This window comes from Medicago truncatula, chromosome 1 (genome assembly GCF_003473485.1).
Source record: "Medicago truncatula cultivar Jemalong A17 chromosome 1, MtrunA17r5.0-ANR, whole genome shotgun sequence".
Lineage (NCBI taxonomy): Eukaryota > Viridiplantae > Streptophyta > Magnoliopsida > Fabales > Fabaceae > Medicago > Medicago truncatula.
In genome coordinates this window covers 41650001-41710761 of record NC_053042.1, presented here as the reverse complement: position 1 = coordinate 41710761, position 60761 = coordinate 41650001, and the positions used below count along the sequence as shown (strand labels likewise).

The following is a 60761-nucleotide window of genomic DNA, read 5'->3' as shown; positions in this document are numbered from 1 at the left end:
TAGATTTGAATATGTTGAAAACTGACCTGAATGATGATGATTTAGATGACTTCCTTTGATTGTTTCCTCCCATTTCACTCACTAGTTAGGAGAGAGTGATGAGTGGTGACTCTTAGTGACTAGATAACAATTGAATGAAGGAAGTGTGTTATGTTGTGCTACAACTTGGAAGCTAGGGGGTCTCAATTTATATAGTACTAATTATTACTAAACACCCCTTTTGTTAAACTAAGACAAAGGGAATCTGATTCAAACAACTGGGGTGAGTCCAATATTCATGGTTCAAACTTTGTTAGAACAATAACTCTCATTCAAAAGTAAAAAGATTCAAAAAAACATAGACATATAGGATATTTGACTATGGGGTTCGGTCAATTGTGTCTGCCTCTCTTACAACAGGGCAGATATCTTATGTAGTACAACATGTTTTTAAATACTACGGTCCAATTTATAAGATTATCCTTGACTAACCCACTCGAATAACCTTTCCACTTATCAGTAAGCTACGAGACATAACCAAAATTCTTCAAAATTCAAACAAGATCACATGGAACAGTGAATTATGATTCAACTTTTAGAAAAGGTACATTTTATGTGGCCCGATGGTTTCTTGCTTGACTTGATAGTCATGTGATTGGTGTTGGTTGTGTTTTTTCGTTCAATGGTGCACATTTGTTGAGGACTTTCATTTCAATCGCCTCTGAGTTTAATGGTCAAGTTATTTTTAGTACTGTTTCTTTGTGTTTTTCTTTAATTATTATAAGGAACATTTTACTGTTTAAGAATGAATTTGTGTGCATTTTAAACTAGACAGCGCATATCAGATTTGATTTATAACTAATTGAGTTTAGGCAAATCAAATTCTCCTTCTTTCTTATACTTATTCATTCCTTTGCTAATTAAGTATTGGCAGCTGTTACTTTTTTTACTATATTAATAATTTAATGAGCTAGAACTATGATCTTTCCTTCTTTCTTTTTTTTTGTTACAAGGCTAACAAGAACTATGATCTTTCTAACTTTGAATAACTTTTCTAGAACTAAAATATCTGATAAATATCTAGATCATTCTTTTGAAATTTGAAGTATAAGACTAAACTAGACATTAGGTTTTATTATGATCTCAAAAGAACATCTCATATCTAGATATGAGAGCATATAATTAATATAAACAATTGTTATAGGAAAAAATAATAGCTTAAGAACCTGATTATGTTATTCAAAAAGATTAGTATACCTGTTCACATTGGAAGTGACAGGATACAATGAACAGTGAAACACATATTTATTCAATTTGGTTACTTGTTTATATTAATATAAACATATAAGAACATAATATATTAATATAATTTGAAGAATAAGATTAATGGATTTTTAACTAATTTAAGATTTAAGAATGAAGAAAGGCGGTCAAAAGATAACTTTATTGATATGGTTCATGTACATATCATACGAGCTAGATAGGTGGATGTTTTCCAAAATTTTAAAAAACAATAGAGTAAAGTTAAGGGTGCTTTAATTTTTATTTTATGTAAAAAATACAACAAAGATTGATTCTTCTATTCCTTCAAGTTATTCTTCTGTTCCCATAAAAAGCGTCGTTGGAGTGTCTTCAATGTATGTTCTTACTATATATAATTATATATAGTTCTTGAGTATAATTTTAAGAACAGCTCTTCGTTCTTACTATCGTAAGAAAAAGGACTCATAATTATTAAATTATTAATGTCTTAAAAATGACTCATAATTATTAATGTCTTTGGTTGGTAATCCTAGATCATTAGCCGGTTGTTGATCACGGTGCTTCTCAATACTCCTAGATATGGGTGCTCACGGTATGGTTTGGAATGTTGTGGGTCAAAAATTTATATGATCTATAAAGATAAAATTACTCGTAATTTGATTTGGTTTTCGATGAGTAATACAAAAAAAATTGATCCAATTTAATATGGTTTAATTTGGATCAGTTTTTGGATATTATGATTGTAAATTCTATTTTTTTTTATTAATATTATAAAGACATGGGAAAATAATATGTCTGATGCAAAATGTTAATATCATATATTAAAAATTAATATTATTGAATGATAATGATCGATTATGTTGCAAACATATAAAATATTGAAAAGAAAAAAAAAATATATATATATATATAAACTAATAAGTAATGTTAAAAACCGATGAATATTAGATTAATACAATATAGCATACTAATAAATAAAAGTATTATTAAAATATATATATATATATATATATATATATATATATATATATATGAGTCAGGATCCGTTAACATCAGGTGTCAACGGATTCGTTGACACCAAATTTTAGCCATTTATTTCTTTTAATCTAATGGTCCAAATTAATTTACTAAATACACCACATGAGTTTGATCACACCATCACTGCATTTTCCCCAATCTATGGTTCTCGCTCTCTTCTGTACGGTTTCGGCACTCTTGATGCACCTTTAATCTATAACGATAAGAAGGTTTTGCATTTTTTGTAATCAATTATGATGACGATGATTATTATTCAAAATCAAGGCACTGCATTTTTTTTGCTTATAAAATTATTATTGAAGATGTGTGAATATTCAATTTAACATTCAATATGCGGCAACTATTTTCTTTCCATCTTGCGGTAATTGAAAAATATCCATGTTAGAAAGCATTATCAAAATGGGTAATGGAGAAATAGAAAGAAAAAAAAATCAAGAATTATCCCCAGATTTGTGTAATGGAGATCATAAATTGTTGTATAAAAGATGGAAAAAAGGGGGCAGACACGGGAAGGAGATGGAAAACTATGGAATAAAAGATCATGTAGGTGATGGTTCACATGCATTATTAAGTGAATTAACAAGAGCCATTGGATTAAATTAAATCAACGGATGTGATTTGGTGTTAACGAATTCGTTGACACCAGGTGTCAACGGATCCTGACTATATATATATATATATATATATATACGGTTCGGTTCAATTCAGTTTTGAAAAATCAATCTGAAACTCAATCCTACTCGAAAGGTTGTCACAAAAGAACATTCATACCCATCCAATAATATTCGGTTCTGTATGATGTTTAATATTTTTGGATCGATTAGCGATTTTAATTTAAATTGGTTTAGATTTGAACACCCCTTCTTTCAGACAATTCAGGGTTCTTAATGTTTTTGTGTTTGTCTCTCTGCTAAGCAAGTGACACGTTTTTCTGCAAAAAAATATTCTTTAATATTTATTCCATTGGAGTAAAGTATTTTTTTAATCCTATGTGGCAGATGGCAGTGTATGATTCATATAGTGCTTTTACCTTTATTGCATTAGAGATGCTCTTAGTGGCTAGAAATCAGTGGTTTGCAGGACAAGTTATAATGATAAATTCACTAACATGCGCCTAAACCCAAATAAGAAACAAGCAAGGGCATTGCTAAGTGCTAGCAAGAAAATGAAGGAAATAAAGTTTTCTTTTTAAGTTTTGGAATCTGGAAAAACCCCAATTTTAAATAAGTTTAAAGGCCATAGTTCGGTATACCCAACTTGCACTCTTAGACACGGACCTCTATTATATTATTTCTTTGCAATTAAAACTGCTATTTTAAGTCATTGTGATTATGCTTCCTTGCTGTAATCACATTCAAGCTTTTAGAAATCAAGTTGAACAGAAGAATAATGTGATTTTTGTGTTGAATACTTAAATCACACGCTTTGCATAATTCTAGAACAATAAAATCAAATACTCTTCCTAAATGGACATTATATATAGATAGCTTAGAGAAATAAAGTTTCACCAAAACTGGGTGAATCTGTATATTTGTATGCAACAAAGAAAGTTACTGACTTACTGTCCATTAAATATATAATAAAGAAAATTTAGGAAATAAAGTTTTCTTTGTTATAATAAAGTTTCGCAACAATAGTAGTTGTGGTGAAAGTTATTTTGAATCATAGATTAATGTGTAAAATAGCCATCAAAGAAAGGTGGATAATTTTTTTCGATAAACAAGAAGGAAGGACAAGGACATGCATTGCATTAAAGGGGTTCAAACATCTCAATTAAGTTGGCACTTTCGAGGACCCTCTATTACATTTTAAATGCACAAGTTTAGAAATTACATATAGAATTACTTTTTTGAAAATGGCGCATTTAAAATTTTATCTTTTCAATATAAAACTGACTTTAAATTCCTTTATAAGTTTCTTAACTTGACTAAAGTAGAGAAGATTAAGGTGTGGATAATGTTTTTTTTACAAGATAATGGTTGTTTTAAATATTGTAATTTAACGTTTTCCTTTTGTAATTCCCTATCCAATATATCCAAGATCAAATTTGTACGGATCTTGAAGTTTAACCTTCAAATATTCGTACCTTATATCATAATCATGTCTGATGGATTTTTAAGATTTTTAAGCACTAAAAAATACTACAAGAAAAAACAGAGATCTGGTACCAAGTACTAGCTTTTGAAAAAAGATATATAAATGTAAAGTAAAAAGCGTGTACATAAAGGCCTAATTAATTTCATCGTGGCTCTTCACCAAAAAAAAAAAAAAAAAAATCATCGTGGCTCTTTTAACTAACAAGTTGCAACCAGAGAACTCAAACTAATCAAATCAATTACTAATATAAAATTTATGTACTTTGTGCCACTTAATAGGAAAAAAAATTGTATAGAAAAATCAAGGAATATAGTTACAACTGTTGTTGTGTGCAAGTGTGAGTTATATGTCCCACATCGCATAAAACAGTAGAGGTTGAACACCTTATAAGTAAGAGAACCCATAAACCTAATGTTTTAAGGTTTCGGATAAGAGTGTGGTGTCTCTCTCACTTGTGCGGTTGCTCTAGCCTCGATGTGGACGGTCCCCTAGCTCCCCTCATGATCCAACTCTGGTATCAGAGCCCCGGTTCGACAAAGGGTACGTCCGACTTCACTTTTCTAAAGCAAAAGTATAAAAGAAAAAGGTCATCTACAAGTTTAATCTACTTCATACTACCTCTGTCCCTAATTATAAGATCCTTTTGAGAAAAAAAAAATTGTCCTTTTTCATAAGACCCTTTTGGTATTTCCAAATAGATTAATTATTTTTTTACCAACATACCCTTATTTATTTTATATCTTTTTCTTTAATCAACAATAAATATTATATTGAAAACATAAATTAATTCTCTCTCTTAAGGATAAAATTGCAAAAACAATAGTAATTATACACAAATTTAATACTACAACCAACTTTCTTAATCTCCGTAATTTTTGCAAAAGGCTCCTATATTTAGGGACGGAGGTAGTATTAGAGATGTATAAAGCACCAATCAAACTCGAGGTAATTTGTTCCATGGAAAGTTGGAAACGTAATGCATTTTTACAATTTGTTATCATTCCCTGAATGCACATAACACATTTTAGATAAATAGTCGATGACATATATATAGAGTTGCTCTCATAACCCGATATGTTTGAGTTTGTTAATGCACAACAGTTACTCTTAAAACTATCTGGAACATAAAATAATACAATGTAGTCCAAAATTTTCAGTTTGACATAACTCATGTTCCTTACTTGCTTAATAATCAACCACTAAAACTTGTTCGTCACAATCAACCAACTTAAGAGGTAATGAAAATGTTACATCGGGAGTACTCTTCAGTTTTAGAAATTTAATATTTTCAAAATTCAGGTTAAGTACCCCTATGTTGGCCTTGTTAGTGACAACAAATATTATATTATGCAAAACCACAAAGTCAAACACCCTCTCTCGATCTTCCTTTGTTGAATAAGTAACCCAACCACAATTTCGAGAGTTCATCATGAGCTAAACCACTTTATAGTTAAGACGTGATGAGGTTCTGATTATATTTGCATAAGTTTGGTTAGTTGTGTACTCAAACTTCTTTTAAACAAGTTGTATAAATCAAAGACCCGAATGCTGAGATGAAAGACGAGTGCCAGAAAATGGTTACTGGCATGACGGAAGTGAAGGGGGAAAATATGTTAGACTCTTTGGCCAAGCAAAACAATGAGTGGAAGACTGACCACTTTGGTAAGTCAACATGAATTGAAAGAATGACACTCGTGACAAATTTGACAAGTGTACCAAATAACTCTTGGTTGAGAAAAACAATCAGTGGAAGACTGGTCGCTTTGAAAGTCAGCGGGAATTGAAAATTGACAAGTGCATCAAACTGTTCCAAATAGTAAGTAGTAAGTTATCGTTTCCACAAAGATTATTGTTGTTTTCTACTACGCAATTAACTAAACTAATGAATTAAAACAATAAATTGTGAGGAGTTTGCAGTTTTGATTTGAATGTGAAACACAAGTTGTTTGATTGCAAAATAAATAAAAGAGATTTGGTTCAGATTATAAGCGGCGACTAGGATTTTTCAAATCCCCTCTACCATTTTTTTGGACTAATATATTTTTTTTTTGAAAGGAGGACTAATGCAAATATGTCTACCAATTATGAACTAAGGATTATATAAAAGTGGTTAACTTCGTTGGACAAAATTCCTCCAATACATTTCCTAGTTTTCATCAATATTTTAGAACGGTTATAATTCACCTTAAAAAAAAAAAAGAACATGTATAAATCTCATTCAACTTCGAAATTTAATTATTAGACCAAACATCTACGATAAAAGTTTTAAATTTTACTTTCAAAAGTTCTCCAAACTTTGATATAATTGTTCTTTTGAGATCTCCAAACTTTGATATAATTGTTCTTTTGAGATATTTATCAAATTATTGCATAATAAAAAAATGCAAAGCTAATTAAATATTTAATATCTAATTGACATTAAAATAAAACCCCAAACATGGCAAAAGTCATAGCCATTGTAGTCATCAAGATCGGCCACTCTCTATTAATAAATTAATGATATTTGTATAACTATTTTGTAACAACTTTTGTGACATTTTTTTTTATTGGTCAAAAACAATAGAGAAAGCGAGAGTAAGACACGATGTGAATATAAGAGAGATAGTTATCGAAAAATTAACGCAAAATAATTTATAAATATCATTACTTTTATTAATATTAGAATGTGAGAGAAAAAACAAAAGGTCAATGTTTCAAATGGAAGACGAGATTAAAAAAAACCATCAATATCCAATACATTCAATTATAATACAGATGTGAATTATTCTTGATAGAATCAATGTATCTTGTATGTTAATAAGTTTTTCATACTCTACTCAAATTATTAGCAAAAAAAAAGGAAATAATACAAATGTCAATTATTCTCAATAGAATCAATGCATTTTTTTTAGGGTTAAATATGTTTTTGATCCTTATAAATATGTCAACTTTTTATTTTAGTCCCTCTAAAAAATTTCTTCAACTTTTAGTCCCTTTAAAATTTTTCATCTTCATTTTTGGTCCCTCTTTTAAATTAAATTCATATGTAGAATTTATATTTTTTAATGAAATTTTGCAGAAAAATTTATAATATTATAAGGATCTCTCCAAAAAAAAAAAGAATTTTTTAACATGAATATAATATGGATTTTTATATTTTTTCAAGGTTAAAAATTCATATTTAATTTGTGTTTTGTTAAAAAAATTCTAATTTTTTCTTGGAATTTTTTTTTACAATATTCTACACATTTATGCCCAATTTCATTTAAAAATAAAAAAATGGGTTAATGGTGCTTTACCCCCTGTAATATAGGTCATTTTTTGTTTTCCCCCTGTAATTTTTTTTTTTTGGAATACCCCCTTATAGGTCATAACGACTTTATTTTTTTTTTTTAGAATTTTTTTCGTTTTTTTATGACCTATTAGGGGGGTATTTCAAAAAAAAATATTTTACAGGGGGGAAAACAAAAAATGAACTATATTACATGGGGTAAAGCACCATTAACCCTAAAAAAATTAACTTAAAAATGGGGACTAAAAGTAGTGATTGAAAATTTTATAGGGACTAAAAGTTTGAAGGAAAATTTTAGAAGGACTAAAAGAAAAAATTGATATATTTATAGGAACTAAAAATATATTTAACCTTTTTTTTATATCAATAAAATTTTCATACTTCAGTCAAATTATTGGCAAACAAAAATGAAATGGATGCAAACACAAAGACCACAAGTAACGCGGTGTACAGTATTTAAGTTACTCAACTAGAAAATAATCTACTTCATATCGTACATGTCTAAATCACCAATCAAACTTGTGGAATCTTGTTCCATGGAAACCTAGAAGCGTAATGCATTTTTTTTTCTCAATTTGTTATCATCTCCTGAATACACATAACAGATTGTAGATGAATAGGCATATATAGAGTTGCTCTCATAACCCCACCCACTTGTTCGGGTTGGTTAATGCATATCTATTACTCTTAAAATTATCTAAAACATGAAATAATGCACGTTCAAAGTTTCCGATTGGACATAACTCATGCATGAGTGTATAGATGGATGGATAAATATACGGATAAGATGAATGGATAAATATATAACCATTGCACCTCTTCTTTTAATAATTGAGCATTATGTTCCCTTTTTTGAGGGATGCATTATGTTCCCTTAGCTAGAAAACCAGATAATAAGAAATGGTAAGTAGTGTAAGCATGCATGCAAATGAAATCACACCATCATACTTTAAAAGAAAATCCTAAAAAAAACATAAGTATTATCGTCATCTCTTAACTTAATTTCAGATAACAATTTAATCATTTATTTTCCTTTTTTATGTAATTTTTGTAACACTCCTATTTCTATTAAAGCAATTAAACATGCGAATAATACATTTATTCAAGAAATAGAGGCTACGCCACATTCAAAATTCAAAAATCAATAAACATGTATATAAACCTCAACAGTTGCAGCGGAATATAAACCAGAGTAATCCAAATATGTACATGTCATGAATAAATAAATTACATCACATAGATGCATCTCAAAAATCCCAAACAAACGGGTAATCTCCAACATAACAAAATCCAAAAATAACCTAATCTAGACCGACACAACAAGCCTATATCAGAGCCGACTCAACACCGATATCGGAGAAAGCTCCCGATATCACCAAGCACTACTCCTGCACAACGTCTACCCATCCATACAGACAGGTATGCGGTTAAAACCATTGGGGGTAAGTATTACATTATCATAATCCAAATAGCAGTTATCATGAATATTTCAATTAACATCATGATTTTGATCAATAATAACCACACATTAATACTTACATCACACCCCAATATCTCACATCAATGATCATCAATCATATGAACAATTATCAATTTTATTCATTCACAATCACCAATCACATTTATCATGAATAATCATTAATCACATTTCATGAACAATCACCAATCACATATATCAATAAGACTCATGCCATGATATGCACCTATTGACACATATATGCATGTGGTACCAAATCTCCAAAAGGTCGTCACCTTCGATGAATCAAACACATCGTATGTAAGGGTTCACACCCGCCTTACATAATCTCTGAAGTAAAAGAGCTCAGCCCTTTTACAACTACAATTTCAACATGACTATGATGCATGGACATGTAACAAGACTCGATAATGCGACAACAATCACAATTTTCTCCACAATATATAGGACAACACCCAATTATATTGTTCATCTCCGCATTATTTGCATTATCAAGAAAACATGCCCATTCACAATTAATTCATAGTATTCATCATCACACATCAACATGATTATCAATAATCAACAATGTCATTCAACATCAACTATCACATATAGTCTCACCTATTCAACATTTCTTACACATCTCATGATAGACATCATATCCCACATAATCATTCATTCATACAACTTCACTTAGTTATATAAACATAGCCACCACATTTCTTAAGATAAAACGACATAGATAAGTTGAAAACCTTCAAACAATCTTAATCGACAATGTATTCATGAAATTAAGTCGCCTCCGGATCATCAACATTAACCCAAGCACAACTTAAGTTCATATGAGAATCCCGTTTTCACAACCTTTCACTTTCCCACCCGAAATATCACTTACTACTTGATTAAGATGTTTGACCACTCTTGCAAGTATTACCTAAGTCTATATGAGCGATAGGTTTAACTTGCAAGCTTTATTAGTTTACAAAATTTGTTTTCAACAAAGTTTGGAATTCCCAAAATTCACAAATTAAGACTCAATTCAAAAATTTCAAGTATAGGCAAGCAATCATTGTTCCAGTAGGTTTTAGGGGATTAACAGTAGTTAAACATGCTTAAAGAATCATTTAAGAAAACTCGGATTGGCCCCTAAAGACCCAAAACAAAAGATCAAAGTGACTGAAACTGGAGTTGTTCGCTTAAGCGACCACCTGGTTCGCTTAAGCGAACAAGTTACAGTAGCAAACCACTTTGTTCGCTTTCTGGTCGCTCACCAGTTCGCTTAAGCGACCACATGTTCGCTTAAGGGAACGAGTTCCAGTAGCAACCAGAAATCTTCGCTTACTAGTTCGCTACCGGTCGCTCAAGCGACCCAACCCAGGAAATCCATATGAATGTTCGCTTACCAGGTCGCTTAAGCGAACCTCTAAGCGAACCTTCACAGGTTTGCAGAAAATGTTATGGTTTTGGACCCCTTTCCACCCAAAATCCCCAAATTTGATCCCTCATTACCCAAATGTGTTTCCAGAACATGTTTATAGGTCAATATGACTAAAAAGACTCACAAAGACACAATCAAACTTGAAAACACTTGACAATTGGACTAACTCATCATTTTCATCAAAACACCAACAACATTCAAATTCTCATCCTCAATTCATGAATATGCATACCCAAGCAATGACTCATCAACCACAACATCAATTAACAACCATAACATCAATTGAACAAGAATCATAACTCAATCTAACAACAACTTAGCAAAATTCATTAATTGAGCACAATTTTCACTATTTTATCATTTGTTCCTACTTGAACATGTAATTTCACCAACAATCATACAATTATCATCAATTCATGCATACAAACATATCATCATAGTTGGAGCATGAATTTAGCAACAATTATCCATTATGCAAAAATTCATACAACATTTGAAAATTCACAAAATGATGATGATTATGATAAAGACTAACCCCCTTACCTTAGATAAAAATTAATCCCAACTTAGGCTTCAATTTAGCTCCTAAGCTCACTCCAATCCTTAGTTCTTCAAGTTCTCCTTCTCTCAAACCCTTATTCTTCTCCCACTTTCTCTCTCTACCTCTCTCTAGAAATATCCTATGAAATGAATGAAGTGATATTTCCTAAGACAACTCATTAGGTGTAACCCTTAATGGGCTTAACCTAGTTTCTAGTGGGCTTAACCCATTTCTATTCAAACCAAAAATATTTCTACACTCCAAACGATATTTAACTAATAACGGTAAAATGTCACTAACGGTCACTAAACGGTAAAATCTCAGTTTATTCTAGTAACTTAACGAAATAACTAATCGCACTAATTACTAAAAGTAATTATCACCCAAAATTATAATTTTACCCGTTCTCACAAAATGACCAAAATACTCCTAAGTCTAAAATGACTAAAATACTCTTCTAACCCGGAAACCCATGAAAATGCATCCAATGAAGAATAATCACACACAACACATAAAATACATAATAAAAGTAATTAAAATAAATCTAGCTAAAAAAAATCGGGCTGTTACAATTTTTGTCTTTTTGATCAATTTGTATATAAATCTTCAAGATTTAAATATATAATTTTATTTCGATATGAGTTTTTTGTATTTAAATATACGATCCTTCACTTATGTTTTCATATGAATATTAGATTTGATGTTTGAAAATTCATATATAAACAGATAAAAAAACAAAATGGTATGAAAAATAAGATATATAACAAAATTGTTATATAAAATTAAATAAGAGACGAGGATATAATTTTGGTACTAAAAATTAAAAAAATTGGTAATAAAAATAAAAAAAATCAATTTTCTGTGTAATTTTGGTAAGAGAAATGATATTTGTACAACTACTTTTTGACAACTTTGTGACAACTTTCTCTCTCATACTCACATTATACTCTTATTATCTCTCTTCATTTTTCTCACTCCATTGTTTTTAACCAATGAAAAGAGAGAAAAAAATTGTCACACAAATTATATCAAATAGTTGTTCAAATATCACTACTCTTTTGATAATAAAAAATAAAAAATCAATTTGTTACAACAATCAAATAAAACGGTGAACCCATAAACACAAAATGAGTAATTAAGCATACCAAAGGAGGAACGAACAAGTCTTGGGTACTTACTTCTAGTCCAAATTCGTCACACGGCGCGGGAAAAAACAAATTTGAGCAAAATCAAAATCCCAAACAAACAGTAACCATTTCTTTCTTCATTCTCTCACCATGGAGAGAATTCACGTCACCGTCCGTGCAAGACCTCTCTCACCGGAAGATGCCAAAACCACCGTATGGAGAATCTCCGGCAACTCCATCTTCATTCCCAATCACTCCTCCAAATTCGAATTCGGTACTCTCCATTTTCTTCATCTTCATCTCCATCTCCATTTCAATTTCATCTTTCATATACAAATTATAATTTAAAACTATGCTTTTGTAGATCAAGTATTCAACGAGAATTGTAAAACCTCTGAAGTATATGAAGCTCAAACCAAAGATATAGTTGCTACTGCAGTTCGTGGATTCAACGGTTTGCATTTTTAGTTTTAATTGTTTTCTTGTTTTTTCGTTGTTACTTTTGCAAATTAACTTAGGGTTTTTGAATTGAAGGTACTGTTTTCGCATATGGACAAACTAATAGTGGTAAGACTCATACAATGCGTGGATCGAAAGCTGAGCCTGGAGTTATTCCTCGTGCTGTACATGATTTATTTCAAATTCTCGAACAAGTAACAATTCTGTGTCCTCTATTGTTCTATTTTTGTGTTTTCCTGGAATGAGTGAACTAGTAATTAATACCTGTTTCAATAAACAACTTATTTGAAGCTTATAGCTTGAATGCCTATGTATAAGCTATTTCTATAGCAAAAGATGAAATAAAGTTAAACTGTGTTCGAATAAGCTATAAGTTGTTTTCATAAGCTATCTTGAAGAACTTATAAAAATAAGCTGAAAACTGCTTATGAACATGTCATTAGATGTTTTCATAAGTTCTACTGAACAGTGTCACCAAACTTATATCAGTAGATAAGCTCAAATAAGCCAATCTTAGCAGGCCCTGATACTGTTGGGTGAAAGCTTATACTTGTTCGAACTGCTGTACATCATTTATTTCAAATTCTTGAACAAGTAATTACCAATCTGTGTTCTCTATGTTCAATTTTTTCGTGTTTTCTTGGAATGAGGGAACCTGTTTTTATGCACTAATTAGGGCCTGTTTGGATTACATTATTGGCATAAGCACTGCGACTATTTGGAAGAACCTATGGTATGAAAATAGCTTATGAAGTGTTCATAAGCTGTCCATGATAGCTTATGCGAACAACATATAGCTTATACGAAAACAATTTAACTTTATTTTATCATTTGTTATAGGAATAGCTTATACATGAGTACTTATCATGATAAGTGCTTATGCTATTAGCTGCAAATTAAGTTGTTTACCAAACAGGGCTAAATACTATTATTGGGTGAAAGCTTAAGAATGGTTTTATATCAAACATTTCTCTTCGTATTAGAGTGCTTAGGAATGAAATTGAAGTGTTGACAATGTGCATACTTATCTTACTTTGTGTTGCAATTCAACTCCTTTTTTGAATAAGTGAAGTACAAAGGAAATACAGCATGGTTACATTAGACTTTGAAATTATGTTATGAACTAACTATTTCGAGAGCTTGAGCTATTGGATAAAACATGTGAATGACTTTATATCCAACACTCTTAAGTTAATATGGTTTTTAAACGATTCTTCTGTTAGCAAATTAGGTGCAGAGATACAAATATTTACCAAATTTGTCATTTTGGTTCATTGCTCTAGTTATTTATTAGGATGGGTGTGGAATTTTAGAATGTTAAGGGATTAATTTAGTCATGCAAATCCTTGAAGGGCTATTATGGTGACTTTGTTATCTTTGACAGGCCAATTTATAGGCTGTTTCTTCCTAAAGCAGTTCTGTTATCCTATATCTGAAATTCCACATTTATCTACGCTGGTCGGAGATGAATAAATTATTGGTTAGCAACATGTATACATTTGTTCTCGAATTAGTAGTTTGTCTTAGCTTTTCAATAACCGATTACTTGTTTGATAACCAATTGATACGCATTAACTAATAATTCACCTATGATTAACTAGTTCAATGGTATACACATTTATTTGGGAGGCTGAAGCTTGAACTGTGCCAAAATTATTGATAAATTTGATATTAATAACTGATTTATATTTTTACAAGGTTACTGTTTAATTATTACAATAAGTATGGTCTTTTGGACGCCTCCTTTTAATCAAAGCTAATCGAGTTGATGGGAATGTACCTGGACTTGTAACTACTAGTTGCAACTTAGGAGAACTACTGGCTGTGATAACCGTTTTCTTAATGAAATTTTATCCTTTCGGCATCTTAAGATGATTTTAAAATCTCACCATCTATGCTGTTACATTATGATATCATAATGGTATTGTTAACTTTTTTTCCAAATTTGTAGTTTCTCTATTCAATATTGACTCTCATGCATGGTGTTTTTTATTTTAGGATGTTGATCGAGAGTTTCTTCTACGAATGTCATACATGGAGATTTACAATGAAGAGATAAATGATTTATTGGCTCCTGAACATAGAAAACTGCAGATTCATGAAAACATAGAGGTTATTTTAATTTTATTTTCTTTTTTCGGGTGAAATTTTCTCAGTTTTGGTGATATATTTGTACTCATTGATATTTTATATAATTTTTCTTTGAAATCACAGCGGGGAATATATGTTGCGGGGCTGCGAGAAGAAATTGTTACCTCTCCTGAGCAAGTCCTTGATCTCATGGAGTTTGGAGAATGTAATTTTAATTTTTGCATTTTTCTTGAGTGTTACTTTTATCTCCTTTATCAGTTTTTGTGTTGCTTAAATTTCCGTAGTATCATTTGAATACTCGCATGCATGTCTGTTACTTTGCATTCAATTCACTATTTGGTATATCAAATTGCTACTACTTCTACACAACTAACTTTTTCCTTCCATTCTTCGAATTTGTATCAGCTCATAGACACATTGGAGAGACAAATATGAATTTGTACAGTAGTAGATCCCATACTATTTTTCGCATGGTAATTAATATTCTTTCAGATTTTACCTTTTTCTTTAACAAAATTGCTAATGCTTGCCCCTCCACTCATTAATATCTTGTGTGTTCAATAGATAATTGAAAGCAGAGATCGAAATGAAGATGAAAGCACTGATAGCTCTTGTGATGCTGTTCGTGTATCAGTGTTGGTATGTCACTATTTCAACTAGAAATTTATATCTTATTGAAAAGATCTTTACTTATTGCGTGTGGGAATTTAGCCATTCACCTACATCACATGTGTATTTTCTCTCCTTTTGTTGAAAAATGAATAATTTGTGCAAACTTTCATATTTTTAATCTTTCTCCTTTTTTTTTTTTATAGAATTTAGTGGATCTTGCTGGTTCAGAGCGTGCTGCAAAAACTGGAGCCGAAGGTGTACGACTCAAAGAGGGTTCTCACATAAACAAAAGCTTAATGACTTTGGGAACCGTGATTAAAAAATTGAGTGAAGGCGTTGAAAGCCAAGGGTAAGTTTAAATGGTTATATTTTAGTTTTTGGCGTTTCAATGAGAAAAATTGAAAATATGATATTTGATGCAGGGGTCATGTTCCATATCGAGATAGCAAGCTTACGCGAATTTTGCAACCAGCATTAGGGGGAAATGCTAACACGGCTATAATCTGTAATATCACACTTGCTCAGGTAAGATATCCCTGCATTGTTTCTTATGCTTCATTCAGACTACTTTATCAGATATCTACAAGTTAATCTTTTTCTATCCATTGTAAACTATTTCTTTTCCAAATTTCTTAATATACTATAATGCACTAATGGATGTTTTTCTACTATGAGCTTTTATATAATTGCAAAAACTGCCACGTGTAAAATTATGTCCGTCCTCCATAGGTTACATGGATTGGATATAGTCCCAAAATTTCCTTCGCTCCTTCCAAACAACTAGCCATTTGTAAGGTGTCTAAGGAGTTTGTTACATTTCAAAAATATTTAGTCTTTATCCTTTAATTGAATATAGTGCTAGTTCAAACCATTTTCAGCTGCGATGTTATTCTGCTCTACATTTTAGTTGAAAAAAGCAGGTGGCTTCACCGGCAGGCTGATAGACATTGCCAGTTGTTTTGTATATCAAATATCAATGGATATATTTCTAACTTTGAGGCTTCCTAGCTATCAACGGGCATGCATATCAAACTTTTCTAATGCACAACCGATCTATTATATTTGTCATTTTTATGAAGGAATCTCAATATTTCTTTGATATTTTGTTCATCTAGTTATTTCATGTGGCAGATACATACAGATGAAACTAAAAGTAGTCTCCAATTCGCAAGCCGTGCTTTGCGTGTCACAAATTGCGCTAAAGTCAACGAGGTTTGTCCTAAACCATTTCCCTCATTTAAAGAGCTCTTTTATTTTGATCACGTTCTTTTAATTTTGGTATTACATAACATTTTGTTGTACTTTTCTGTTTGTTGTGTGTCCTATTGTCTGTGCTCTCTCTCTCTCTCTCTCTCCCATTCTCTTTGAAGAGTGTATTTTCATTGCATTATTTCTGCAGGCAGGTTCAATTATAGATGAAAAGATGTTCTTACTATCTAAATTGTTGTCTGATTACGCTTTTTGTCATATGATGTATGATCTGGTTCAGCTTTGCACTAAAGTGTATGTTTAAGTTTTTCCTCTTTGTTTATGCTGCAGATTATGACAGATGCTGCTTTATTAAAACGCCAAAAGAAGGAAATTGAAGATCTTCGTGCAAAATTGACGGTTGATCTAGTTTTCTGTTTCTTTTTTTGTTTGATTGAAAATAAACACAATTTTGTTTTCTTAAATATTGATAAAATTATATTTGACCTTTTTTTTAGGGTTTTCGTTCAGAGCATTTGGAAACGGAGATCCTGAACCTTCGAAATACATTGCTACAGGTGCATGGATTTTCCTTGGTTAATCATTACAAAATTCTAGTTTATTCATTATTTTACGAGCTTGCAATGCTTTTCTGACCAGACGGAACTAGAAAGGGAACGCATAGCTTTGGAATTAGAGGAGGAAAAGAAAACTCAAGCGGAATGGGAAAAGAGAGTACATGAGCAAGCCAAGAGAATTGAAAACTTGAGTTCAATGGTTTTGTTTTCAAATAGAGACGAGAACAACAAATATATTAAAAAGGTATTACTATTGCATATGCAAATCAAGTATACTTTTTGAGTGGGATGCATCCTCTTTTTTTTCTTTATTTTTTTCCTGGTCATCAAATCTAACCTTACTGTGTCTGGGATTGAAATATATTTACAAATAAAATATATTCATTGCTGTTGGAGTAGCTTGGTTTGTATTAGGCTCTTTATACAGCATGTACCTCAACTTGGGTGTTTGCTAGATCTCTAAATTGACACGTGTCGTTTTAGGTAGAATGAGCTTTAGTTAGAGTTACACTTACACTCACACAAGATATAACTTTCTCCCAAATCTTCTACTGTAATTTCTTTTTCTATCTCTCAGTTTCTCCTTGATCTTTGGAATCTTTTTTTTTCTTTCAAGAATCATCTTTGGAATCTAATATGGTATCAAGAGCTTAATTTGATCCACATCAGTGGCTTATCCTCAAAATAATGACTAGACTATGTATGCAGCCATTTCATGTAAATCTCAAATATTTGTAATCACAATTTAAGAGAATGCTATCAGAACAAATGACTTCTTCTAAAGCAGATGTCACCGATTGGCACCTTGCCCCAACACCTGGTTTTTCTAATTTTCTCTTGCATGCTTATTTTTCCAGTTGCCTTGATATAATTGTTGCCTACATGAGCATACTTGTTTGATATTTCTTTTGGCCAGTACTAACTCCTTACAACTAACTTGCTTTTGCCTGATCTTTTTGTATTTCTTGCATCCTACTTTCCTCATTACCATTGGTTGATGAAGTTTTTTCATGCATGTTCTGCAGGAGAAGAGGCGGGATACATGGTGTCCTGGAAATCTTTCGCAGACGCATCTAAAAGATGTAACATATTTCTTTCCAATAGTTCATTATTAGCTCTGATGGGTCTTATATCTATTATGATTTGGTGTTTGTTTGTGATACTTATCGAATTAGTGTAATTATTGTAATCATATCATTTCTCCCTTGTTGAGAAAAAATACACAAGCTTTTAATAACCTTTATTGAGGAAAACTACACAAATTGGTAGATGCTATGGCTGGACATTCTGAAGAGCAGCATTATCTGATATGATTTTTGTCTCTAGTTGTAGAAAACAATTTGGCAACTCAAGATACTTAAGAAAAAGTGAGCGAGAGGACATTGGAAGATTCTAATTCAGGATACCTTTATTGATAATATTAATATGATTCAATGTGGTTATGAGACATTCAACTTGTGTTGTATTTACTTAGCTGTTTGCAACTCTAAAGAATTCACGAAATACTTTTCATTTATTGACTTTCCTATATAAATAATTTTCTTATGTAAGGTACTAGAAATTGATATTCATAGGTTAGAAACTAATTTTATATACAGCATCACTGTTATCCTTGCTTGCATAATATTTAAAGACGTTAGGCTATGATAGCTATCTTGCTTCTTGTATGTCATAGTTGTAATCTTAACTCATTTGTTTTCTGCACTTCAGGTGTACTCTAGCATCGACACAGATGCTTCTCCTGCAGAACCTATTCGACCTAAGCTAGAAATGGGACCACTTCTTCCTTTCAATGAACTTATAAATGAAGATGACAACGTGGATGATTCTTGTAAGAAAGATGATAATAACGGTGATGCAAACGACAACTTCAATCTACCAAACCCCTGTGCTTTATTGCATGTAACAAACAGGAGAAAGGATCCATCATGGAAGAAATGCTTATCTATGGTTTGTTATATCATATGACTATAATTAATATTTGCTTTTCTTAAATTCTCAGTAGTTTGTATTCTAATATTTTGCAAACATAGCAGGAAGATAACAAAGATCTACAACTGCAAGCAGAATGTGAGAATTTTAGAGAGTCAGAGGCTATTCTTGTTATCAAGAAACTTCAAGAGCAGGTTTTTCTTTTCACACCTATTCTTTCTGTTACATATTAGTTTCAAAAGTTTATTTGATTTTTACATTTTTTATAACTGTTTCCTGCTTTGTGCTGCATGAAAATATGTTTAAGGAAGATGAGAATGAACGAAAGAATTTGAATTGTTGCAAACATCATATATTTGTAATTATTTGTTATCTGTAATTCTTGTATTCAGACCATTAGATTTAAAATAACATATTTAAACGATTTTGTACTTTTATTGTATGACAACTTTAAAATATATCAGAAATATTTTCTACATGATATCATGAACTCTGTGTTTTGAGGCTCGCTTCTGCATAAACCATAGCCTTGTCGCTGCGATAAAGCTTAGCCACCTTCATTGTGACCCTTTGTAGCCTTCATTGCAGTGTTTTCACCTCTTCTCACAACCAAACAGACCCTGAACAAGAAGCAAACAGCCTAGCAAATATTTTCTACACTGAGCATTGACTCTTAAACTAACACAATAATACTTCAAATACTGATCAAATATGGAAATAATGATGATACTATTACTCCATCTGTTCCTTTTAACTTGTCGTTTTAAAGTTATACACCCATACCAAAAAAAACTAAAAAATTTTGTTACTTTTAAATTTTTATAGAATTATTTGTCTTTTGCCTATAACACCTGTGACTACTTATTATCTCATTCCATATATTTCTCTCTTTTGCCAATAAATACTTAACGGTATTATTGACAAATCAACACTTAATGTTGCATTGAAGTTTGAAAATTAGGAACAATTTTTTTTTATAAAAGCGACAAGCAAAAAGGAATTTACTGAGTAGAGTTGTTATGTTTTATTATTTTCCTAAACATTTTTTTGGCCCTAGTAATAATATATACAAACTTTAGCCTAGTGTCTTATTAAAATATTGCCGGTTAAAATCTCTGAAACATGGAAAAAGATATTTTTTTTCATCCTCATTGTTTTGCTTTTAATCACACTATAATACTTGTCTAATATTGGAATTATTACCCATAAACAGGAATCAAATATTTTCTACACTTATCACCGACTCTTATTTATACTACTACAATACTTCAAAATATTAATCAAATATGGAAATAGTCATGATAACTACTAGAATCCTAATGTTTTGTTATTTACTTAAATAACTTTTTGGTCTTTGTAATATATACAAATTTAGCTGTCCATTAAAAAAATTGCCGGTTAAATCTCTAAAACATAGGAAGATACTTTCTTCGTCCTTGTTGTTTTGTTTTTAATCCCTATAATATTTGTCTGTGTTGGAACTAATCCCTATAATATGCGTACTGTTTTGATCTTACTCCTTGGAAGAACTATGTTGGGATTAATACTAATATGGACAAATATTATAGCGACTAAAACCAAAACAACAAAGACCAAAAACAAATTTCCTATGTTTCATTGATTAAAATAAAAAGGATTGTATATGTTTCAATCCTGGTAATTGTATAAACAACTTAAACTAATGAGATTAAACCTTAGTGGGTAGACCATCATAGGAAACAATTATACCTAAATATTCTTGCAACATTTTAGAAGAACTGTCATGACTTAAATTCTTCTTTCTGAATTCTGGAATCTTTTCATTATAGAATTTCTGTACAATTAATCTTGGGCAAATTACTTTTGTTTTCTTCTCTTTTCTTTGGCATTTAGGCCAGCTTGAGCCCAAAACATTTCAGTAGGCATCCCTGAAAATTGATGTTACATTTAAGCCTAAAATATTTTTCATATATTCTAACAAAATCCATTTTGTTTATTTTGTGATTTCTAGATGTGTCTTGCTTGCTTATATTTATTTCCTTTTTGTCCTTGTATTTTGAAGATTAACATTTTGGAAATGGAAAAGTCATCAAGCCAACAGAACCTGGATACTGTTTTTGATTTGGCAACTGAGCAGAACATAAGTGCCAGGGAGAAATTTGATGAGGTAGTCATTGTTTTAGTTGATAATGTTTTTCTACCGTGCCTTTTAATCTGATTGAAAGATATTGATATTAGATTATTGGTTACACATTGACTATCAGTAAGTGTGCTTTAGTTGAATTGTTTGAGGAAGTGATATTTTATTAATTCAATTGCATTGGACATAATATGAAGAGAGATTCTTTTTGAGGCCATCTAGATTTCCAGAATCACAAGTTGTCTGTTTTACCCCCTGAACTTCGGTCAAGCATAGAGATAAACTTTTTTCCCCTCTTAAAGATATCAAGTTAAATTCAACAGATAAATCAACCTCAGTTGATTGTGCTGCCTCTGACTTTCCCGCTAGGTAGGGTAGCTGGTCCTTGCTATCCACAAGAATGTTCATATGCCTTTGTTTTCCTCTTATAGAAATCCAAATAACTACATTACACATGCAAAAGTATGAAAAGTAAAATTAAGGAAAAAAAAAAGATAAATTAGTAAAAGTCACTTGCCTTTTTGTAAGGTCTATTGAATTTTTTTAATCCATATTAAGTTTATTATGTGAAAAAATATGGTAGTAAGGAGTGGTTATTCCATGAGCTCCATTTAACAACTCGAGTTATGTAGTCAACTCTTTAAAAGTATAAAAAATGCTCTTTTATAAATTTCTTCTTTTTGATGTTCTAAGGGCACTTGTTAGCATGGACCTCTATTTAATTATTGGAAAGTATTCATTGTTTATCTAAATATGGCATCCACAATTTATCTAAACTGTATTTTGCAGACACAAATATGGAGCTACTTGGTGATGTAGAAAATTGTTTCATATTTTCCTTATTCACAAGTTTTAATTCCTGAGTTTTGTTTCATGTGCTTAGCTCAATGAAGAGCTTAGAAAAGCACGGGAGGCAGCTCGGGTGGCGAGTGAACAACTTATTTCCAGTAAAACTGTGGGCAACGTTGATGTATGCATTTGACGCTTTGTATGAACTTTTAGATTCTTGCTTGATTATAATGTCTTCATGATTATACAAGTTAACAGTTTTATATGGTTATTATACATACTATAACCTATCCTATAAAACTGAGTCTTAAAGCTTCATGTAGGATGGGAATGTTGACTTTATAACAAGAGTTTCCATGGGGATTGAAGACATAATGTCCGAAGTACAAAACTCAAAAGAAGCTGTTCAAAGTGCTATTTTGATGGTTGATGATGCAACTAAAAGTTTCTCTACTCTCCGTAATATATTCCTTGTAAGTAATGTTCAGGCTGTATATTGGATAAATGTAATAAAAATGAAATTGCTGAGTGTTTATTTTAAATAACGTCTTGAGCAGCTATTTTTTGTTTTCGAACTAATTATTGTGTCCAAATAAATATGTGTAGGCTCTTTTCAATTTTGATTTCATTTTATGATTTGATGCAGGATTTCAGAACCTCAATATCTCAGGATTCTGTAGAACAAAAATTAATCTTTAGTAATCATCAGAAGTTGAATTCTTGCTTAAGACAAACAATATCCGATCTTGAGAATGAGAAGGTAAAATTGCCTTTCTATTATGATATATTTCTGGTTGTTTCTGGGTTCTCTGGTAGGTCTAATATTTTTGTTGCAGATTCTTCTGGACAGCCAGTTAGCTAATATTCAAAAGCTTCATCAGGAGTCAGAACTAGATGCTCAGAGCTCCCATAATTCTTTGTTGGTGGGCCTTTATTTGATAATATTGTATCTGTACTATCTCTTATTTTGTCTGATTGTGTAATGCAGCAGATGGTACGTACTAACTTTTTATTATTAATACAGGAACGGTTGGGACAACAAGAATTGGAAAATGGAGAGCTGATTTCTTATATCCAAACTCTTGAACAAGATATATCATGTTTAACATCATCTTCAGTGGCCAAGGAAAAGGAAACTTTAAGAAGAGATCTTGAGAAGACAAAAACCAGGTTGAAAGAAACTGAATTCAAGCTTAAGAATGCTATGCAAGAGAAAACAAAACTTGAGGTTGTTTTTGTTATACTCAAGGGTTTTTTGCTTTCATTGTAACCTATTACTTTTCAAAGTCGTATAATTTTATTCCGCAATATGATTTGTAGGGTGAGAAAGCCTGTGCTGAACGAGAGATCAAACGGTTGCATGGTCAGACCTCTCTTCTTGAACGCGATATCAATAAACGTGATTCACTTGCTAGTAGAAGACGTGATTCAACTGTTGAAAAGAGTTCAAAGATGTTTGATCCTCAAAAACCAAAGGGCCCTGCATTTTCTTTGGTAGATATATGTTTGCAGAAACTGTGGTTACTACTTATTATTTAAGAAGGGCCTTTAACTCCTTTTGTAGACAACTGATTGTAGCAAGAAAAAAGAACGTATGATCTGATGTTTTGTTAACAACAGCCTATGCAGTTAATTGTGGTTTTAGCGGCCACAGTTGCATCATTGCTTTTTAAGGTTGCGGCTGTAAAGCCCAAAAATGCGGTACAATGTAGCTGTCGCAACGCAACATTGAAGACGGAATGAAAACCCAAATTATTTTTTGTTTTATTGCTCCGTTCTTTTTTTGGACATTTTGGTCTCTTTGTATCCCTAGAAAAGACCACAACTCTACAAAAACAACCAAGCCTTATCCCACTAAGTGGGGTCGGCAAAAGACCACAACTCTGATTGGAGAAAATAGACTCTAGCAGCCCCACTGTTCTCGCTTGTCCATGAGAAAAACATAGCCCACTCTTCTCTTTGCAACAAAACTCATCCCTTCCCTCTGCATATTTTCTATTTTGCAATGTATATGGTTTTAAAATTTGTAATAATGACAACAATAGATTATGTGCAGTTATTGACAGCACCAACAAGGAATGATTTTTCTATTTAAACCTATAATATGTGATTATATATCATGAATTCTATGAAAAATGGTAAAATTGGCTAATACAGTCTTGTACTATTTTTCATACATGATAATTTGTCTTTATTTTTTTTTTTTCTTTCAAATTTTCGAGTACGATAACTGATTTTTCTAATATGCATGTATTGCCTACCAGGAAGAGTACAAAAAGCTGGAAGTTTTTGCATTTGAATCAGAAACAAGAATCACTTCGTTGGAAGAAGAGATAACAGCTGCGCTGAAAGAAAAAGAAGAGATGATATCTATTAATGAAGCTTTGAATTCAGAACTGGAAGATTTGACTGAAAAACTTAGTACATCAACCTCTGAAATATATGATTTGAAGGAGGAGATTTCAGCTCTTGTAAGTTGTTCTGTACAGTTTTTCTGAGGTTTCTCCTTTTAGGTTTCAACTTAGATGTTAAATGATTGATTGATGCTAAAGAGCAAGGAGAAAATGATAGCCAATGAAAAAAAAATTAGATAGGGAAAGATTCTGAATTTAAATGCATCGAGTGAAATTGACTATTGATATCTTTTGCGATCTTACATGCGGCATTTTTCTAACTGTATATGACTAACCAATCCACTTTTGTCGGTTCAAGAGTGCTAAATACTTTAACACAATGAGTTGCACATACTAATTAGAAACCAAGACACAGCGAAGTACTCATTTTCCCTTCAAACTCAGGGTGGATTAATTAGAATTGATCAAACATCTGAGTTCGTCACGTACTTCACATAATTTGTATGAAATACTACCATGGTCAGAGTATTTTCTTACTCATCGTGTGGGGATATATGACACACATTCCAGCTCTTTTTGTGTTGCACTTTTATTGAAATCTGGTTCCATGTACTTTTGAATAAATCAGTGGATTATATTTCTGTGAGACACATTGTGCCAAGGTTATTACTTATTACTAAAGAATGGAATGGTAATTGGCACTAACAACTCTATGAGCAGTGTGTGAAGCCACAACTGTTCAGCTGTTGTATTTGCCAGTTACTGCACTCCTCTAGTTTGCTTTTGTATTAAGCATTCCAACTGGTGTTTCTTGGACCACTGATAGATAAGGTTGTAATCTTTGGCATATTCAGGAGCCAGAGATCGACCTTCTGGGCTTACTTTATTGATTTTGAACCTGGTTGTAGGGGTAGGCCTAGTTATAGTAGCATAATGCAATGAACCAACAACCATTTTTCAACTACGTAATGGATCCACAATACACACTAAATTTTTGTTTGCAGCCACCAACCTTGGGAGTAGAGATAGATACCTTTGCTTTGGCCAATGAATCCTTAATATATTTGCTTGAGATAACAACAGAGAATCATTGGGATGATGTTTTGCTTTTACTCTTAGGAAAATCCAGGTTGCCAAGCTGTTTGAGTACAAACACAGGTTGAGCTTTATATTTAGCTGCTTAATTGAGTGAGATGAGCCGCGTGTGACAATGATGTCATTCAAGTTGAGAGTTGTTGTTGTTGTTATGCAGATTGGTAACTTTATTAGAACATGTATATTGACTGTAGTACAGCTGTAATATAGCTTTATCCTAGGGTAGTTTTATGAGCATTAGTCTACATATTGATGATTCTGATTGAACGGAAAATTATCAAGTACTACCTCCATGCTTATTTATAAATGCACCTAGTAATTTGCACTCGGGCTTATATTTAACAAAAAAAAAATTTCCAACTTGGTGTCACAACTCCTTGTATAAGAGACTCTACTGACTACTTCCAACTGACAGTTGTCACTTGTCAGTTCTAACAGAGTTAACTTCTCTATTACATAGTGCTAACTACTTTAACACTCAGATTACATTTGTAGATTAGAAACTGACACAATCAGCTAACTATTTTAACAAGGGTCGTGCTAACAAGTGCCCTAAGGGAACTTGTTAAGGATACAAAAAAAGGAAAGAATTTGTAAGTTTAATGTGCAAAAAGTTGATTTTTAAAGTTCCAGTGTGTTGAATACACAGATCCAAGATAAAATTTCTTTTTTGGGCTTCTTAACTTGTTAGCATTTCCCTTTTTAAAAATTAGTGTTTAATGACTGATATGTTTTCTCATTCCAACCATCAAAGCTGACATCTTATTCTTGTGCATCCAGAAACAAAGATTGGAAGAATCTGATATCAACCAAGAAAAATTTAAAAGCTCTATCAAAGTATTGGCGGAAGAAAAGGAGGAGTTGGCAATGGTAGTGCAATTGCAACTGTTCTTTCTTTTGATTGTGTTTCTTCCTTTTTCAAGCGATTTCTATTTATTAGTTTAAATTTGTTTCATTGTGTATCCGCGGTCTTGCAGCAACTCACAGATGCCCTATTGGAAATAGAGGAGGAAAGGGCAATTTGGTCTGCCAAGGAGAAAGATGCACTTCTGGCCATAGAAGAACAAGCTAGGTCAAACAATGAGCAACATACATCATTATCAACAGAATTAGCAGAAGTAAGAATCATGGCTTTACTATTTAGAGTTAGTATGGATGATTTCTTTAGCAAATAATTGTAACGGAAAAGTTGAAATGATTTTGCAATGATTATGAGTCTTCTGAATAACAGCTTTTCATATACATTGCAATTAGCTTTTGTACCTCAACTTTTTCAGAAATTGCATTTCATTCTTCACAGGCATGTATAAACAAATAATTAATTTTTTGCAACTTAAGAATCTAATAATTATCTCACTTGAGCACCTCTTATAAGGAAGAGGCTAATCTAACTCTAAACTGGTCCCTATGAAACCTTGATTAATTTCTTTTGTTTTTTTATTGATTCCTTGAAGCTCCATTATTTTTTAAGTTTACTATGTCTCCTTCCTTTATTGGAATGTGTTAATCCTTTCTTCCTTTTTTAATTGTTTTAGAATTATAACATGAATAGTTGCATGTAAGCTCAAATTTTTATTTTATTAGGGACATGTTTCTTTTGCTTCTGATGCACAATACAATATGGCTTGACTGCTGAGCATTAATTTTCTCGCAAATGCCCTAGTTTAAGTGTTTCAATTTCACCCCTTTTAAAAGTTCTACATTATAACCAAACAATAACTCTAAAATTACTAATTACTTTGGTAGAATTTGGTGGAAGGCACAATGAATTAGTATTGTTCCTGCATTTAAAATAGATGGCTAAATAGATGAATTTGCATAACACTGCAAAGACAAAAGTCCAAAATGAATTGAGTAAAAGATAAAGGATTGGAAGCATGTTTTAGCCTTTATTCTTCTTGGTTCCATCTTGTTATGTTCAATTTTTAAAATGCATCAAATATAAATGGAACTCGTGTTATTTTCTGTCCCATAGTGCATCAGGCAAGTGCTACTGTAAAAATATGCAAAGCTCTGTCAATTCTGTGTGTCTATAATGAGATCACACACCTTGTATTTATAATGGTTTTACAATAAAAGCATTCAATGCTTAATAAGTAAGCACTAGCCTAGGAAGTTGTATATTGTAGGAGTAATAACAATCGATCTAGGAAGTTGTACAATTAAATGAATATCTAAAGATTCTTAATTTTTACAGCTACTTTTGGTATAATTTTTAAGATATAACCCTGTAGCAAATAATTTCATGTATCATCCCATTTTCAAGCCCAAAATGTATTTAAATGGGATAGTCAACTGTGATACAAGCAGTTGAGCAATTCTATAGACAGTAGTGTAGTTAAGAAAAAAACGATTGATAAACTCCAGCTTTGTTTTTCCACGATGTCTTCAAGTTTGATTGCATCATTTACTTAATTTTATAAAATTTGTCTACAAATGTTAGGTAAGGAGGGAATTGAAATCCTGTAGAGAAGAATGCAAGATCTTCCGCGAAAGGTTGACTATTTCATATGAAAATATGCTTGGCAAGGAAAAATCCAGGTTTGTTAAACTTATATATATTACACCTGCAACTATCACTATGTTGAACTTAGTCAAAATTGTTTAAATTGGCCCAACTTTATGTATTGCAAGGCTTTGCATGAAGTGATCTTTATTCATTTGTATACTGTTTCCAGGTGATTTATTATTTTCTGATAATCTATGCTTATTTCGGTATTGTCATATTTTCTGGCTACAGGGAAAACGTTTTAGATTTTGATCACATGGAAACGAACAATGATACGAACAGACAATCCCAAGAAGTAAGGAATATTGATTGTTAATGATTTTATAGGCTTATGATTTAGTGCACGACATAGTTGTCACTGTATTGGCCTGCATTGCAGATATCAAAACCCAAATTTGAGTTGCAGTCTATCGAGCATAAGCTGAATGGCTGTCCTGAGAATGAAGATGGAATTCAGAGAGAGGTGCAAGCTCTTAATAAAGGAGATAATCTATCAATTCTAAGAGAATTAGATACTATGTCAGAATTTTTTATTGAGTTTCAGGTCTCACCTTCACTGCCTTTACCTGTACAACTGCCTAAGAAAATTGTCCATTATATATAACTTGGAACTAAGGGATAAAAGATGTATGTGAGAATCAGCACGATATTAGTTTTACTAATCATCTCAGGTGACTCTGCAGAACCTCAAGAGCAAGCTTTCCATTGTCGCAGAGGAAAGGGACAAATTGACGACCCGGATGGAAGATCAACAGAAACATCTTGTGGAAGTGGAATTCTTGCTAAAACATTGCCAAGATGAGGTACACTAAGGATTGTCTTATGATAACTTACCTTATAATTTTTTTTAATCACATCAATGTTTTACAGCTATCAGGGGCAAAGAACCATATTGAGGAATTGAGTCATAAAATTTCCTGCATTGAAGTCAAAATTCACGCGGTAAGTCAATCATAGTCGGTTATCGGGCCATGCATGTGTTTGTATGAACTCAAATATTCCTCACCTTAAGCTACATACTAGTTTCATTCTTGAACATTCAATTGGTCATCAGTAAAATCTTTTTACCTTCTAATTTTATGAACAGGATAAAGTTACAAACATGAATGAAACAGCTAAGCTTAGAATGAGACTACGAGGAACACAAGCGAAGCTAGATGCTTTTCGTTGTCGATATAAGGGAGCAATTGATGAATCAGTTTCGTCCAAAATAAAGTATAGAGAAGCTTCAGAGAAGCTGAAAGACATGTTGGCTTCGCAAGGATTAGAGGTGCTCAACCTAAAGAAACAGCTAGCTGCCAAAGAACAATAGGAAATTTGTATATATATTTTGTCGACACATTCATGTTCTCTGTAATATTTGAATGAAGCCACAAATGCACTTCGAAGAACATGATAATTTCTTATACAGGAATCATTATGGTTTCAACCCTTAAAACAATGTCCAAATCAACCACGTATCAGTTCAGTGGATAGCATTTGGATTGAACTGCATCTAACCAAATAATGAACAGAGTATCGCAGGAAAAATCCTTTCAAATCTCAAATAACACCATTGCCGATCAATAATTAATTTAAAAACATCATCCTGATAAAATGCATCATACCCTAAAATATCCTTAGAAATAATTAGTTGATCTTTATCCCTACAAATCACGGCCAAACCTACCCTGATATTACATCTATTAAATAATATAATTTTTTTAAAAAAGAAGTAAATTCTACACGACCTTCCAAGAATAATTCAAATAATTTCTCATTTTAACATAGATAGTAAACTTTTTTTTTCCTATTTTTTAAATCCAAATAATAGATAAAAATTTAAGTTATCTTCTACCAAATGTCATAAATTTATTCAATTGTTTATCACCCATGCTCTATAAATTTATTCTCATTTTTTTTTAGTAATATAACAGTTTATTGCTTAGGTCTTGGATTTGAACATGAATTTGGGCATAGAACATTAAAACTCATAAGAGTTTGCAACAGACTCCCCGTTCTTCCCTTCTCTCTTCTCTCCTTCTCAAACCCTAGCCGTCACTCTTTTCTTCTTCTTTTTTCAAAGGGGTGATTTAGGTCAATTTTGGTTGGAGTTTAGTATGGAAAAGGAAAGTTTTATCCCATGATGGGAAAGTTGTTTTTCAGCCATAGATATATTATTTTTATAATTCAATGGTTCAGATTTTAGATAGGATACCTTGCTAGTGACTTTTTGGCAATTGACATGGAAAAAAAAAATGAGACCCCACATCCAATCGTTTATTATCATTTGTTAATTATAATTTTAAAATTAAATTAATTGCATTAATTTTATTTTTTTTAGGGAAAATTAATTGCATTAATTAAATACTACTGAATCTCCATAAATTCAAATTTCAAAGATCAGTTTCTAATTGCTTTAACTAATTATCATTAATTACAATTATTTATATTAATTGTTGTTTTTACAGTTTTACCCTTCCATCAAACACTAAGATACTGTTTGTCCCTGCTTTTTTTCAGCTTTTCTACATTTTTAAGGAGAAGTTAGGCCAAACACAATATCAATAAAGTACCTTCGAAAAAAAGTACTTTTTTTAGAATGCATAAAATTGAATGGAATGAGCTTTAACCAAAAGTTGTTGAATGCTACTTCAAAAAACTACTTCTCTGTGATTTATTTCACAAACACTTCTCTTCAACTCGCGCAGGCAACCTTATCTTTTATTTTTTAATATTATATTTCAATTTATTTTTTTCTTCCATTTAATTATTTTTTAATCGGTCCATATAATTTTTTTTAAAGGAGAATCAATTTAATTTTATTATCTATTTTTGAAGGAATTTTATTATCTTTTTATCACTTATATATTTAATTTTAATATCGCTTAATTATCACAACCTCACAAATATTTTTATTCATGCTATCATTGAATGATCCCAAATATTTTTATTCACTTTCTTCAACCTCACAAATATACACACACATTAGCGTTTAGAATAATATTTGATGTTTGTATGTCTGTTTTTTTTGTTACGCTAATGTGTATAATTTTTTCAGTGTTGCGCAATACGTACAATTATTATTTTTATAAAATTTTAATTTTAATTAAAAGTACTAGTATAGATGCCTAAAAAAAATTATACTTATATATATTTTACACATTTATATTGTAACAAACTATACATATCTTTTTCTTATTAAAAAAACTAAACATATATTTTTCAATAACAAATATAATATCATATAATATAAATTTTTATCTTTTTAAATGACACCAAAAATATGATATTTTTATAACAAAATTTGTTATACAGGATGATTGGAAAAGAAAAAACAAACAATTCTCTAACTTAGCTCAGTTGATATAGAAAATGTATAAATATATGCAAGGTCGCGGATTCAAACTCCGGACATCACAAAAAAAAAAAAAATTCAAAATTTTGTACAAACGGTACCTAACTCTCCCTCACCTTCTTCTCAGCCTCTCCTCCCTTCATCAAACACTAACTATCATTTCTTTCATCAAACCTCTTAGATTTGTTTATTTTCTTCGCCCTAAATTCGTATCTCGTCACATATCAATCAACTAAACTCTTTTTTTTAGCATCAACAACAAATTATATGCATTTCTCTTTTGCTGAAAATCAAACAAAGATGTTGAAATATCATGAACACTCCAGAATCATCATCATCATCGATCCATCATCAACATCCTTAAAACAAAACCCCAAAATCCAAATTAAAAAATAAAACAATCTACAAAAAAAAAACACCAACCCAAGAAAGGATCCAAGGTTGAATGACTCGAATCTAGAAAACCCCAACTCTAAATCATTATTCAACAACATTTTAGCCAAATTCTAAAACTACCATTGTCGAAATTATCAAGTAATGGAACGAGAAAAGGATAAGAATTGATGTTCTGTGTTCTGTAATCAAATGACAGTATACTATATTAAACTTTTTTGTGGGTTTTCTTATGTTCTGTGTTTTGTAGTGTTAATGAAGAAGAAAAATTAAATGTTTCAGTAGGTGAGATGTGCTTCGCGTTGTTGTTAGAAAATAAGGAGGTGCAGTAAAATGTTACAAACAACAATAAAATAATATACATAGTTTTTTATTTTCTTTGTTCCGCCAGTTTTCAACTGACAGCTCTCTTGGGACCACCCCAATGGGGTTATTGAAAGTCATTTTCAACTTATTGAACCATTGGAGAAGGGTTATTGAACATGATGTGGATGAAAGAGATGATGAACCAATTCAATAAGTTGAAAGTTTGCCACGGTATGCCATGCAGTGCGTTTCTGTTGGTTCTTTTTGGCGCGTGTGCTGCACGCGCCGACAGGGCGCATGGACGGATGTTGGACGCGGAGAGAGAATATTTTGTGGATAATAAAGGGACACGTGTTGCTTCAGGATTGACTGCTTAGATTTTTATCTTCTTAATAATTTGGACTCAATTATTTCATTGCAAATAATTTTATTTTATTTTATTTTTACCAAAATTCGTGATTTTTTTTTCTCTACAAATAGAGACTTGGATCATTTGATTTGGACACAAAAAAAAACCAAATTTTTCACTCTCTTAATCTTATTATTAGCATTTCTTTTGAAGTTTTAGTCTTTGTTTAGTGAAATGGATCACGTGTTGTCTTGCATTTTAAGCTATTTGTGTGTCGCGTGCTTAGTTTGTTGTATTGCATTTTAAGTTAATAAAATAAAAATAAATTATTTAAATAAATTTTGTTTTTACAAAAAAAATGTTAAGTCTATCTTTATTTTAATTTAATTATAATTGATAATTGTAATTTTATATGATTATAAAAACAAAATTATAAAATTAAATAAGAATAAGAAATAAAAGGTGGTGGGGTAGAGTGTTGAAAGAAAAAATCATTGGAGAGGTAAAAATTGAATGAGTGTTGAATTAAGAGGAGAGAAAATGATGTGGAGTGTTGAGAATTGAAAAAGTGAGTGTTCAGGGTTATTGAAAATTTTCAACCATTGTAAATGGTCTAAAGGGACTTTTCCATGGTGGGAAAGAACTTTCCTTTCCCAGGTTAAATGACACCTCAATTTTGACCCAAAAATTACCCTTCTGAATTGTTTTTCCTTCTATCCTAATTGAATAAGTGATTTCACATATTTTCTATTTTCTTTCATTTGTTTTTGTGATTTCGTCGTCTCTGAACGACTTTGTTTGTTTTGTTTTCCTGTCTTTATGCGGTATGTTTTTTATTTCCCGTCTTAGTGCAGTATTTATTTGATTCAGGTTGAAAGATTACTTTGAGCAAGTGCAGATCCGATCAATGACAATGTCTTTGGTGTCGTCAACGTTGCAGATCCGGAGACATGAACATAGTTATATTAGTCATATTTGTAGGTATAGATACTTTGCCGTTTTATACTATTAACATGGATGCTGTGAGTTTTTTCACAGATTCATCATTTTTGTTTTTAGCGAATTTGGATTTGTATTGTATCGATGTACTCTATCAATTTGAGTGAATGAATATCGTTTATTTTTGTAAAAAAAAAAAAGAGTTTACAACAGATTTGGGTCCCACAAAGATCGAACGATTAGTCTTTATAGTTTACGCGCAAATGATTGACACAAAAAAAAAAAAAAAACCAAACTACTTTGAGCAATGCTATATATCAAGAAAGATTTTTTCAAGAAAATTTCAAGAATGATATGGCAGAATAATCACCCTTAGATTTTATCAAGAAATAGTCCTGAAATTAATGTTAACCAATAAAATCTCAGCCTGGCCGAAAATCATGGGGTGTTGGGTGTTATGTATCTTTTTTTTATGAAAGATTAATAAATGAGACTGAAATCTAAAGGTGATTATTGTGTCATGTCATTCTTGAATTTTTCTTATAAAATCATTCTTGATATCTAGCATTTTCCAACTACTTTTACAACATTTTTTAGAAGAAAAAAAAAATACACCCTTTCCTAGAGATAATTAACTCTTTGAAATTTATATAGACAAAACCAATATCATTTGACTCGAATTTTGTAGAATAAATTTAGATTATTATTTCAACTTTGAGATCTGAGATAGTATAGCTCAATTATTTTTTAGAGAATCTTTAAGAATATTAAAAATGCAAAATAAAAATTGATGATTTCATTTACATTATTATTTCAACTGAGATATATCATAACTGAATTAATTTAATCTAATCCATGATATACAATTTCTAAAGTTTCTTAAAACTATTTATATATTAAGAATATAAAAAAAGATCTAATTACTGTTGTGTTTTAATGATTAATTGTAATCATTTTAACGGAGAAGATAACATAACTACATGATACTTTAGCCTTTAACATTGATACATGATACTTGGATTGGTTCCCCTTTTAAATTTCAACCAATTTCAGTGTTCAAGAGAGTGTGTACTTGATACTAATGGATACATATATTTAATACATTAGACAACAAATACGTGATACTTTAATACAACATACATGGATACATGATGCTTAATACATTAGACAAATACATGATACTTTAACAGAGATAGCTTCACGTATAAGAATGCATCCAAGAATTCATAAAGTTTTACCTGCACCATAAAGTAGTTACATACGAGCTTATTTACAATACACACTAACAATGCTCATAAAAGAAATTCCTACATACTAGTAATAAACTACCACAAGTCTCACTAGGCAGCTTCAGCAAAACCAAGTTGGAGATTTCCATAGTCAAAGACAGTGTGATATACCCTCATGAAAACATCGCCAAGAATCCTTCAGAAAAGAAAAAGGACAAAGTTTAGAGCAAGATTTATTCTAAGCATGGTTGTTGTGTGCTATGCAATGTTAGTGTATGCATATAATTAATGTTGCAAGAGAAACATACCAGAGAGGACCCCTTGGAGGAGGAATGTCAAAAGCAATAAACCCACTAAGACAAACTGTTGCAATGCCTTCTCCAGTTTTCAAAATATACTGAAAAAGTATACATCATTTTCAGAACCAACAACAAATATACTATAAATCAACAAAATCAAGAGTGAGTTAGCCTTTGGATGTAGATACGAGTAACATCATTTAATGTAGTACAATATAATTTTCAAATCAATTATGCTGCCCATCTTTTGGAAAGGTATTTTGGCTATTGGTTTTAACTCAAATCATTTGGAAAGCTATTACTGTCAGTTTCTCAGTAATTCAATATTTCAACCCAAAAAGCTGAAATATTCACAAATTTACAATAGTTTGAAACATCATGACCCAATTGTTCTTTTCATGAAAACAATAAAAAATCATGAAAGTGTTAACCCTCTCAAAGCTGCATTGTAATATAATTTATCAAAACTTCAAAAGCTTACCTGCTCTGGACTGAGGACGAAAGATTTCTCTCCGATAGTGAACGAAATGTTTGGCAATTGATAAATGCTATTACAGTCTACAACCGACTCTCCATTTGGACTTGGCAAGCTCTCGCAGAGCTGCAAATAATCAAACAAACGAAATCAATCCATCAAAGCAATGGGATAATTCGAAACATTAACTCAGGTTTTTGAACAGGATCATTCAAAAGGCTTACTTGATTTACGTAGTTGAATATTTTATCCTTGGTTGACTTTCGTTTGAGTTGATTCTGGATCCAAATCACAAGCATCTGACAGGAAGAACACAAAGCAGTATCTTTAGCGGATAACTCTCCTTGTTCCTTTTCGGTCACCATCTCAATCCCCATGCTGCAGAGGATTCAAAGAAAAGTTAAGAGTCCGATTGAGCCAAAATCTTATGCTAGAGTAGGACCTAAACTCTCCGAGTGACAAAGAAAGAAACTAATAATTGTAATCAATGAAGAGTATAAATCACTGTCATCCAGCATCTTCAAATTATTACCAATCGAAATACAATGAATTAAAGGCATTCAACACATTGATATATAAAGATGCTCATTTTTATTTTGACAAAAAGAGAAAACTTTCTAACCTCTTAGATTGTACCCTCTTGCCACCACATAAACCAACTTGTGAACACACATCACCAGGTCGTACCTGAAAATCAATATTAAACTCATTTAGGTTCAAGGGTTGAAATTGCGTGACAGAAAGAGCAATGACTACAAGTCAGGGTAACAAGAAAAACACCGAAGGGTGGTCAAGAGAACATACCCCTGCTACCAAGAGATCCCATATCAATTCTCCATATTCGGTAACAATTTCCTTACATTCTACACTCAGAACTCCTTCAGCTCCAATAGCATGGTTGATTTCAGTCACAACAGTCTGAATTCACCCAGTCAACAAAAAGTATAAATGAAAAGCTATGAGTAAATAGTATATGGAAAGATACAAGTGCATACAGTTGGACCAGCAAGCAATGATGTTCCTGAATCTACAATAGCAGCACAGCCACCTTCACAAACGCCTAAAAATAACATCAACATGTTCCACAATTAGATGCACTCTGTAATCAAATTTACAATTACCAAAAAAATGTAAATATACACACTGTACATATGAGAGGAGGAAACAATAGAATTTAAGTTTTCTTCTTATACCATACCATATCTTAAAACCTTTCAACCACTAAATTACTCCCTTATTTTTCAGTATTCACTAAAATAAAACTATCTTATTATTGAAGAACGGTGAAGTTACCTGTTGAGAGACCTCCAATGAAAAAGTCGCCCATTTCAATCTGAAAAGGTATATATTCATGTTAAGTGTTTCCGCATTAAACTACACATTTGAAAAGAATTCCTGATCAAACTAAATTTTGTTTTTCTAACCTGCCAATAGCCCTTTTGAGTGACTGGAACATATGTATGTTTTCCTTTGAAGTGATTTGGATCAACACCCCCAAGAATTAGCTCACCACCCTTTTTCGCTTTTGGATCCCCATTGAGCCAAAAAGAGAACACCTGCTCATTTACAAGATCTTGCTCCACCATTTTGTACCTGTGATGTATAATGGATCACTAAAGGTCTGTTTGAATTGGCTTAATTGAGCTTATGCATGAGCAGTTGTGAGACTGTTTGCAAACAGTCTCACAACTGCTTATGTGTAAGTTGTTTTCAGCTTATTTCCATAAGTTCTCTAGGATATACGAAAATAGTTTGACTTCGTTTTATCTCTTGTTATAGAAATAACTTATACATAAGCACTTATTTGGTAAGTGCTTATGCTATTGATGTAAAATTAAGTTATTTATCCAAACATGGCCTAAATTAATGGACATAACAGAATCACCATATTTAATTCTGACATGCAATCAGATGCAAATGAAATAACAGGATAGGTCGAAAAACATACCATACTGGCACAGCATTTTCAACAGAGATCTCCTGAAAGCCAAGCCCAAGTAATCCATCAAACTTTGCCAGCACAAAGGAAATACTTCCTTCACGGGTAGCCTCAATGAAATCCTACAGTTTCAAGGACAATATAATACTAAGTCTCCAAGATTTGCTGTATAAAAATTGTTCACTATATCTTGATGCACGAGCTCGTAGATAAAGAAACACTCACCACATCCTTAACAACAACATCGCCAAGTTTAACATTATCTTGACTGAAAAAACCAGATATTGCTCCAGATCCATAAGCTATTTTACATGATGTTCCTGAATTGACAAGTAAAAAAGGACATTTGAACGTATTAAATAGCATACAGCAGCATGTAATTTACACTTTGCGTGATTTCATAGGCCACTATAAATGAATATGAGTAATGAGAAGATGGCATTACCATTTTTGGTATATGTTTTGGATTTCTTTGCCTTGTACCAATGATGGGTGTAGCAGGCAATCTGTAAGAGAGCATTAGTCAATAAGACACGTGTATATATAAATATTTGTAACGAATGAAGCACGATAGTTAATACAAACTCACAGAAAAATAGCACTTTGACGATGGAACCCAAAGGTTCGAACTTCCGGTATCAAATATGACATTAAATGTCTGTGGGGGTGTGCCAATTCCAATCTCTCCATAATATTGTGCATTCAAATAATCCTTCAAAGGTACTATGGCATCGTCGGTTGATTTACCGGTATACTGATCATATGCACCCAACACAGGTCCGCTTGACTTTAGCTTTTCTCTTACCATCCTAGCAGCTCTAATGCTATCAAGATCTAGAGTTCTCTTCTTCAAATCAATTCTCATAAATCCATAGGAGAACGAAGGAAGAAGTGAGCATGTTAAAGCCCACAAACAGCAAGTCACCCACAGATACTTGTTCGCCATAGGGAAAATCTGCCAGGCAGGGTAAGAAGAACGTAAGTAGAGGCAAATATAGTTCCAAACTCCCAAATTTACATAAAAAGTAGCAATGAGGTTTTGTCCAACTTCGTTGAAGCTTTTAAACATAAAAGACTAACTTGATACTAAAAAAGACTAACTTAAAACGGATAAAATATAAAAGATTATATTGAACAAAAAATTAAGTTAAAGAACCATGTTGCAATTTTGCTAATTAATATCAAGTTGGGTGTATTGTTGCTTGATTAGAGTAATCTAACATCAATTCATCAACATCGTATATTGACTAATGACCATATGACCACCAAGAGACCGGGACACCACATCTTCACTGAAAACATTTAGTATATAGATGACTTAAAACATCTTTAATTTAGCTCAACTATATCTTATATGAGACTAACTGGTCACACCAAACCTGGATTCAAAACTTGTCTAATCTACTGAGTTAGGATATGGTCTCTTCTAAAAGTAGTTATTATTAAGTAATTGGTTTAACACATAAATAAATATATATAAAAGTCTTCCATGTAATAAGATCATCATATGGATTCACGCTATCCATATGGGGAATATTCAAATAGATGCTTGAAAACTAAAAGGAAGATGAATCATGCTTACAAACACGACTAAAAAATGAAAATATAACTGAAGAGAAATCAAACTTATAATAGAAATGAAACCTGAAACATAGGAAAAAGAAAAAGAAACCTTATGGTGTTATGGTAGGAGGTAGGGGATGGATGGTGTTACCGTTAGGAAGAGAGTGGAAGTAGTAGCTGAGCCTGAGGTAAGTTGAGTGCCAAAACAAAACACATAAACAACAAAAGTAGGAAGGTCGTTCACAAACAGTGGACTCTTTCCTTCTCTTACAAAACGTATACTTGTCTTGTCTCAAATACACTCATTTCATTTCTTTATATAAATAAATAAAATAATAATCCATATGAAATGAAACCAAAATATCTGCAATCATAATAGTGATACCCCATGTCCTCTCCCTCTCTCTCTCTCGTTACTATCTGTGACAAATAAATGTTACTATTGATTAATATGTTAGGCGCAACATTAAAGACCATTAGGCCAACGTCTTCAAATTCCGATATTTTTTATATATTTATTTTTGCAATGAATTTTAAAATATTACATTGAACCACGGTCCACGTAATTTTGCAAGTGCTACGGTTTAAATCATGTGTCAAATTTAGAATATGAATTTAGGAAGAATCTTCTAATCCAAAATAGAGGGCTTGTAAAGAAATTTAAAAGGGAAAATATTAAGTGAAAAAAGATAATATTTAAGGTTCTAAAATACTTTTTGTAAAACAACTAATTCATAAACTCTATTTTCACAGTAGAATATTTAAGATTTTTATTCCTTACTTTTTTTTTTTAGCAACGTTAAGGACACTTGCTCATACACTCTCTCTCAAACACTCTTTATGTGTATGGTGCACGTGTCCAAATTTTAAATCCTCACTTGTTTACCTGTTTTTAAATTAATATAAGGGAATTTTTTATTTTTTATTTATTTATAATAATTACCATCTGAGAGGTAGTTCGCAAACGGTTGGAATCCGACGCCGTCGTGTACAATCTCAATGGCTTTTGTGATGGAAAAAGGATTCCACAACCGCCATGTACAAATCTCACTTCCGTAATTTTATCCTTTTTTATTTTTTCAATATAAAAAGTATGCCTATCAATTTAGTACCATTAGCTTCACTTATCGGACTTGTCAATTGTCATCATCAGTTAGTAAAAAAATTATAAAAAGCAAGGCAACTATTGTTAAATCTTTCATCAATTTTGTTTTGAAATATCAGAATCACTTCAATTTTTTCTGTGCTGTACTGGTGGGAGGACGAGATCTACTATTGTAGTCAATCAAGCTCCGCCACAAACAAAGAATTTGGGCGGCGGTGGAGGCCATTAAAGTAGATCGAGAACCACAACAATGGAGAAAGATGTTCACTTGTCTTCCATTAATCTTACTTCAACTTCATCCCGTCGTCTTCCCTGCCATCATCATTTTCCATGACTGCTCAATCATCTTCCTCCACAGCTCCTCCCTCCTCTCATCACTCTTATCTTCTCCGGTGTGTTGGTCTTTGGAGCCGCCGTTGTTGTTTATATGAAGTGTCAAAAAAGGGGGAGAAAACGTGTAAAAAAGTAAAGGATAAAATAAATGTTGAAAAAAAAATGTTGAAAGTATCTCAATCTGCTGAACCGGTTACTAGGTAGAAATTGAAAAAGAGGGAAACGTGGCACCATAGATTGAGAGGGTGTTTGAGAGAGAGTGTATGAGCAAGTGTCCCTAGCATTACTCAGTGGTGATACATGTACCACCCCATGTGGCAATACACCCTTTACATCCATATAAAATTCTGACACGTGGCAATCTGGACCCCACATAAATAGAAGATAAAGTGTGGTTGTGAAATGAATTTACCAAAATATCCTTAATACATGGGGTGTACAATGAGATGTATGAATAAAGGGTGTTTATGTAACATTTTCCCTTTTTTTTTTGACAAAAGGATTTTTATTCCTTACTGATATACACGATGATTAAGAATGTTAGCAAAGTCTGTAACAGTTTTTTTTTTCATTCCAGTGTTGATCTTTCAAGAGTGGGAAAAATAGACCCTATACTTTATATTCAATCAAAGTTTCGGTATCCTCGTCGTGCCCCACCCCACCCCTACATGAACTTTGACCACATTTTGGTATTTTTTTTAAGGGGACTATTGCTTTATTTATTAACAATTTTTCACATAAGTTTTCTAATTATAATCCTATTAGGGTACAATGGTGCACTTAAGAGTCTAGTCCCATATTCAAATCATCTAAACTTGTTGGAATTATTTCACTCAAGGTCTTTTTATAGGGTGCCCCTAATATAGACCCTGAAAATAAAGGTTCATTGGTGGACATATGCATATGACCTACAACAACCGGTTACCCTCCATATTGATAATTTAAATTTAAATTTTAATAAAGTGAGATATGTCTCCTTTACAAAATGTCTCTCCCTTCCTCAAAGTATCTGTATTTTACATCTCCATTATTGGACCTTCATGCTTCGCCTCTCTCTCGTTAGAACATCACCTCACTGTTCCTCAAGTATTGGCCTTCATATCATGACAACCATATGCAACAAAATCACTTGAGAAGAACTTACAAACCACCAAACTCAATGATCTTGAGTTGCTTAATTTTTTATATTTTCCAAGCTAATCGTAATTTTTTTCTTTTCTTTCATATAACGAACGCTAAAGTTAAATTAACAAAATGTTGTTTAGGTTTTTGTTTTTCTCACGTAGCCAAGGGTCAAGGGATTACATCCAAAAGAAATATAGGACTGACATATATGGTAGCCAAAACAAAAACGAAATTACTACGATATATATGAAAGGTTAATTTACCTAAAGCAATTTTGAGCAACTCCAAAATAAGAAAATGGTTCAAAATTCTAAAAGTTATAGACAATTTATGTACAACATGCAATAATGATTGCTCAACCTTCACTGTAGATCCAAATCATAAGATTGAACTTGGAAGTGAAAAATGGGTTCAGATCCGCTATCTAGATTTTTGTAGAAAACCTTCGACTGTTATGTTCTGCTGATGGAAGCAAAACACAAGATTGAATTTGAAAAATAAAAACAAATGTAAATCCAAGATTTGTAGAATCAATGTTGTCAAGACACTTTTTTAGCTCATTCTCCTTCTATACCACCGACTCCAGAAGTGAGTTTCATTGCAGATCTAGCATGTTGAGATTATTAGAAGGATAAAGTCTGATTTTGTTGTCAACATATTGTGATATTATGGGTATTTATTAATTTTAGAATAACCCCCAAAAATTATTAATTGAAGTGATCGGATGTGGTAGGTCATTTGTCCAGGTCCATCAATGCACCCTTTTCTTTGGGGTCCATATTAGGGGCTTCCCTTTTTATAAGTTAAAAATTTATTTAAAAATAAATTAAAAAAAATTGGGGATATCAAATACAATTTTTGTTGTTTTTACAATACTTACCTTTTTCAAAACAAAAAAATCGAGTAAATAGTCAATTTCCCTCTGAAATTGTAAGTTTCATCAATTATCCTCCTGAAATTAACAAAACTTCAATTACCCCCCTGAAATTTCACAACGTTAGTCAATTTACCTCCTCCGTCAAATTTTTCTGTTAGTGAACATGATGTTTTGCAAATACCCCCCTGAAGTTTTGCACTTATGTGCAAATGCCCCCCAAACTTAAAAATTTATATTATTTTTTTCTTAAAAACAAACAATTAATAGTTAAATATTAAAGCTAACTATTAATTTTGGAGTTTGAAAAAACTACATACATATATACATCAAAATATGGAAAGATGTGTATTTTTAAAGTGACAATAACAGTTATTTCTAATAGACAAATTATTATTTTTAGAGGTTTATAAACAAATTAATAATCAGATTTAAATTTATATTTTCTCCTTCACCATCTTAGTCTTTTAACTCCTCCAACTCCTTCAACAATTTGCTCAAACCATTTAAAGTACACAACCCCCAATATTAATCCACAAATCATCCCATTATTGTCACTTTAAAAAATACATATTTTTCCCCATTTTGGAGCCTATTTTGATGTATATATGCATGTAATTTTTCCAAATTCTAAAATTAATAGTTAGTTTTAATATTTAACTATTAATTGTTTGTTTTTAAGAAAAAAATAATATAAATTTTTAAGTTTGGGGGGCATTTTGCACATAAGTGCAAAATTTTAAGGGGAGTATTTGCAAAACGTCATGTTCACTAACAGAAAAATTTGACGGAGGGGGTAAATTGACTAACGTTGTGAAATTTCAAGGGGGTAATTGAAGTTTTGTTAATTTCAAAGGAGTAATTGATGAAACTTACGATTTCAAGGGGGAAATTGACTGTTTATTCCAAAAAAAAAAAAAAAATCATCACTATAGCATCTCTATTTTCAGTGAGCACATCTTGCAACTTTCAAGGTTCTCTTCAACCGTACAATAAGTTACTTCCGTTGGCTTCAGCAGTCGTTACCGGTAAAAATATGTAACCCCTTAGTGAAATCGTTTCAATTTTTCCGATATGTGTGTTCTATGACTCTCTCTCATTTCATTTCGAGAGGCTGAAGGGGTGTAGCAAAATAGCCCCTTATGTTTGTCCATAAGGTGTTTGTGAAAATGCCTCAATGAGGTTTATTCTTTGATTGGAAATTTTATCTTAAACCTTTGTTTCATATCGCCCATTTTATTTCAAGGGTCTGTTTGTATTGTGTTATTTGAACTTGTCTAGTGGCACAACACAATCATTTGTGATACTGGTTGAGAGAACTTATGAAAACAGCTTATGACATGTTCATAAACTGTTTTCAACTTATTTCCATTAGCTCTCCATGATGGCTTATGAAAACAGCTTACAATTTATATGAACTTTATTTTATCCTTTGTTATGGAAATATCTTATAATAAATGTTAAGTGGTTATAGGTTGTAATGCTTTGATTGGAAACTTTGTATCTTGGCTAATTGGGTTTTTAGGTGATATTGTATCTCCTGAAGTAATGGCGGTGGTTTAATTTTTGGCTTGTTCTTTTCAATTTTAACATGCCAAGCCAGCAAAGTTTTTTTATGAGTTGAAATCTGAATGTTAGTTTTGGTTCTTTAGGAGCCTGACTTGAAGCTTGTTATCATTCAAGTGATTTAGAATTGTGTTTCTACATCCTCTAAGCATCCTTTGATGATAAAAACAAAACATCAAAGCCTTTGAGTTTTTTTATTTGTCAGTCATTTCATAATCTTCGTACGAATTACTTCCTCTTTATTTTTGTGCCAAATAGGTTCTCATGCCTTGTTGAACTTCTATTTTTTTTACCTTGTTTCTTACTTTTATTTTTAGTACCTGCTTGACTGTTGTAACTCAGTTCATATGCATGGTCTATTGCAGAGAAAGATATTGCTACCATCATCTGAATTTACAAGGGAACATTTGCCTTGTACGCAACTTTGTTCTTTTCTTGGTTAGTCGGGCTCTCCGAGGTAAACAACTGTGACTGTTTTCTATAGCTGTAAATTTTGTATTTTCATGATTTGATAAATCACTTGTTGTTAGGAACCCGAATTAAAGAGAAACAAAAGAAATAATATTATAGATTGAAAAGAAAATATTACAGAAGATTACCCCTCTGTAATCCCAGAGCAAAAGCTCCTCAGAGAAGAGACATTTCTGTCTCTGCCCAAAACCAATAAGGTTTCTAATTGAATAATTCTGAAATCCTCCCTACCGTTGTGGCCAAATGGTCTTATTTATACAAACTAAGGGCATAAACTGCCTAACTGCTCCTAATCAACACAAATACTGCATATTATACAAAATGCTAACTGCTCCTAAATAACTATATATTAAAATAACTGACTGCATCAGCAGTTACCCTATCAATACCACCGGATACCTAACACTTATGTTATACTTTTTTTGTCTTTAGCTATTAATAAGATTTTAATTTGAGTTTTTTGTTTAGAATGTTCTTGTAATTCAGAGGGTGATCATAAGATGAGAGGGTTTCCTTTCTGTATCTATTGCTGCAATTTTTCTGTCACAAAAAATCTAGTACTGCGATATTCAAACTAAATATTACATTTTCTTGAATTACGTTTTTTTCAAAAAAAATGTTTGAAGTACTGTTAGTTTATATGTTTATATATAGACAATGCATTATAATATATGCAAGGTACGGGGTTCAAACCCTGGCCACCACCAAAAAAAAAAATGTTTATATATAGAGAGCTTTTGGAGTGGGCTGGCCCATAGAATAAGTCAGGCCAAGTTGTTTTTACGAAAAAGTTTTCTTAAAAAGACACTTGGACTGGCCCTCACCCACAGAGATTTGTGGGCTTTTTGGCATTGACCCGCAGTTGGATGTTCTAATATAATGTCGCTGCAGGTAATTGATAACGATGTCACTGAGGCGTTTTTTAGGCTTTTCTGAAGGCGATGTCATGAGGTCTGATTGCAAACCTTGTTCTAGACTAATGAGACACACAGCCGGAATCTTTAGTGTTGGTGGAGCATTGGGATTTTGGGTCCTTTGCCGAATGCACTATGGTTCGTTCTACTTTTTACCCTTGCTTCTTTTCTGTTCTACATGCATGTCTGTTAGCCACATACAAGCTACAACTTTTGAAAGTTCAGTTCTAGTTTAAAAATGTCCTATAGTTCTTAATCTCCGCTTTTGATGCCTCTGCCAATGTGAATTCTTACTAATGCTTTGCATGTTTCCTGTTATTAATGTCTTGTTGGTTACAACTTTTGATCCCTTGAAAATTGCCACTTAACATTGCTTTCATGCGGATGATGGTCGATGCAAATACAGCATCGCAATCTCTCGAAACCAGAACAGTTTACCTATTTTTTTAATAATAAAATATGTATGACATCTTATTTTTCACAATCTCTCGGTCTTTCATTACAGTTCATGGAACTTTTGCTTTGTTGGTGATGTAGGTCCTCGAATTCAAATTCCTAGGAGTCTTCGTTGGGCAGCCTGTGGAGCTGTAACTGTAAGTTCAAGCACAGCTTTGCTGGTTCGTTTGTTTAGTCCTGAATGTGAGCCCCAGAACATAGCTGCTTATGACAATAAAAAGTAGCACCGTTAGTAACTCCCCTTTTCCATCCGACATACAGAAATAGGGAAATGATAAATTTGGAGGTGTTGCGATAATGAAATCGTGTTACTCTTATTACTTTATAATCTACATAATGAGTTTGATTACGAATATCTTGCATCTGTAAGTTTTGTGGTAAAAATGATCTTTTATGGCATCACTAGGGGAAATTAGGCTAGTTACTTTCGTAAATTGTGGAGCTATTGCACTTGCAAAAGTATGTTTTATACTTTTTTGTTTTTCAAACTCATCTTTTAATACTTCCAAACTAATTATTAGTAATTTAAATAACAAGTTCATCAAGGCTACTTTCTTTTAGTACAGTAAATAGAACAACCCTGATGACCGTAATTTAACATGTAATAGAACCCCAAAAAACTCTTACCTGAATAGAGAGTTGGGTAGCTCAATTGGTTTAAGCTAGAGAGTAACAACTAATTAATTACTACTAACTAACATTTTGTCTATCCAAAAAACTGTTAGCACAATGTTTTTATGGATCCAACTTGAATTATATCATCACATATAGGTTTGTATCCAGCTTTGAAAGCAAACAAGAAATATATTTCAGGATAATAGTTTTTCCTTGTTTATTCAGCCAACATCGAAGAATGAAGTAGTAATTCAACATTAAAATGTAGTATATCACAATGACAATTGACAGCGAGTGGATAATGAAGCCACAATCATTTTTTTTTCTTCATCTGAGTCTAGAATACATTGGTATCATCAATTTTCATGCCTCCATTTAAAAGCATTTATTCAACGTCACTAGAAATGGTCCAAAGGATAGGTCATGTAATTGATACGTGCAGGAATCAATTGGTCCTATTATCTTGTTTTATATGATACTGCTTGGTGGTTGAATAAAAGTGACAAAACAAGATAAATTATCTTGTTTTATTTTAATTTAGTTTGGCGAGTCAATAACATATTATATTATCTCCCTTTCAAAAAAAATATTAGGAAGCGATAATGTAACTAAATTATTCCGTGATAGTTTTTTATGATAAAAATAGCATATTAGAGAGGTTTTGAGTTGATACAAACTCCAATTCCTGATAGTTTAATCAAACTAGTTTTTAAAATTAGCCATCCACCTGGAACTTGTGACTGCATTTTGCACATGGATTCCCTCTATTTTAGAAATAAGAAAATGCACAATTGTAAAAAGCTTTTTTTTTTTTTTTTTTTTTTTAACCAAAAGGCGTTGTAAACAAAGACTTTTGACTCTTTATTATTACTTTCTTCATGATTTCCATTTGTGTTTTATCTTCGATTATTTAGTCTCAACTCTCAGTCATTTTCTGTTATCAAAAGCCATAAAAGTATGCACTGGTTCGAATGAATGCTGAATGCAGCAGTAAAAGAAAACCAATAATTATAGTTAGTGGTACACGACATCTAATACGAGGAAAGAATAAAACATTGCAAATGGATAGCAACATAGCTGTGATGCACTATTCGACACGAATAAGAAAACAAGCATTCTTAACTAAAAAATAATATAAAGAATAAAAAATGGTCACTACAAGATTTTTGGTTGGTTCTTCCGTCTTCATCAATTTTTATTCTTAACTCTGACTTTGATTCTCATTATTACTTTCATTCTCCAATGGCCTTCCATGATCAAAATAATAATCACACAAATGGTGAAGTTTCAAAGAAACCCAAGCTTTCTTTCTCTGCAATCACCGACACCGAAATACAATCAGAATTCTCCCACCACGACCCCACTGTAGCACGCCTCAACAACGGAGCTTTCGGTTGCTGTCCGTCCTCTGTCCTCGCAGCTCAACGTCAATGGCAGCTCAAATCCCTCCGTCAACCTGACCACTTTTACTTCAACCACCTCCAAAAAGGAATCCTCCATTCCCGAACCATCATCAAAGATCTCGTCAACGCTCAACATGTTAATGAAATCTCCATCGTTGATAACGCCTCCACTGCCACCGCAATTGTTCTCCAGCAAGCATCGTGGGCTTTCCAAGAAGGAAAATTCAATAAAGGAGATTCAGTTGTCATGCTTCACTATGCCTACGGCTCTGTCAAGAAAGCCATTGAAGCATACGTCACACGCGCCGGTGGAAGAGTCATTGAGGTTCCACTTACCTTCCCTGTCACCTCTGAAGATGATATCATCAGAGAGTTCCGTCATGTGCTGGAAAAAACAAAGAGCGAAGGTAGTAGTAATAAAGTTAGATTAGCGGTTATTGATCATGTGACTTCCATGCCAAGCATGGTGATTCCGGTGAAAGAGTTAGTTAAGATTTGTCGCGAGGAAGGTGTTGATCAAGTTTTCGTTGATGCAGCTCATGCGGTAGGGTGCACCCCGCGCGTTGATATGCAAGAGATTGGAGCTGATTTTTACACAAGTAATTTGCATAAGTGGTTTTTTTGTCCACCTTCGGTTGCATTTATCTACACGCGTAAATCGGTTAATTCGGTTGATTTGCATCACCCTGTTGTGTCTCATGAGTATGGGAATGGATTAGCTATAGAAAGTTCATGGATTGGGAATAGAGATTATAGCGCTCAATTAGTGGTTCCAACGGTTATGGAATTTGTGAATAGGTTTGAAGGTGGAATTGAAGGGATCAAAGAGAGGAACCATGATTGTGTTGTTGAGATGGGTGAGATGTTGGTGGAAGCTTGGGGGACACATCTTGGGACACCACATCATATGAGTGCAAGTATGGTTATGGTTGGTTTGCCTCCTTCTTTGGGGATTATGAATGAATGTGATGCTATGAATCTTAGGACACATTTAAGGGAATTTTTTGGGGTTGAAGTCCCTATTTATTTTAGAGATGGGGGAGAAGTTGGATGTGTAAGTGGATATGCAAGAATTTCTTATCAAGTGTATAATAAAGTTGATGACTATTACAAGTTTAGGGATGCAATTAATCAACTTGTAAGTGATGGCCTCACTTGTGCTTTTCTTTCCAGTTAAACTCCTGTTATGCTTTAGCAGTTACCATCTTCTATGGTGCCCAGTGAGTTGAAATTTTCATTGTGGATGAGTATTTATTTCGAAATTTTCAAGCTTTTGAGCAGCAGCTACTGTTATCTCAATAAAAAATTAATCTAGGATTTATTATTTATCTTTTTTACCTAAAACATATATTCATTCATTCAAACTAGACAAATACATGCATCATTACTGTTTCAAAATTGTTACAAATTGAAGCAACATCTGGATTAATAGCATACAACGGCAACATGATAATGCCTACAAATATGACAAAATAAAAGTAATTGAAATGTTTATACTTTCGGATTTGCAACATTGACACTTAAGTCTTCATTAAATCTGTAACGAGTTGAAATGAATATGTCAATCTAAATCAATGAACACCGTACTATAACGGAAATACCAACAAACGTCACTTAAGACGACGGCCAAACACAACCTCACACAAGTCCACGAATAAACACGGCACCATACTAAAAACAATGAAAACTTAAAAACACAACAAACAAATATACCTGGATGACCACTTATTCAAATAAAAGGAGAGGGTAACCAAAAAAAAAAAGGAGAGGAAAAAACAGTGGTGGTTAATTTCAAGAAAAAAAATAATAGCCAAAACATTATACTAGTACATATTATATTATAGAGAGAGTGAGTGTGTGTCCAATAAAAGGAGTGATTATTGTGAGTGATAAAATAGTTTAATATCAATCATAGGATCATAATGCTATTTTAAGATTAGAAGGTAAATTAAAAAAAGTTCGGTGCACGGGTTAAGAAAATCAAAAAAGAAAATTCTAAATTGAAAAAGACACTTTATTTATTTTTAAAAGATTGTTAAACAATTTTTAATACAATATATATTATATTTGTTTCTTTAATTAGTTATTTGGAACACCGGTTAGCATCTAAAGGTCGTGTGACTCCCTCCTTCTCCTCTTTTATACCAAAAGGTGTGACCTTTATTTCTTGGAGAAGCAAATAAATGGATTTGGAATAGACGTGGAAGCTTGTTAACGTGCAATAAACATTATGAGCCATTTGTTATAGTTTGTTTTTAAATAGATTTTTATAGTGTAACATCTTTTTGTTATAATTTTATTAACAAAGAATTTTTAAAGAAGCTTCAAATGAAAAATTTGTTTAAATAGCTTATCTTAGAATGTATTTTAAATATTTCTTCATTTTTCGTTATTATTTTTTACTTTTTATCTAGTATTTCATCAAACACTTTTGCTAAAATATGAGTCCAATTCCACTCATACCAGCATAATACAATGTTGGTTTTCTTCTCTCTATTATGAAAGGGTAGATAAAAAAATAAAAGATAAAAATAAAAGGTTGGCAAATATATTTAAACTGCTGTATTGGTGAATGTTGATCCACCAAACAAGAATGAACTCCAATTACAAGCAAGATTGTTTTGTGAGATCTATTATACGAGCTAAAGGGACAAATATGATTCATCAATGAATTTTAGAGATATGACAAACTTTAGAGACATTAATAATTATTCTAATTTTGAGTATGATTTAATTGAAATAAACATAGAAATATGTTTTTACTATATAATGTGATCAACGCATTTTATATATGTTACAAAGGTGGAAAAAATGGTTGCAACTCTCAAATTCGTTTATATTGTTATCTTTTTGGTTTCCTTGTGTCTTGTTGTCGTCGACAGCTTAAAGTCTAATAGTTAATATAATTATTCTCATTTTCTGTTTATTTTGTATACAATATTTCATTCACTTTTAGTAATATTTACAGGAGAGTGTATACTTACTGATGATTGCTATAAAAATGCACCTTTTGGAAAACTGGCATGTATTAAAGGTTATTGTAAAGTTCTTAATTCGTTAAGGTAGAAAATAATTCTCTATTATGCATGAACCTTTCACTTTCTTTAATCATGATAGTGTTCTTACTCTTATAATTTCTCTTACACTTTTATATATTTCTTAGAACTTGCAATTTCTTCAATAGCTCTAAAAACATGCTAAATATTTGTTTTCAATGGTAAAAAAAAAAAACACACACACACACATACACACACATATAATTAAAAAGGATTACAGAGATACACTAACTGGTAATAAAAAAATCAAGGATCGAAAAAGGATAAACATGTTAAATATATTATAAAGTTGTTGTTATAATTGTTTAATTAAAAATGATGTAGAGATGTTTAAGGACACATATGGTCTAGGTCTTGACATATAATCTAATAAAATTATCATTGAGTAATAGAGTTGAAGGGATGAGAATAGATGATTGAGTTTTACTCTTTGGGTGTTATCTTAAAGATCTCTTGGTAGAACTACCATCTAATCACCTAATAGTATTATCATAGTGATAGTGTAACACACCCCAACGCTCAAAGGTAAAACCTAATTAATTAACATAACTCGTATACATATATAATCACTCTCCATGAAAAGCATATAATTTTATTTCATAACATAAAAGTGTATTCATATCTAAAGCAGAATGTATAACACATCATACATCAAAAGACTAAAAGTATGTGACTTCAAAATACACATCGGTAATTCATAAGACTTATATGTACCTGGTAATGTTGTATCTAAAGTATTCCTAGAAGTTTATTACATGAAGATATCTTTTTGGGATGTAATTTTACCTCGTTTAATTATTTTTTTTATAGATGAACAGGTGGCGAAGGGGAAAGACAATGCGACTTAGCTCATGGGAAGACAGACTTGTTTCTTTTGTTATTTGTATTTGGATTTGGATTGGATTGGCCTGCCTTTATGTATTACATGTTGCTTGTGTCTTGTATTATTTCCTTTATTATTCAGTATCAGTTTATACTGAATCACAAACTACCCAAAAATTCAATAAACACTAACATTTGACCAAATTTTGAAGAAAAAAAAATTGTTATATTATTGATAACTTGTTTGCCTCTGAAGAAACAAATTGGATGGAGATTTGTTTGAGTGAGTTTGTGTAAAAGTGCGAGTTGCTGCTCTAGAATAAGACCAGAGAGAAATGAAAGTTAACGACATTAACTATCGTCGAAAGTAATTTCCTTTTCAAATAACAAATGGGATTCTGCTCCAAAGCCCAATCGATTTCGTTTTGAAAGGCCCATCACTCACTAAACTATAATAATAATAATAATAAATAATAAATAAACAATATTTTATGATCAATTAAAACAAAAAACATCAGCAGCATGTAGTAGCCGCAGCAATGAACTCAACTGCCCGGGAAACACAGCCGGAGTCCGTCGTCGACCGCCGTCAGAAACAGTGAAAAACTCATCCAATTATTCTCCGACGCGATTCCACCGTACCAGATAATTACCCATCCCCCATTTTGGCGCTAAAGCGGCGAAATTCACAACCTAGGTTAGGGTTAACGATATTTTTTGTTTTAATTTTCCATTAAAATCCCTAAATTTTTGAAATTTATGCTATCCTTTACGAACCCATTATCTTCTTATTCATAGTTTTTGAATATTTTTGATATTTCTTTAGTTTTTTTTATTCATCATTTGGTATTTCGGTAAAAAGTGTTTATTTTTCCAGTTTTAGGTCACAATGGATGCTACAAAGACAATTGCAATTTGTCAATCAGGAGGAAAATTTGAAACTGCAAAAGATGGTACTTTGTCATACAAAGGTGGTGATGCTCATGCTATGGATATTGACGATCAAATGAAATTTATCGACTTTAAGGTGGAAATAGCTGAGATGTTTAGTTTTAGTCATGTTAGTAGCATGTCTATTAAGTATTTTCTTCCGGGGAATAAGACCACTCTCATTTCAATTTCGAACGATAAGGATTTACAACGAATGGTTAAGTTTCATCATGGTTCGAGTACGGTTGAAATTTATATCTTTGTTGAAGATCCACTTGTCCTTGAAGCGTTGTCAACCATGCCTGCCAGTAGGTAGTTTCTTTGTTTCTATGCCAATAAATAATGTCACTTTTATTGTTGTCTTGTTAATTGAAAATAGCGGAAAATAATGTGAAAATGATGTTTTATTTGATTTCCGCTATGCAAAAGTGCTTTAATGCCATTATAGCTGCATTTTGTACTAAATAATAATGTATCATGGAACTATGGCATTTTGTTTGAATTCCGCTATGTTATAGCGCTATAGAGGCACTATAATCGTTATTTATAACAACAGTGTTATTTCATTTCGTGGTGACTTTCTAGAGTTTAATTTTGTTATTCTTTATCTTTTAGGTCAAGCAGAACAACTTTGTCTGAAACAGCGTTGCCTATCAATACCATACTGAATCCTGAAGGCGATTATGCTCCACCTGATGCTTCTCATGATACTATTCCGATGGATACAGATATGGACATACCTCTTTTGAGTCTTTCGTCAAACGAGGAGAAGCTTGCTAAAGGGGCACAGCAATGGCAGAATACTATCACTGGCGTGGGTCAAAGGTTCAACAGCGTACATGAATTTCGAGAGTTGTTGCGTAAATATGCTATTGCTCATCAGTTTGCTTTTAAATATAAAAAGAATGATAGTCATCGTGTGACTGTTAAATGCAAAGCTGAAGGTTGCCCTTGGAGAATTCATGCGTCGAGGCTGTCAAGCACTCAGTTGATATGCATAAAAAAGATGAATCCGGAACATACTTGTGAAGGGGCTGCTGGAACGACAGGGCATCAAGCAACTAGAGGTTGGGTGGCTGGTATTATCAAGGAAAAGTTGAAAGCTTGTCCTGACTACAAGCCCAAGGACATTGTCAATGACATCAAGCAGGAATATGGAATTCAACTTAACTACTTTCAAGCATGGCGTGGGAAAGAGATTGCAAAGGAGCAGCTTCAGGGTTCCTATAAAGAGGCGTATAGTCAGTTACCTTTTTTCTGTGAAAAATTAATGGAGGCTAATCCTGGAAGTCTAGCTATGTATACTACTAAGGAAGACTCAAGCTTCGATCGTCTCTTTGTATCATTTCGTGCTTCGTTGTATGGCTTTCAACAAGGTTGCCGACCACTGATTTTCCTTGATAGCATTCCACTGAAGTCAAAATACCAGGGGGCATTGTTAGCAGCAACAGCTGCTGATGCAGATGATGGTGTATTCCCTGTTGCCTTTGCCATTGTTGACGCTGAATCTGATGATAGTTGGCATTGGTTCTTGCTTCAACTCAAATCAGAGCTGTCAACATCTGTTCCCATAACATTTGTAGCAGACAGAGAGAATGGACTGAAAAACTCAATTGCTGAGATATTTGAAGGTTCATTTCATGCGTATTGCCTGCGATACTTAACGGAGCAACTTTTTAGAGACTTGAAAGAGCAGTATTCGCACGAGGTAAAGCGACTCATGATTGAGGATTTATATGCTGCTGCTTATGCACCCAAACCAGAAGGTTTTCAGAACTGCATGGAGAACATCAAACGGATTTCCGTAGAAGCTCACAATTGGGTTATGCAAAGTGATCCCCAGAATTGGGCGAATTCATTTTTTCAGGGTACTAGGTATAATCACATGACTTCAAACTTTGGGGAGCTGTTCTACTCTTGGGCATCAGATGCAGATGATTTACCGATAACACAGATGGTTGATGTTATTCGGGGCAAGATTACAGAGTTGATTATTACCAGAAAGGCAGAATCTGATCAGTGGTCGACTAGACTAAGTCCATCCATGGAGGAGAAGCTTAAACTGGAAATTCAAAAAAGCCCTTCACTTCAAGTTATATTATCGGCTGATAGTACATACGAAGTTTGTGGTGACTCATCTGAGTTAGTTGATATTGACAGGTGGGAATGTAGTTGTAAAACCTGGCAGCTAAGTGGGCTGCCATGCTGCCATGCCATTGCTGTCATTGTTGCGATAGGCCGGTCTGTTTATGATTTTTGCTCTAGATACTGTACATCTGAAAGCTACAGATTGACTTACTCAGAGTGTATAAATCCGATAATAAACATGGATGTGCCGGCTGCAATTGAGCCCTTGGTAACAGTAACACCTCCTCCCACCCGACGACCACCAGGCCGACCAGCTGCAAAGCGATACGGCTCTCAAGACCTAGTCAAGCGGGATCTACATTGCAGCCGATGCAAGGGACTAGGGCACAACAAGTCTACTTGCAAGGATGAGTTGTATCTCAGCAATACTTGAAAGTTGAAAGGAGGAATTATAGTTTTGGACTTGGTAATTGTCATCTTCCTTTGAGTTTACACCCCACCCCCAGATTTTTGGATGGCAAATAGTGGCAATTAACTAATTAGTATTATTATTATCATTTCCCCTTTTGAATTTTATAACAGAGTTTGAACCAAGGATTGGTGGCATAGGAAACTGTACAATGCATCTAACAGTTATTTTGAATGGACTGGGAAAAAAATGTAGACTAGAATAACCGTTTTGGTTGTGCAATAAGTTAATAATAATAGTACTTGGAGTTGAGAACAATAGTTACCTAGTGTATGTTATTCTTTTGCAGTTGTATTGCTGGTTTTAAGTTCGATGATGTAAAGGAACTATATTATTAGTTGTTATGCTTGGAAACTATTTTGGCACAACTTGTTTGAAATTGAACTAGTATGGATTTGATGGTATTTGAGTGGAAAAAATAAAAATAAACAAAGGACAACTCTATCCTCTTGTCCATTAACTATGTAAATACTGCAGTGAACCCAAAAGTCACTGCAGTCAAGGTATTTTTTAAACCATTAGATGGAGATCAAATGGTTGATAATGTAACTCCAGTTTTCTTATCAAAGCGTGGGTGGAGGAGATGATGACTGCAGTAAATTTTTACTACATGTATGTCAGAATCATGATGATTAACTGAGATTTTTCAAAAGCTTTACTTTATAACTTTTGTAAAATCATGATGAGTCATCGTGATTTTGACATACTCACCGTGATACCTAAACATACACTAGATTCATTTCCGTTATGTTCACACGTAACACGTATCATTTCGGGTTGTTTCTAAAAGTACGTAATCAAACCATACAAATTACTAAGAAGTACTGTTATCATGGTTTTTGGGTGCCAAGCCATTAATTGGACTTGTACCTTTCGACCGTTGATATCTCTCTTTTTTCTTGGGAAGGGAAAAATTGAGAAAAAACCCTTAGATTTTAAGTTCGGGGGTCGGTTTTACTACGGGAAGGTGTTAGGCACCCGGAGTAACTATAGTCCTCTATAGGAGCCGTTTTCCTAAGTTGATTTCTACGCTTATTTTTACTTACTTTTGAAAATGGGAGGTTTATTTAGTTAAGAATGAGGGGAGAGAAGTTGTAAGACTTTTTATCTTTTAGTTGATTTGAAGAAAATTTTAATGTGTTGCTATTTGATTTTTAAAGTTTGAAAATGATTTTTTGAAGAAGAGAAAGGAGGCCTTAAAGGCTTGAGAAGTAAAAATGTGAAGTTTGCCCAATTTTACTTAATAAAATAGTCTAAGTCACTTAAGGTTCATTTAGAATTTTCTTAAGAAAGTAAAAGGAAACATCAAAGGAGTGTTGACTCCAAAGTTCATTTTTAAAAAAAGCTAGAATTATGGAACTTGGTTTGCTTTATGAAAAAAATATTTTCTAAGTACTCGCGTTCCCTAATCATACATCTAAACGAATGTCATACACCGTGTGTGAGTGTCGGTGCTCGTGTCGGTGTACATCAATAGAGTCCATAGTCCCTTTTACATTGTCCTAGATACATTCTACGGTCTTTGCATGAAATATAAAAGATAACACCTACCTAAATATCACAATTCCGAATGAAAGTAAAAAAAGAATGCAAAGAAAATTAAACTATGTAAAGGAATGGAAATGGAATGCTAAATGATATGTATGAAGTACCAAAATAAACTTGTTAGTAAAAAAAACATAACAAGTACTAAGAAATAAAAGCATGCAAGATAGCACAAAAAGTTAACAAAATGACATTAATCCCTAAAAACTTAGGTATGAAACCTAATGCATTCTTGGCCTCTAATTCTCATGCTTTAACAAGTTTGGAAAGAGTTTTCTTTATCTCAAGTTATAGCATGGAATTATTGGAAACATGCAAGCATGGTTTCATGCCATATTTTCTAGAATAAACTTGGCATTTTATATCTTTCAAAATATGCATATATTGTTCATAAAATCAAGCACTCATGAACCAAATCAAAACAGCAAATCAACATGAAATTATAGGCACAAATCTCTCATATTAACACATCAAGTAGCTTTTATCACATATTCTCACATCAAGGACAAATGTGTGAAGAAGAATCCATAACAAATAATTCAAAGAGAATTAAAATGCTATGAATTAATTATACAAAAATTTCATAGATCCTTAATGTTCAAAAATGTCATAAAAACACTAAGAAAATATCAAGAAACATGTGATAATTTTTGGAGATTTTTTGGAGAAAATTTTAAGCATGCAGGGGTTCAAACAGCAAAGAAATATGGTGCAAATAGCAGGAAAACAAACAAAAACGTAAAAGATCAAAGCCCAAACCAAAGGCCCAATTCACAAAACTCAGATTGCACAGGAGACGTTAGATTGATCTAGAGGCTGAGAAAGAAAGGAAAAAACCGGAAATAAACCGGACCGGTTCAAAGCTCTATATAAATGCGTCCAGTCCGGTTTTTTTCATTTTTTTCTTTTCCTTCTCTCTTCTAGTGAGAGAAGCTCTCACTTCTCTCTAAGATTCCGGTCATCTTCTCCGGTTGGCATGGCTTTTCCGGCGCGGCGGACGGCGGTGGCGCCTCCGCGCCGGAGTTTGAAACTGCTCCGATTCACATTTTTTTTACGTTTTTAAACATCCTTTTTTATGTGTTACTCGAATCCGAGCTTAGATTTTTTTAAAAAAGTTTGAATCGGAGTAGATCTGAGTTTGAACTTCGATGAAACTTTGGAACAAAAACGGAAAAGGAAAGAGAGAAAGGAGTGAAGAGGATTACCTCTTTGTTGCTTTTGGCTCACGAACGTGATTCTTGGTTTTGGCTTGGCTTGTTGCGTTCGAATCCACTGCTTTCTTCTTCTCCTTGCTCACGACACGTTCGTGCTTGCTTCTGTTGCTTGCGTTGTTGCGCGTTGGCTTCCGTTGCTTGCGTTGTTTCGCACTAGCTTCTGTTGCTTGCGTTGTTGCGCGTTTTTCCTCTTCTTCTCCGATTCGCGTTTTTCGTGATCGTGCTTGAGTCCGTTGCTAACAGCGATGGATTCGCACTGGAATTGCGAAAGGAACGGTTCGATGATGACGATTCAAGGACGAATCACTGAGAACTGCAGAGAAATCTGAGAAATCTGAGAAATCTTTGTTGAATTCTGGTGAATTTGTGATGAATCTGTGTGTTAGGGTTTGGGATTTTTCTGTGTTCTTGGTGATTTTCTGTTTTCTGATCTAACAGAATAGAGAGAGAAATTGAGAAATCTGTTTGTGATGTGGCATATGATGAATGGATCCCTCTAAAAAATCTGACACTGTTCCCCTTTTATATGCTGCCATGTGTACTTGAACCAATAAAAGAGTGACATCTGGACTGGACTAAAATTTGTGCGAAAAATTGGACCAAAATGCCCTTTGGGGCGCCCTTGCAAAAAAAATGATAATAAAAGGACTGAAATGCAATTTTTAGAAACTTTTGGACTGAAATGCAATTTTGGGACCTTAATTGAGGGACCAAAATGTAATAAAAATAAAATTTGAATAAAAAACGCAATTTGATCAAACGTAAAGTGAAACCAAAATAAAATTGACAAAACGGACTAAAACGAACCAATGGCCTAAATGAGGTACTTCAAAGTAACCTCCCTATGCCGAAATTTTGTGTGAAATGACCAAAATGCCCCTAGGGCTAAAAATGACCTAAACTGACTCAAACAGACTCTGACACTGACTCAGATGCAAGTTTGAAATGAATTTAAACAGGGTTTACTGATGAAATGTTAAAAATGAATTTGAAAAGACTCAGAGACAGTCACAAGGATGAAAATGGGTCCCACTGCAGGAAATGACCAAAATACCCTTCTGTATGACTTTTTGCAAATTTTGAAATAAACTGTAGAAAAAGCAATGTAATGATTCAGAGACACTTTTGAATGACTTACAAGACAAGTAAAGACATTTTGAAAGGTTTTATGCAAGAAAAACAGAGGTAAAAATGTGATTGAAAACACTGCGTAGCAGAGACAATTTGAACTGTGCAGTTGAAATTTGATAATTGACAAAGTTTGAAATGAAATTGGGCCCAGTATTTTTAGGTCCAAAAACAGGGTATAACAGCTGCCCCTATTTAAGTTTCCTTGTCTGGAGAGTCAAGAGACGGAGTCTTTGGCTTGACAGGACGAAGATACTTAAATATTAGCATTTGCACTGTGTTTGGACGAAAAAATACGCCTACCCATTTTCAAATAACATGCATGCCATGCATCATTTGGATTATGAATGCAAGACCTCATGGGGATTGGAATTAACAAAATATGTCGTATCCATTGCGGGATTGGTAGACATTGACAAAGATAGTGGATAGCAGAGTAACGGGAAACTAGAAACAAGTTGGACAGGTACAAGCTGTTCTTGGATTCAAACTAGCCACTTGACCGGGGATGAAACAAACAGACAACTGCGAGTTGTTCTTATGGATTCGAACTGGTCACTTCACAGGGGATAGAGGTTACTGGACAAACATGAGTTGTTCTTATGGATTCGAACTGGTAACTCACTTGGGGATATTGGAAAGTGCGAGTTGTTCTTATGGATTCGAACTGGTGACCCGACTGGGAAAAAGAGAAAATTGACAAGTATGAGTTGTTCTTATGGATTCGAACTGGTGACTCGACTGAAAACATGTAAAATTGGCAGGTACGAGTTGTTCTTAAGGATTCGAACTGGTTACTCGACTGAAAGCAAGGCAAATAGACAGGTGCGAGCTTGTTCTTGGATGCGAACTGGTTACTCCACCGGAGACAAATACAAAATAGACATGCGCAAGCTGCTCTTGGATCGAGCTAGCCACTTGAGCGAACAGAAACAGATAGACGGGTACAAGCTGCTCTTGGATTGAGCTAGCCACTTGACCAAACAGAAACATATTCACTGGGGATTGGTTTTTTTTGACAAAATGTAGATTGAGATTGACTTGACGTCGATTTGAATTGAAAGGCAGAAATTGACCGATATTATTGGCTCACAAGGTTTTGACAAAGGACCTGTCATGAGTTTTGAATTGAGACTGATATTGATATTGGAAATGCGATATGCATGGATGATATAACAGTTTTATTAAATGCATGGGCACGTATTACGCATGATTATGCATGTATGAATGCTTGTAATGCATGACTGTTGGCAGTTTGTAGGCACGACTTTACGGGGAAGACAAGACATTAGAGTATTGGGCACGTAGTGGCTCGTGCTATATTACACATTCTTGGAAATCCTCTTTGGAGATGACGTCGTTGGGAGACGTGTCGGAACCATAGCTGAGGGCAGGTAGATATGCAACTTGCTGGAGATAGAATCTTGAGAGGCTCCACTGGGGAAAACGCCGTTGTGCTGGGCATTTCAGTGCTGGGTATGTTGTAGACATTGCATCTGTGGTCAATGCTTTTTGCATGTTATATTCTCAATTTCATTCATTCATTTTTTGCATCCCATTTTTGCCTGGATCGCCCTTTCGGGTTTTCGATCCACCGGGGAAATAAATTCTTTTCAATGCCCCATTTTTGCCTGAACTGCCCTTTCGGGTTTTCAATCCAGCGGGGTGCTCATTCTTGCCTAAGCCGCCCTTCCGGGTTTTCAACTTAGCGAGCCTTTTCATTTTCATGCATTTTCATTCTGTTTTTTCATTCTTGCCATTGACCACAGACTATCCTGGAGGAGAACCTGCTTGTAACACATATCGAAATAGACATCAACATACTCTCACTCATGCATGTTTCATTTGAATGTACCCTGTTGCTCAGGTTTGCTTTTCA

The 60761-nt window shown here is 32.8% G+C and overlaps 5 protein-coding genes across 11 annotated transcripts; 4 read left to right on the top strand and 1 right to left on the bottom strand.

Moving 5' to 3' along the window:
• The first annotated feature begins 12231 nt into the window (after nucleotides 1-12231).
• Nucleotides 12232-29407, top strand: LOC25485794 (kinesin-like protein KIN-7O). Of its 2 annotated transcripts, none has more exons than XM_024783127.2 (32): nucleotides 12232-12487; nucleotides 12578-12667; nucleotides 12748-12866; nucleotides 14671-14784; nucleotides 14887-14968; nucleotides 15169-15236; nucleotides 15328-15402; nucleotides 15579-15724; nucleotides 15798-15900; nucleotides 16507-16587; nucleotides 16915-16983; nucleotides 17082-17141; nucleotides 17224-17385; nucleotides 18167-18223; nucleotides 18852-19091; nucleotides 19175-19267; nucleotides 21115-21219; nucleotides 22076-22162; nucleotides 22305-22454; nucleotides 22628-22741; nucleotides 22818-22904; nucleotides 23006-23209; nucleotides 23302-23475; nucleotides 24246-24452; nucleotides 26211-26300; nucleotides 26408-26548; nucleotides 27874-27971; nucleotides 28171-28234; nucleotides 28319-28483; nucleotides 28623-28742; nucleotides 28810-28881; nucleotides 29027-29407. In XM_024783127.2, the coding sequence occupies exons 1-32, from the start codon at nucleotides 12364-12366 to the stop codon at nucleotides 29249-29251; spliced, it is 3786 nt and encodes a 1261-aa protein (XP_024638895.1). In that variant the 5' UTR covers nucleotides 12232-12363; the 3' UTR covers nucleotides 29252-29407. The 2 variants fall into 2 exon arrangements, with proteins under 2 accessions (XP_024638895.1, XP_013469093.1); XM_013613639.3 differs by having other exon boundaries at nucleotides 12233-12487; nucleotides 19178-19267.
• Nucleotides 29408-34264: 4857 nt separating this feature from the next.
• Nucleotides 34265-39078, bottom strand: LOC25485793 (aspartic proteinase). Of its 3 annotated transcripts, XM_039829694.1 has the most exons (15): nucleotides 38920-39078; nucleotides 37795-38160; nucleotides 37651-37711; nucleotides 37431-37525; nucleotides 37215-37327; nucleotides 36691-36859; nucleotides 36560-36599; nucleotides 36262-36326; nucleotides 36071-36184; nucleotides 35889-35953; nucleotides 35491-35644; nucleotides 35273-35392; nucleotides 34801-34889; nucleotides 34593-34688; nucleotides 34276-34501 (listed from the first exon to the last, which is right to left on the bottom strand). In XM_039829694.1, the coding sequence occupies exons 2-14, from the start codon at nucleotides 38149-38151 to the stop codon at nucleotides 34604-34606; spliced, it is 1527 nt and encodes a 508-aa protein (XP_039685628.1). In that variant the 5' UTR covers nucleotides 38152-38160; nucleotides 38920-39078; the 3' UTR covers nucleotides 34276-34501; nucleotides 34593-34603. The 3 variants fall into 3 exon arrangements, with proteins under 3 accessions (XP_024638888.1, XP_039685628.1, XP_024638887.1); XM_024783120.2 differs by having other exon boundaries at nucleotides 34265-34688; nucleotides 38920-39059; XM_024783119.2 differs by having other exon boundaries at nucleotides 34284-34688; nucleotides 38878-39065.
• A 4037-nt stretch (nucleotides 39079-43115) lies between these two features.
• On the top strand, nucleotides 43116-46157 carry LOC25485792 (uncharacterized). Of its 3 annotated transcripts, none has more exons than XM_013613637.3 (4): nucleotides 43116-43233; nucleotides 44137-44228; nucleotides 45134-45294; nucleotides 45694-46157. In XM_013613637.3, exons 3-4 carry the CDS (start codon nucleotides 45147-45149, stop codon nucleotides 45834-45836), a joined length of 291 nt encoding a protein of 96 aa, XP_013469091.1. In that variant the 5' UTR covers nucleotides 43116-43233; nucleotides 44137-44228; nucleotides 45134-45146; the 3' UTR covers nucleotides 45837-46157. The 3 variants fall into 3 exon arrangements, with proteins under 3 accessions (XP_013469091.1, XP_024638885.1, XP_024638879.1); XM_024783117.2 differs by lacking the exon at nucleotides 43116-43233 and adding an exon at nucleotides 43344-43362; XM_024783111.2 differs by lacking the exon at nucleotides 43116-43233 and adding an exon at nucleotides 43363-43387.
• Nucleotides 46158-47200: 1043 nt separating this feature from the next.
• Nucleotides 47201-48958, top strand: LOC25485791 (probable L-cysteine desulfhydrase, chloroplastic). 2 transcript variants are annotated; one of them, XM_039829688.1, is made up of 2 exons: nucleotides 47285-48037; nucleotides 48167-48958. In XM_039829688.1, the coding sequence occupies exons 1-2, from the start codon at nucleotides 47470-47472 to the stop codon at nucleotides 48805-48807; spliced, it is 1209 nt and encodes a 402-aa protein (XP_039685622.1). In that variant the 5' UTR covers nucleotides 47285-47469; the 3' UTR covers nucleotides 48808-48958. The 2 variants fall into 2 exon arrangements, with proteins under 2 accessions (XP_013469090.1, XP_039685622.1); XM_013613636.3 differs by having other exon boundaries at nucleotides 47201-48958.
• Nucleotides 48959-51990: 3032 nt separating this feature from the next.
• On the top strand, nucleotides 51991-55363 carry LOC112421406 (uncharacterized). The gene is made up of 3 exons (XM_024783092.2): nucleotides 51991-52205; nucleotides 52386-52750; nucleotides 53054-55363. Exons 2-3 carry the CDS (start codon nucleotides 52398-52400, stop codon nucleotides 54957-54959), a joined length of 2259 nt encoding a protein of 752 aa, XP_024638860.1. The 5' UTR covers nucleotides 51991-52205; nucleotides 52386-52397; the 3' UTR covers nucleotides 54960-55363.
• The last annotated feature ends 5398 nt before the right edge of the window (nucleotides 55364-60761 follow it).

What these genes read in the sequence shown, in the direction of transcription:
- LOC25485794 (XM_024783127.2), top strand. Translation starts at nt 12,364, where the DNA reads ATGGAGAGAATTCACGTCACCGTCCGTGCAAGACCTCTCTCACCGGAA. An exon ending in AGATTCATGAAAACATAGAG is followed by an intron (nt 14,785 to 14,886) that starts GTTATTTTAATT and finishes TTGAAATCACAG; the next exon opens with CGGGGAATATATGTTGCGGG. An exon ending in TCAAGAAACTTCAAGAGCAG is followed by an intron (nt 19,268 to 21,114) that starts GTTTTTCTTTTC and finishes TGTATTTTGAAG; the next exon opens with ATTAACATTTTGGAAATGGA.
- LOC25485793 (XM_039829694.1), bottom strand. Translation starts at nt 38,151, where the DNA reads ATGGCGAACAAGTATCTGTGGGTGACTTGCTGTTTGTGGGCTTTAACA. An exon ending in CTCAAAAGGGCTATTGGCAG is followed by an intron (nt 36,600 to 36,690) that starts GTTAGAAAAACA and finishes ATACCTTTTCAG; the next exon opens with ATTGAAATGGGCGACTTTTT. An exon ending in AAGAGGGTACAATCTAAGAG is followed by an intron (nt 35,645 to 35,888) that starts GTTAGAAAGTTT and finishes AATCCTCTGCAG; the next exon opens with CATGGGGATTGAGATGGTGA.
- LOC25485792 (XM_013613637.3), top strand. Translation starts at nt 45,147, where the DNA reads ATGTCACTGAGGCGTTTTTTAGGCTTTTCTGAAGGCGATGTCATGAGG. An exon ending in CCTTTGCCGAATGCACTATG is followed by an intron (nt 45,295 to 45,693) that starts GTTCGTTCTACT and finishes TTGGTGATGTAG; the next exon opens with GTCCTCGAATTCAAATTCCT.
- LOC25485791 (XM_013613636.3), top strand. Translation starts at nt 47,470, where the DNA reads ATGGCCTTCCATGATCAAAATAATAATCACACAAATGGTGAAGTTTCA.
- LOC112421406 (XM_024783092.2), top strand. Translation starts at nt 52,398, where the DNA reads ATGGATGCTACAAAGACAATTGCAATTTGTCAATCAGGAGGAAAATTT. An exon ending in TCAACCATGCCTGCCAGTAG is followed by an intron (nt 52,751 to 53,053) that starts GTAGTTTCTTTG and finishes TTTATCTTTTAG; the next exon opens with GTCAAGCAGAACAACTTTGT.